At 38.2% G+C, this 72,089-nt stretch overlaps 1 protein-coding gene across 1 annotated transcript; it reads right to left on the bottom strand.

Annotated features, from left to right (window-relative positions):
• Window positions 1-29,735: 29,735 nt before the first annotated feature.
• Window positions 29,736-57,131, bottom strand: TMX3 (thioredoxin related transmembrane protein 3). The gene is made up of 16 exons (XM_083357581.1): window positions 57,024-57,131; window positions 55,140-55,197; window positions 53,800-53,839; window positions 53,090-53,213; window positions 52,771-52,816; window positions 52,358-52,438; window positions 48,957-49,056; window positions 48,173-48,250; window positions 44,710-44,776; window positions 43,720-43,818; window positions 40,979-41,036; window positions 38,961-39,014; window positions 36,759-36,815; window positions 35,831-35,960; window positions 33,796-33,864; window positions 29,736-32,285 (listed from the first exon to the last, which is right to left on the bottom strand). The coding sequence occupies exons 1-16, from the start codon at window positions 57,067-57,069 to the stop codon at window positions 32,022-32,024; spliced, it is 1,371 nt and encodes a 456-aa protein (XP_083213707.1). The 5' UTR covers window positions 57,070-57,131; the 3' UTR covers window positions 29,736-32,021.
• Between the last annotated feature and the right edge of the window lie 14,958 nt (window positions 57,132-72,089).

Here is a 72,089-nt window from a genome sequence, read left to right as displayed (position 1 = left end):
GTTGTAATCTTCATTTCTTCTACTGTTCTACTATTGTTCGAGGGTCCTTCATTTGGACAAGTTTTCTGAATCCTTTTCAGTTCTGTTTCCCTGAATATTTTATTTCTAGTAATGAATCTCTTTTGATCTGCTAATTGTGTTCACTGATATTTGAGTCTGGATAAATTCTTTCCCATAGTTCAGACATTCTCTTTAAGTCATCTCACTTTAGTTCTCATATGTAATTGTGCAATGTTGTACAGTGTTCAAACACAATATACAGTCTTGTTCACAGCTGTAGCTTTTAACCTCATAGAGCATCACAAGACCCACTCCCATGACAAGGGGTTATCCATGAAGATGATGGTGTACTTGCATTTAACTTTTAGAAAGGATTGCTAGCTGATAACTTGATAAATTGTTTCATAAATGCATATGGTGTTCTTCAGAAGGTATACTTGAAAACAATGTGGTTGTCAGTTAAGGAGAGTGGTGTGGTTTTCCAAATATTGAATTATATTGTTGTGCACATCTTTTAATTGGTATCAAATTTTGGACAGCTTTCCACAGCATAAATTCTCCTTCCTAGGCCCATTGGAACATTCACATATGGTACTTTTGCTTAATTGGAGTATTTTAGGTTCAAATATGATCAGTGAAACATAGTTCCTGTAACTACTGCATCAATTTGAATACGGTGGCTCCTGCAAAATTGCATTTTTTTTCTTATATTAAATTGACTTTATGGAGAGATCCATACCTTCCAATCGATGAAAAATTTGCTATGTGAGAGATTTGGAATGAATGCCAGGATTTTTACTTTTGACCAATTATTGAACTATAGTCATGAATGTCTGTGTTGTAATACTAATATATTTTGTCTTTTGCCACCCACTAGCAGTATTTACAACTACAACAGCTTGATTTGAATCTGCAGCATTTTTAGCTTCAGTGACACCTGAAATTGCCAAAGCTTTTGAGACTAAAAATCTGGCAATCAGTGTTTACACATATATGCTAGCAATAAGTCAACTTGACATGCAAATTTTAAAGATTAAATGGAATAAGAAATTGGAGATCCTTATTTTGTCAAAACAATGGAAGACTGTTTTAAAATATATAACTATAGACTATAGACTATGGCTTATTTGACAAAATAAATGAATGTTTCCCCCTTATTGGACCAAACTGTATTTGTATATAAATAATTAAATCATAGGGACACAGTGGCTCAGTGGGTTAGAACGCTGAGCTTGTCGATCAGAAGGTCGGCAGGTTGGCGGGTCGAATCCCCAGTGCAGCGTAACAGAGTGAGCGCCTGTTACTCGTCCCAGCTTCTGCCAACCTAGCAGTTCAAAAGCACCTGAAAATACAAGTAGAAAAATAGGGACCATTACAGTGGGAAGGTAACAGCATTCCGTACGCCTTTGGCGTCTAGTCATGCCAGCCACATGACCATGGAGACGTCCTCGGACAAGCGCTGGCTCTTCAGCTTTGAAACAGAGATGAGCACCGCCCCCTAGAGTCAGAAACGACTAGCACGCATGTGCAGGGGAACCTTTACCTTTACCTAATTAAATCATTGTGTTTTTGGAGATGCTGTAAAATAAATTCTTCATTCATAGATTTTTTGGGGGATACCTCAAAATGTTGAGGTTTATTTTTTACAGATTGTAATACAGATGGATATTTGCATTCTTTTGAATTGCTTGAATTGCTACATGGAAATTAATAGCAGGGAAGCAGAAATGGATTCTTCACACTGTTCTTACTGTTAAGGGACTTGTTCGTCAACATGGGAAAGAAAAAAATTCGTGATACCTGGGTATTACTTGCAGCTTATGAATGAGCTACTTAGTTGAAATGTTTACAAAATAATTGACAGAACTCTCCTGCATGAATTCCACTAAAGTTTTTTTTCTTATCTTCTAAAATAACTATCAATGTTATATATTTCTTTTTTATAGCATTGAAATTGATTGTGGACATCATCCTGCCTTAGAAATATTTTGGACCTAATTTATTAGATGCTACTTTCAACCATCACTTTCTTCTTCACTGGCTTGAATTTCACACCTAGCCTGCTGTAAGATGAGCTAAAAACATAATGATTCAATGTTCCTTTTCAATTGCTCTGCATGGTTTAGCTAATAAAATACTAAAGCATAGAGAATTGATAAAAACACACATGAAATATAAAGCATTCATCAATCATAAAGTTTAAAAACAATCCAAAAAGACTGAACTGCTTGGCTTTTGGTGAGATAATTGGACAATTTCCACCATCCAATATACAGGGTGAATTTTAGTTAAATTGATTTCAGGTCTGGTATATGGACATGAAAGCTAAGTTCCCTTTCCTTATTTCTGATTACAGGACTTTGAAAACCTTGGGTATAGAAGCTTCTATAAGTAACACTAAGTTGGAAAAACTGGGATGTATAAAGTAATAATTCTCTATAGTTATCTTTGATCTTAAATATTCTGTGGAAAGAAGAATGTCTGAAATCCACCTTCATATTCAGTGGCGACTGCCTCCAGATTTCTCAGTTTGTAGCAAAAAAGAACCAGTGAAAATATCTGAGTTAAAATTCCTTCAGGAATACTTCAGCATAGAACTCAAAAAGATGTAGTGTTACCTTGGTACTTGTCCTTAATTGGTTCTGGGAGGCACAATGAGTACTTAAAAAGTGCCAGATAAACTATGTGATTTACCATGTGACCCTGGATTAGGCTGGGAAAGATTTCCTGTCTGTCCCTTTTCCTATGTCAGCAACCTTCCCAGCATGGCTGACTTCCTGTCCGCCCTCTGCAGCTGTCATCCTCTACCTTTTGCAGTGATCTTCTGGCATAGCTGACTTCTTGTCTATTCTCTATGGCTGTCCCATTTTCCTATTGCAGCGCTTGAGTACCAAGCAAACAATAAACACCAGGACAACATTTTCACATCAAAATAAATCAAGTACCAAATTTGATGAATTTTGAAGCGGTCGAGTACCAAGGTACCACTGTATGTTTCAATTTAGAGAAACCAAACTTCTCTAAATGCAACAAGGGGCTGCAAAAATAGTACGTACATGCAAGTACAGAAAATTGTCTTTCTTTATGGCACACACTCTTCAAGTGTGAGGTGATCAAGGGCAACTTTCAGTTAGAACATTGCAGTCCTTGATCCAATTTCAAAAGCCTCAAGCATTTAGACTTGATCAGTTATTTCTTGACAGCCTGAACTGGGAAGGACAAAATGAGATAGAGGGAAAATGGGTGCCAGAAAAAAGGAATAAGTACAAACAAAAGACAGGAGGATGCCAAATAGAAACAAAGAGTAGGATGGACTTAAACTGATCAAAATTCCTAGCCTGGTTCAGAGAGCATCTGGATCTGATTTTTCACAGCTTCTTGTAGATAAAACATTGAAGAATGTGATTTGCTATTATAGATGCCAGAAGAGTAAGTAGAATCTGTTGTAGAGGTAGTCTTCAATTTATGACCAATTGGTTTATGATGGTTTGGAGTTACGATGACTTCAGAATGGGTGCTTTATATCCCAACTTCCAGTTGTTATGAAATGTCACTTCTAGAGCTTGACAACTGCAGTGTTCTATGTTCACGTGACCACAGTTTGTGACAGGTTGCCAGTTTCTGGTATTTTTTGCTGGTTTTCAAAAAAAAACACCCACCCATTGGGAAAACTGGTATCACTTAATGATCACACTGTATGTTTAATGGCCACAGTGATTCACTAAACAACTATAGCAAAAATGTCAGAAAGCAGATCTGCTCACTTGGGTAAGCATAACAATAGTGGTGATCACAATGACTTATGACTAGATTTCTAGTCCCAGTGTTGGTCAAGAGTAGAGGACTGCCTGTGGTAATAGAAGTAATAATTTTGAGAGTGTCTCTAGTTGAATTGTTTACCTCTGTTGAATTGTTGAATTCTTCTACCTGTAAGGCAGGAGCCCTTCAAATGTGGCCCTTTTATGACTTGCAGACTTCAACTCCCAGAATTCCTCAGCCAGGCACGCTGGCTGAGGAATTCTGGGAATTGAAGTCCACAAGTCATAAAAAGGCCAAGTTTGAAGAACCCTGCTGTTAGGAGTAAGAAAGCAAAGGGCAAATTAAAGAAAGCAATTAGGAAGACTAAAAATATCAGGAGGCATATTCTTCATAGCAAGATGAATATCTTGTCAAAGGCACTGATAAATTAAAATCAACTGAGTATCATGGGAAAATGTATATAATACTCATGGGAAGGAAAAATACTTAGGGACTTTGATCTGGTTGGGTAAATAAAAAATACAGTTCAGATGGCACTGAATCATTTAGGGATACTTTGGTAGGAAGACAGGTGCCTCTGTGACATGACATAGTGGCAAATTTCCTCATAATTAACACAAAGAAGTCTATCAATTGAAAAGTGCTTTCCTGAACTCAACTCTAATTAGAATCAGTGATAGAAAATTACACTGCCTGACATTCTTATGAGATTATACTGCCAGGATTTCATGGCAAACATCCTATTACTAGTGGTGCATTTTTTTGCTTTTTAAAAAAGACTCAAAATAGATTCAAAATACATGTTTATTTGACCTCAACAAGGTTTAACCTAACTCTTCATATCACTGTCTGATAGCCATGCCCTCTTTAGGCCTCAGAGGCCTAAAGTACCAAGGCATGTGTGTTGCATGCCAATAATATTCTCCATCACACAACACAGTGGTCATAGTTACACACTGGAAAATTATCATGAACATTAGTCATATTCCTGTTTGAGAATTCCTTCATCCTTTGATGGTGGGGAGAATCAATGGATGAGGTTTCAGTAGAATTTAATGACTTTTGTCCTTACACATATTCTTACAGATTCAGTCATTATTAGTGTTATATATTCGGTTCAGTCGCAGTGAACGAGACTCAGGCATTCAAACTGGAACAAGGTTTATTGAAGTGGAACAGTAGCTGCTGCACAGCTATTTATATGGTTGGCCTCTAGGTGGTGACCAATAGGTTTAGGTTTGAAGGAGCCCATTCCCACCCCAAATCTACCAATGATAGCCCTGGAGACAGCAAGTCTGGCCTAGGCAGTAACCGTTACACACACACACACACACACACACACACATCATTGAGCAATCGTTAATGCAGCATTTAAACAGACACATGAATCTGCACAAGCAAAACCCCCAATACATTACACCCCTCTCCCCCTAGATGGTACACACATTATTGACTAACATAATCTTGAAGATATTTTGGTGGTCAAAGAGACCGTTCAGAATGCCTGATGTTTCCAGGGAGCTCCCGGTCTACCTGCTTGCCTGCCGGGGGTTCGATTGAGTTGAAATGACTCAAGTTTCTTTGGCTGACCATAGCATATGAGTCTCCTCCCATCGGGGCCTGCAGCATCTCTGGTCTAGACTGTTGACATGTGTAACACTCATGTACTTGGGCCTCGATAGCCTTATCTAGCCCTGGCCACCAAAGGTAGCTCCATGCCAGTGCCTTCATTTGAACGATACCCAGATGGCCCTCATGCAGAGACTGGAGAACTCTGTGCCTTAATGAACTGGGGACAATAACCCTACTGCCCCAAAGAATGCACCCCTTATGAGCTGAAAGCTCATTTCTTTGTATGAAATAGCTCTGCAACTCTTGTCCCGGGCTATTTTCCAGTCATCTGGTGTGAACCCAGGACAGCACCCTGCTTAAGATTTTGTCTGCTGCTGTTTCTGCAGCGACGTCCCCTGCATGGAGAAGAAATTCTGGCAAATCTTGAATGGACAACATGCGAATGGCTGGGGCCAGATCTGGCTCCACATGTGGCAATGGCAATCTGTTAAGGCCATCTGTGTGGCCCATGTCTTTGCTGGGTTTGTCTGCCTGTCAGTGGTGAATAGTCCCAGCAATGGCTTGTGGTCAGTGAAGACCGTAAAAGGGCGGCCATACAAATAGTCATGGAATTTTTTTAACCCCGGCCATGATGGCCAAGGCCTCTTTGTCAATCTGAGCATAATTGCGCTCAGCCGAGGACAAGGTCCTTGAATAATAAGCAATAGGGGACTGAGTCCCATCAGCCGACAAATGGCTTAGCACCTCTCCAACCCCGAAAGGGGATGAGTCACATGCAATACAAACTGGCAAGTTTTCATTAAAGTGTGTGAGCACTGAATTGGAGGAGAGTAGTGATTTTACCGCCTTAAAACTGTTTTCCTGAATCTTGGTCCATTTCCACAGGGTGTTCTTGTCTAAGAGCTGGTGTAATGGCTCTGCCACTGCTGCCTTGTTAGGAAGGAATGCATGGTAAAAATTTAGGAGGCCCAGGAATGCTTGGAGCTCTCCTTTAGACCTGGGGCTTAGTGCCAACTGAATTGCCTTCAGCTTGGACTCTGCAGGATGGATACCTTCGGCATCAATACAGAACCCCAGGAATTCAGTGGAAGGGACCTCAATTTTACATTTGTCCTTCCTCACTTGAGTCCTGCTGTGTGGAACTGCTGAAGGACAGCTGGAGCTACAGCAGAGAAGGTCCATATTTTGGTCCCCACCAGCACTCTTTGGCCAATGAGATCCAATGAGACTCTTGGAAAAAGACAATCCCTCAAATCCCTTGGATTATTACATATTATAAATACGATGCAAATGCTAGTTAATTAATCCATGAGGTGTGAATGTTACTTTAAAAAAATTCTGGAGCTCTTACTTTATGATCCAAGAATATTTGGTTATCTTCCTGAATAAGCAGGTACTGTACACACTTCTGCTATTTTTTCTTCTTCTATTCTAACCCAGAATAACTGAGTTTTATTTGTCATGATAATTAATGCATGGTATGGTGCTGGTTTGAGAAATTACAGTAATATTACGTTTTCAATATTTTTCTGTGGAACAATGGGAATTTATTTTTTAAAAAAATGACATTTCAGTCCAATATATTGAATACATCAAAAAAGCATTAAAATTTTGATAAAAGCCTTTATATTCTTTTATCTATAAGCTCTTATTTTCAAATGTGGCTTCATCATTTGGCAGCTGTAATTAAGCATACATATCTGAAAAGTAAAATACAGTTGAATTATAAAATATAATTGTTTTTGCTTTCCCTGTGATAAAAAATAGATTTTTTTTTATTCTATTTGAAAGGGAATGCCCTGACTATATGTCGGTACAGTGCAGATACTCTTAGGGTGATACTGGTAGAAATATGTTGATTTGCAAAGTAATATCTAATTTAGAGATCCTACTTTAATAGAATTTTGTGCAGAAAGATGCTTCAGGTATAGCTGGGTTTTGTTTGTGCGTTTAACATAGCTGAAATCTTTCCAAACTGACCAATACTTTCCTTATTGTTAGCAAGATATGCTGCATGTGACAGAGATGGGATTAAGGCTGCAACCATAATGCCTTTTTTATCATAATTAACTGACCAATTGACCAAAGTCATGATGGGAAGCAAAGGTCAGTATTTATTTATTTATTTATTTATTTATTTATTTATTTATTTATTTATTTATTTATTTAATTTATATACCGCCCTTCTCTCAAGAGACTCAGGGCGGTTAACAGGGCAATACGTAAAAGACAGATACAAAAGTTAAAATTATTAAAACATGATTAAACAGTGCCCATAGTACAAATTTAAAATTAAAGTCATAATAACAAACCCACCCCGTCCCATCAGGCCAGGCCCGCTTCCTTAAAGAGATGGGTTTTAAGGTCGCGCCGGAAGGAGCGGAGGTCGGGCGCCATCCGGAGCTCTACCGGAAGATGGTTCCATAAGTCCGGTGCACCCACAGAGAACGCTCTCCCCCTGGGGGCCACCAGTCGGCATTCTTTGACCGGCGGCACCCTGAGGAGGCCCTCTCTGTGGGAGCGTACTGGGCGGAGGGAAGTTGACGCCGGCTGCAGGTGCTCCCCAAGGTATTCTGGACCCATGCCATGGAGGGCTTTGTAGGTCATTACCAACACCTTGAACCTCACCCGGAAGACAACTGGCAACCAATGCAGCTCGCGGAGCAAAGGTGTGACACGGGAGTATCGGGAGACCCCCGACACAACTCTCGCGGCTGCATTCTGTGCCAGCTGGAGCCTCCGAGTGGTCTTCAAGGGTAGCCCCATGTAGAGAGCATTGCAGTAATCAAGACGAGAGGTCACGAGCGCATGAGTGACCGTGCGCAAGGCATCCCGGTCTAGATAGGGCCGCAACTGGCGCACCAGGCGAACCTGGGCGAACGCCCCCCTAGTTACAGCTACAATATGGTCTTCTAAAGAGAGCTGTGAATCTAGGAGGACTCCCAAGTTGCGAGCCCTATCTACAGGAGGTAATGACTCACCCCCCATAATGAGGGGTGGGATATCCTGAATATCCCGGGATGCCGGTACGCACAGCCACTCCGTCTTGTCGGGGTTGAGACAAAGCCTGTTCCTCCCCATCCAGACCCGGACCGCCTCCAGGCACCGGGACATCACGTCGAGGGCATCACTGGGGTGGTTTGGGGTCGAAATGAAAAGTTGGGTATCATCAGCATACTGATGATACCCAACTCCAAAACCACGAATGATCTCACCCAGCGGTTTCATATAGATGTTGAACAGAAGGGGCGAGAGGACCGACCCCTGAGGGACTCCACAAGCGAGAGGCCTCGCGGTCGACCTCTGCCCCCCCGTCAACACCGACTGCGAACGTCCCAGGAGATAGGAGGAGAACCACTGAAGAACCGTGCCTCCCACTCCCAATCCCCTGAGACGCCGCAGCAAGATACCATGGTCGATGGTATCGAAAGCCGCTGAGAGGTCTAATAGGACTAGAACAGAGGGGTATCCTCTGTCCCGAGCCCTCCAGAGATCATTCACCAGCGCGACCAATGCCGTCTCCATGCTGTACCCAGGCCTGAAGCCCGATTGGTACGGGTCTAGATAATCCGCTTCATCCAGGACCAGAGGGAGCTGATGCGCCACCACACTCTCAACAACCTTCGCAAGGAAGCGAAGGTTGGAGACCGGACGAAAGTTATTCAAAACAGCCGGATCCAAGGTAGGCTTCTTGAGGAGAGGTCTCACCACCGCCTCCTTCAAGGCGGCGGGAAAACTGCCCTCACTCAAAGAAGCAGCTATAACCGAACCAGCCTCGTGTCCCCTCCCGGGCTGCATAAACCAGCCAGGAAGGGCACGGGTCCAATAAACATGTGGTGGAGCTCAGCCTCCCCATGATCCTGTCCACTTCCTCCGGAGTCACAGGATCGAACTCCTCCCAGATGACATCGACAAGATCACTCGTGTCCTGATCGTCCGATACTGCCCAGTCGGAGTCCAAACCGGTCCGAATCCGAGCGATTTTGTACGACAGATGTTGACTAAATTCCTCGGCACGCCCCTGCAAGGGATCCCCACTGACCTCCTGGTTGAGGAGGGAGCGGGTCACCCTAAACAGGGCGGCTGGGCGATTATCTGCGGACGCGATGAGGGCAGCAAAATAGTTAGATCTCGCTACCCTCATCGCAGCGAGATAAGACCTAATATGGGTTCTTAGTCGCAATCGGTTGGATTCAGATTGGGTGGACCTCCAGACGCTCTCTAGGCCCCGTCTCCGACGCTTCATCTCTCGGAGCTCCGCAGAAAACCATGGAGCCCATTGGGATCTGCGCTGGGTCAGGGGCCGCAAGGGTACAACTCGGTCAAGTGCCTCCATGGCCGTCCTTTCCCAGGCCTCCACTAAGGCATCCGCCGAGCTGTGAGCTGGGGAGGCAGGTGGGGCCCCCAGTGCTGCCTGAAACCTCTCAGGGTCCATTAAGCGCCTGGGGCGGAACCATCTAGTTGGCTCAACAACCCCATGGTGGGGAGTGGCAAAACGGAAGACCAGCCGCAGGAGATGATGATCGGTCCATGACAGGGGCATAACAATTGGGGAGCCCCCACCAAGATCATCTAACCACCGACCAGATAAGAAAACCAAGTCAAGGGTGTGGCCTCCCTCATGGGTTGGTCCATAAATTACCTGCGTCAGGTCCATGGCCGTCATGGAAGCCATGAACTCCCGAGCTAACTCAGATACTCAGATACTAACTCAGATATTTAAAGACACATCAGGCAATGACCGTGGCTTATGGAAGATTGTAGTTTGAAATGCAAGAGGGACAAATAACAAAAAAAAATCATGAATTAAGAAATGAAATCAGGAAAAAAATAGCCATGTATGCATTCTATGCAAGCTAAGAAAAAGGGAAAGCATGTAAAAGAGTCAATGAAGGTAGTCTGAACTTGTGGAATGGTAAGTAAAGAATACAGTCAGGGAAATAAAAGTGCCAATTTAATTGTGAAAGAAACAGCTAGATGGCAGAAAGTTTGAATTGGCATCATTTAGGTCAGGGGTGTCAAACTGCCAGCCCACGGACTGGACGCGTCATCCAGAAGCCGTGCCCACCCCATTGTCGGCAATGGCAAAACTTTCCCGATACATTGCGCGATGTCACGTGATGTCGCGAGTTTGACATGTCTGATTTAGGTTCTTGTATATGTATAACGATTTTTGCATATTATGCTTGAAGGAATGGTTCTTGTGGTTTTCATTCTGAGTTTTTGGAATGAATGCAATCCAGGGCCCAAAGTTGTTCTATAGCTAACATGAATGAATGAATGAATGAATGAATGAATGAATGAATGAATGAATGAATGAATGAATGAATGAGTGAGAACAAGACCAAAGAGAGCAAAAAATGGATGGGATCATTTAGAAATCCAAAAGTGAATGAGAATGAGAACTGGCCAGTACCTACTTAGGAAAAGATCTTCGAGTCTGTTTACGTGTTCCCAAAACAAAGGAATGAATATACAGTAACTCTAAAAGCAAAATTTAATTATTTATGCTGGACCAATTGAGATAATTATTGAAGAAGACAAGGACATGAGAGATGCTGAGGAAAAGCACTTGCTGTGGGGCTGAAGGGAGACAAGTGACAAAAGCAACATTGTGTTGCTGTGACACAAGTTCACACCTTTCGTCCGCACATCACGATGCCACAAGATATAGGCAAAAAGCATAAAGTCTGAGCACAATGGTGCAACACTGCTTTCATCATTTTGATGAAACCATTTGACCTTTATGGGATTTAGATTTTTTTTAAGTGCTGGGAATGTATGTGGCAAATTTGGATTACAATGTTACGAGGGGATGACAGTGACAAAATTTGAGAAGTGGCATGGCTTTATGCAGGGCAGATTTATGTATTTCCCCACATGAATACGGAAAGCTTTACCTTGGTCAATGAAAATAAAGAGATGATGTAGAGTGCAAGTTAACATGACTATTAGAATTAAATATGATCAGGTGATGCAATTTCAGCCCAAATAAAATGACCCATGATTGTTTATGATCTGAATTAAGCTTGTTCTTATGATGAAAATCAAAGCATGATGTGTAATGTTCTGGGACTTTTATAAAGCAACATAATTGAAATTCAGTAATGGGCTTTGAACCAATCAAGAGCTGTTCCTGCAAAAGGTGTCAGGCTGTGAATAACCATCATTTTCACACAATGAAATTGAAGAGGATGCAAGACATGAAAATCAGGAAAGAGCAATCATAGACTGAGTACCGGGGCCATGACAAAATGTAATTCCGCACTTGGGAACAATGGACTAGTCAAAGAAATCAACAGTAGGATAAAATCCTTTGAGAAATGACAGTGCTACTGGAATCATAATGAGACCGTCAGAAGGCACATGGATTGCTTCAATCAGAATGCCCCAAAATGAGGAAAATTAAAATAGGGCTTGAATAAAAGATTATTAGTTATATCAGAAACATAAAAGAATGCAATAGGTAGTTGGACAGCCAAATGCAGATTTGTATCCAAGTTTGCTTAAACACAGATGACCATCAGTCAACTCACCAGTTTTCCCTTGCTAATGTACAATCTGCAGGTCTGGCTAGTGTAGGATCTGTTGACAGGCAGACAGTAGACTGGAAAAGATCTTTTGACAAACCTTTTGCCCTGGCTGACCAAATGTTTTTGATTTTACTAGAATTGTATTCATTATGAATTTTTTTTTTAAATTGTGAATTTCTGCTCCTCTTGGGTGCCTGTTTGTATCCTTCCTCATTTTTGCAATACCTTATTGAGTTCTTCCTCCACTTTCTTCCCTTCATTATTTTAATGAATCCTGTTCTCACTTCTGTCATGCATGTAATAGCTTAATAATACCTTTGCATAGACTGTCATTAAACTCTTTCCCTCTTCATCATAATGTTTTTCTGTGCTCTTGTCGCCCCACCAAATACTTATTTGGCCGAGCTGACCAAAGGACATTTGGGAAAAAGTGAGATAAATTAGCTTTCCTTCCCACACTCCTCCTTTACGTCCGTATCTGTTTTTATGCAGAAGGAAGGCATGCAGGAAACCAATAAAATATATGTGAGGTAATAGAAGCAGTGTAATGTAGTGGGTGCGACGCAAGGAAGAGACGCCAGCCGGAGTACGTGTTCAGCTCTTTATTGTGGGGGGGTGCGTACTGGAGAACAAGGGCTACCTGGCCTCCTTATATACCTGGCCAGGTAGGCGGCTAGCCAATGGGGTTGGCCCTAGGTTTCCCGCCGAAACTGGGTTTCCCACCAAAACCGTCCAGGCCAACGCCCCCTAGTGGCCGCTGCTATGCAGATGCCTGCACCTGGATACATAACAAGCAGCCACATCTTAGCTAAGTGGAAAAGTGGCAAACTGGGGCAATGGTTACATCTGCTGCCCTCCCTACCAACCAGCTGGAACGCCTGCTTTGTTGTACTTAACATATGGTTCTGTGGATCTGATTGTTGCCATACTGGCTAGGATTGTCCTGTAGCTATTGCTCTGAGTCAGGTTTCATCACCTAGTTGCAAAGCTATTTTGTTGGGTAGTCCAGGAGCTATTTATCAGTGAGAAGGAAATTCTATTTAAAACCAATGCAGAGTTGTGTTAGAAACCAGAAAAGTACCTTGATCAGCTATAACGTCTTAAAGCTCAGCTTTTGTTACTGCTGCCTATGGGATCCAACAATTGACAGAATAAGAGACAGAATGAGGAGAAATGGTACAATGTGAGGACACATTAGCCAGTTCAACAATGCTCTCATATCCTGATCTAAATTCACATAGTTAAACCACTCATATTGCAAGCTTCAGCTCTTTGCATTTTAACATCATAATGCCGTGCTGAAAATATCATCAGATTTAATATTTTTTCTATCCCTCTGGTAGAAGAGAGATTACAGAATTGTAATGAAGCCCCCGGTTTGATCAGAAATCCTCTGCCCTTCAGCTTGTCCTCAGATACATTACTCTCTGAAGTTCTAGTCCTGCATTAGGATGCAATTAGGATGATACAGGAGAAAAAGCCCCTATAATTTTGATGAGACACAAGAATACTACAGGCAATGAATGCTTTTGAAGAATTCCCCTTCCTTTACTCTCCCCCCTTGCTAACCTCACCTTTTGCTCAGGTTTAATTCCATGTAGCCTCTTGAAAGCAAGCACCCAGGCATATTGTTGAAAGACTGGCTGGATTGCAAATCTCATTAATGAACAGGGATGACACATTTTAAAACAATTATGAATAGAACTCCTCTGAATAATCCACATTGGGCAGTTACCATAAAAACAAACAAAATTAACTTTTTCACCAATCATTAAGAGAAAGGGTGAGGAAGCCAATCTGAGTTCTTCCCCCCACCAGCCCTCCTCCCTGGTCTGCCTGGGGAATATGAAAAGGGGAAACTGCAAAGCTGGGTAGCCAGTTCCAAATCACCCCTTCCCTTGTTTTTGCTTTTCCTAGAAAGAAACTCATTTTAAGATCTTATTTCCGTTTGTAATTCAAGTAATTCCAGAGGAAGACCAGCAGCAGCTGTTCTGATCATTCCACTTCCCTCTCTTTGCAACTCTTTGCCTATCCCAGGCAAAAACCTGGAGCTACCTGAAACCAAGTCTTTGTAGCCACGTGATTCCAGCCAGCCCAACCAGGAAGTAGAAAAAGGAATATGGGTGTCCTTCATTGAACTAGACTTGCCAATACAACTCAAAGGAGGCTGCAGCCTTGCCCACTTAGACACTTCTCAAATCTAATGAGCAGCCCTACAGAGTTGAATTTCATAGCTTGAAAGAACCAACAAGCTTTGCTGATCAGTTGGGCCCAAATCAGATGGGGGAATGGGACACCAATGACCATCTTCTTAACTGATCTGAGCCCCACCATGGTCTTTGGAGCCCAGCATATAATAAAATACAAAAATGATATAACCTCTAATCTGTGAAGTAGTATCTGTCCCTGTAGTATAGTTCGTAAATTTTGTTCCATTTCTGCAACATTGCTATATTTGATAACTGAGAATGGCACAGTTCTATATATTATATTAGAGCTGGACAACTAGTAGGCAGCAAAGGAATATAAAAACTTTAATCTTTCATGCCAGTTTGTGGTTGTCCAGATTTTTTGCAGACCAAATATGGTAGATCTATGGTTTATTGTATTCAGCAACGTTGTTTCCAAATTGCTAAGCACATTGGTTTGTGCTTAAATTGTAAGCCGCTCTGAGTCTTCGGAGAAGGGCGGGATATAAATGGGATTAAAATAAAATAAATAAATAAAATAAATTCTGAACTAATTACTAGAATGCCTTTGCTGGCTGTCATTGTAAGACAGATATTGAAAAGTTCCTTTTTGCTCTCCTGGATGTAAGATTTTGGTTAGCACAAGTTAAGGCCTGCATACACAACTATCTCTACTCTAAGAGGTAATAACTGATCATTCTGACTACTTTAGAAGTGGTTTATTATCCTGACTTTGAATTAAGTAATTTTTGGAGTTAAATATTTACACTTATCAATATAATCCATTCATAAATGTTTTCTGGAAACAATTTCAGTAAAGCCCTGTAAATCCTGCATTCTCCATTTCATTGACATGAAAATATTTCTTTTGTCAATGTATCAAAAAGCAATATAAATTAGGAAGGCTTCCTCGTTTATGGTGGCATTTGCCATTCTGCTATGTACAGATGATGAAAAAGAATTATTTAAGCATAGTATCTACTCATGTTCCAAATGTAACAATAAGCAATGTACAAGTCTGGCTAAGAGGTAATTGAATAGTTATTTACATTCAGTGCTCATCCAGAGTTTTTTGCCTCTGACAAAGCATGCATCACAACATCTCTGCACAGATGCCATGATTTATATACCAGCATTAGTCATTGGGAGGCAAGGACATGATCATGGTGTTTATGTATGATGTCACCAAACACTTGTCATTATTTCAGTGTCATTGCAGTTTGCTGCAGATGCTTCTGTTCAGATTGCCCTTGAAATTAGACCAGCTGTGGTCCTCCCTGCTATTAAGTAATCCCTATCAGTGCCACCTTTGTCCTTTTTGCTAATTTGTCCAGAAGCTTTATCTCCTCTCACTGTCCTGGGATATTCTTGTGATTGGATGGATTAGAAATAATTATTTAATAGGGAAAACTGGGAAATCTTTATGGACAGACACAGACTATCTTTAAAGTTCTCATTACATTGAGTTATGCAAGGAGATGAAAGGAATTTTCATCAAATCTCAGCAGTTTCTCTAGTCTAGACTGGTTTTGAAGAGCTGTTGTCAGTTGGTGAAGAAGTTGGCTATTTTTTTTTTCATCTTTTTTCTTTCCATTGCACTTACAACTTATTCCTTCCTTTATCTGACCAAATAGATAGGTTGTTGAGCGTGGGGCCAAATAACATCGGCTTTGCAAAACTGGACATTAAATAAATAAGGGGTTAAAAATGTGCTACTATCAGCTCATTATATTTTTAAAACTATAACCTGTGGCATGGGTCCAAGCTACAGAAATGTGGGATCATTTCTACCTGGCTGTATCTACCCATCCCATTAACCCTGGCAGAAAGGACTTGCTACAAGGCCCATCTACAGTATTAAATATTGTCTGGCAGGAGCCAGAAAGAGAGATGTTCCTATCACAGTGCTGTTCTCTGGAACATCAGTCAATCACCCTTATAAATTCTTCAAGACCTGTTTTTGTTACTGAGCCTGGGACCTGAAGTGTGTGGCTGAGCCCATATCATGGTTGTGTAAATGTTGATTGGTTTTTATCTCAGCTGTTATATATGTAATTTATAATGTTGTTATCAGGCTTTTAACTTGCTTTTATTTATTGCTAGCCACCCAGAGTCATGTATTTAAAATGGGTGGCCATATGGAAGGAAGGACGGAAAGAAGGAAAGAAGGAAGGAAGGAAGGAAGGAAGGAAGGAAGGAAGGAAGGAAGGAAGGAAGGAAGGAAGGAAGGAAGGAAGGAACTTGGCTGAAGCTGGCTAAATAACTAAAAAAATGAAGACTGGAAGTTTGCAAGATGCTACATATCTCAGAAATTGTGTTGCTGGAAGACTTCAGTTCTGACCTGCTGATTTAAGATATTGCTCCCTATAGATGTTATATTTGTTCCAACTCAAAAAGCTTAAGACATTATAGTAGTGACTGGAACAGTTTAGAGATTTCTTAAAGTGGCTAGACAAGACATAGCAAAGTAAAGTATCTTCAGGGAATCCTATAATAAATGGAACAGTCAATTATCACTGCAAACACAGCAAGATTCATATAAAAGCATTCTGTGTGATGAAAAATGCACCACAAATAGAAAAAATAAAAAAATACATTATCAGTAATGCCTCCAAGGATCTCTGTGTGTGTGTTGGGATTATACAGCAGAGAACAGTATGAAAGCAAAATCTTTTAACTAAAGAGTATTTAAAAACTATACATCCCAGAGTGACCTAAAAGGATGGCATTATAGACCTCAAACAAAGGGATTGGATTTTATTGCAGAATAACACAATGAAAGCATATCAGTGGGAAATGGCAAGGAAGGAGAAAGCAGCAATCATTGGAGAAATAAGATTCAGTGGGGAAATAACACTTAAAAAGTACTGAGATACTAACAATGAGCAATCAGATCACTAAGGGATAGTGATAGACCAGCAAATACAATGCAGGGTTTAAAGAAGACAGGAAGTCAATACTAGTTCTAAACAAACCCTCTTCTTTGTCTTAAGAGAGATAGAGAATCCTGAAGAACAAGAGAAAGAAAGAAAAGTGGAAAGAGAAAGGATATGGAAAAAGAGTTGAGAAGTCAGCCTGTATATAAAGAAAGATAATAGATAAAGCAGGCTGAAAGGAGAGAAGCAGACCTTTCCATAGCACAGTTCTGCTTTAGGGCTTAGTGATAGATACAACCTCCTGAAGTTCATGGAAGAAAAAGGGTTTTTATTAAGAGATGGTCACTGGTGTCTTTTAGGTGGATCAACTCAGCATTTGACCTACTGAAGCTGTGACTGCCCTGGACTGCGAATGTAAAGTATGGAGAAAGGCTTAGATGCTCCTAGGGGAAATTCAAAGGGAATTCAAATTTACTGAACCTTTTAAGCATTTTTTGGGACTCAAGGGGAACATTAGTCTATCCTCCATGTAGAAATATTACCAGTGAACATTCCCATCTTGCAGCAAAAAAAATGGAGAATGCAAAAAATCAATTCCAGTTCTAATAGGAATTGGTATTCAACTTAATTGAGTAAATTGTTAGATGGAACAGGTAATATCATTACAGAAGTAATATCAGCAAAGTATTAAATCATCTAAATCCGGTGGTATTTTTATAGATTCTTTCTTTGAATACTATTGAACTCTATACTGTATATTATATATATTATTCTAGAATTGCATGGTTGACCATATACTGTAGATCACAGAGATGCCAAGGAGTAAATGGAATATGTATCCCATGATCAACAAAACCAGATGAATAAGACAATAGTCAAATTACTTCCTGATAACATACCATAGATAAAATGGGCATAACATTTCTCTAAGATCCCCATATTAGAAAAAAAAATTACAATTTCTCTTTTCAAGTAATTCCAGGGTCTGTTAGTCTAAACGTTTTGAGCACAATACCACTTCTTCATATATGATCCTCTTTTATTTTTTAAAGTTGTTTCAGGAGTAACAGTGAGCAACAAAATCCTTCTATGAAAATGATTGGAAAATCAAAACTAATTCTTATCTTCAGTCAGGTTTTGGGTTCCCCAAATCTACAGTGCCCTTTATTTAGCCATTGCTCTTAAAATTTCATAGATATAGACTTTCACTCAGTACTATCTGCCAGATGAACTTGGGACTTTTCTACTTAAGACTAGAGAACAGGAGCCATAGTGGTTTTTTCCAATTATGTGATAAGACTCTGGGTATACAATATGTATGTATCTTATTATTGCCCAAACACAAGCAATAAGTATTTGCTTACACATACAGTAGTACTTTATCTAGTGAATGTTTTTTACACAAAGCTGTGTGGTTGCTTTTGTGTTTCAGTTGATGTCTACATTTCAACAATAAGCACTATTTTCCTTGGATATTATTCTGGTATATCTGTTGTTCAAACTTAGTTTACTGATTCTCATAAGAATAGATATAAGGAAGAATTACAGATGTTGAGCTAGCAACAATTAGGATGGAGGGAGAGGAGGAGAGGGAGAAGGGAAATTAGAATGGAGGTTTGGCAACAAAAATGTAGTAGATAGTAGACTGTTAATATTGCTTTTATAAGAAGAACTATTGTATGTGGGCCAGAAAACATTGCTGAAGAAAGGAGAGAAAGCTGTTGTGTATAATCTGAAAAAGCATGCTGAAGGCCAGAAGAGAAACAAAAAGTGTGGGTCCACAATTACTAATCAATGAAGAGGGTTTGGTGGGATATTAGAAGATATCAGCCCCACTTGATAGACCAGACCAGATCAACTCCTCTGAAGGTAAAAATTAGTTTTATTGAAATTAAATATAATAAAAGAATCCTGTAAGTTTGATTGTGCTTTATCACCTCTTCTTCTTATAGTAATATAGTTCAATAAATTAAAGTGTCAGCCTGAGTCACTTCTTGATGTCATTTCACTGTTTTGGGCTTTAAAATGCTTCAGCCCTTTTGCTTAAATAACAATTCTGACATCTCATATCGAAAATAATCTTTCTTTCTTTCAGAAGAAACTAAGATAAAAAGTTGCACTCACCATCACCAAAGAAAAGGGGGCTGATATCTTGATTGGGAGAGAGAGAGAAAATGCTACTCTTCAATGTAGGTCCTAATTTACAAAGGAGAAATAAAGTAGCATGCACATACAGTGGATATAGAAAGTTTATGTAGCCCTGTTAAAAGGCCAGGAGTTCCAAATATATATATATATATATCTAAAATCAGATCTAGACTTCAAAATTATTTCCACCTTTAATATAATATATAAGCTGTACAATTCAATTGAAAAACAAACTGAAAACTTTATGGGGAAAAAATAACAATAAAAACTAGAATAATGTGGCTGCAAAGGTACTCATGCCCTCTTATAAGTAGGGGTGTGGCTGTGTTCAGAATTAACCAATCAATTTCAAACTGAGGGTTTTTTTAAAAAAAGAAAAAATAGCGATCAGTACACACCTGCCATCAATTAAAGTGATTCTGATCAATGAAGGAAGGTAGGTTGGGCTGAAAGAACTAATGAGTGAGTAGCCTAACATTGCCCAATAATGGCTGAGAATAGAACCTGGAATCCTTACAGCTAGCACACCTTAATCATTGTACTATACCAGCTGTCTAATATGAATCACAGTACTTCAGCTTGTCCTTTCTTAATTTAGGGAAAAATCAATCTCTATGTGACTTTCTTTTCTTGACCAGAAATTCCTGGTGGCAGAAATTATGGCTTCTGGTATCTCACACTTTTGGGATTTGTGAAGTGTGGCAGGATATGCCGACCCCTAAAAAAAGTCTGTGATTAATCCCGTACACTCCAATCCTGTTTCTGAAGGAGGGTAGGAGAGAAAAAAATACTACAGGTAGTCCTCAACTTACAACAATTCATTTAGTGGGCTATTTGAAGTTACAACCGCACTGAAAAAAGTGACTTACGACCATTTTTCATAGTTACAACCATTGCCACATCCCCATGGTCATGTGATCAAAACTTGAGTACTTGGCAATTGACTCATATTTATAACAAATGTCTTACTTAGCAACATAAATTTTAGGCTCAGTTGTGGTCATAAGTCAAGGACTATCTGTAAACAATTTACTGTAATGTAATCTATTTCGTTATTACTCTCTCTGTGTGTTTGTGTATGTAATTTTATTTAATGGAAAAGAAAATATTTAAGAATAACACAGATGTTTCAGGGGCCTAGGCAAACAAAGTTATAAAAATGAAATTAAACAAAAATGCTTGGAATGTGCAAATTTAAATCAAAATAAATCCACACTACTATGCATGTCAAAATAATTTCCTATTTTCTTCATATTTGACCATATTTTGGTTTCACACATCTTACAAGTTTGTTTACTTGTGCTGAAATATATTTTTAGTTGCTAGATGTTTCACTGCTTTCTAATTTTCTTGTTTATTATGCCTTGTGCAAAATTTACATTGCATTATATGGAAGGTTTATTTTCAGGGTGATTTTTTGCTACAGTTTCTCAATTTATAGACATGATTTTCTCAACTTCCCATTCCAAATATTATTGTAAGCTGCAGTTAGAAATCAGAGAGCATTGCACAAACTAGGTAAAAAACCATACAATTTCTCAGGAGACAATTCTAAATTGCAGGGAATAAGATTGTTCAACTTTCTCTTGCAACCCACAGCTAAAACAAATATTAAGTGGTATTTAGGTCAAGTGACATAGTGTTGAAGAAAATTCCCCACAGCATTCAGAGTTATGTGAATACATGTTGGGGAAGAGGATTGGGCTCCAAAATGCTTTACAATAAGCATTCTACAAAGAAGTAACCCATTTTGAAAAATCACTGCATGAAGTTTAAACAAAACTATTGGAATATTGCTTCCTGTCTCTGATGGGAATTTAACAAGAAAGATGTTGAGCTCATAAAGAATACCAAATCTTAGACTAAGATACAGCAAAATTGTGGAAAAAAACCAATATGTAATGATATAAAGTCAGATTTGTAACTTTCCCTTTGAAAATCTACACTTCAGAATTTGCTGGAAACAAGTGATATTTTTGGAGGAGGTTTTAAGAGGGTTAAATCTCAGCCTCAGCTCTAGTACAAATGCAATAAAGGGCCAATCTTTTTGCTCTACCAAGTCTGGAAGAATTATAGGTGCCCTGAAAGTGAAGTTGGTACTCACCTCCTTCTCATCTCTTGCACCCAACTCCATTTCTCCTGCTGTTTTAATGCCATGATTCCCAAACTTATTACCTCTAGTTATATGTAGATTTTAATAGTAATACAATTTTCTCTTGACTAAATCACGATCATTGCTAATGTGTCTCATATAAATATAAGAAAAACTGCTGACATGCTGAAAAGCTAAAAAAAATGCAGGTGTTTCATTCTTTGGTGATGACTTCAATCATTCAAGATTTCATAAGACTTTCCCTTCTGAAATAGAAAATCTGCTACAGATACTTTATGGCTCATCTTGGAAACATATGAAACATTAAACATTTCCTGCAAGAATTCCAAAACTATCCCCTTGTGACTACTTAACATAGCCAGTCCATCAACCTTTATGAAGCAAAGTTGACTCAGTTGTTATTTATTCCACATTCTCTTCAGCTTTAAATTTTGTTATTGGGGTATAGAAAGACACAACATTTCCTAAGCATACATCTTATTATCTTTTTTTCACTGAGCTGGCAAAAGTGGCCCAGAGGATGACCTGTCCTGTGGTAACCAACCCCTTTCTTATTTAACTTTATGTTCCCCTGAAGCCAGATCAGTCCTCACCCTGCTAACCTAGAAAAGTGATAAACCTATCCTTTTCCTCTTCCAGCATTTGGGATGAATGACCTTTAAGAATATATAGCACAGAGGTCCCCAAACTCTTCGGTTCATCAACTCCATTGGCCTGGATAAAAGACAAATTCAACATTATGTACAGTTGCTTCCTACAATTCCATACATTAGCTGGATTTTAATTTTGTTTTGCAAGTACCACATTAATTTTTAAATTTTCCTCAAAGAACTTACTTCTGAATAAACATACACAGATTTCCATAACAATTGTGTGAATTCATTCATGTTAATTTTCATATCATATGCTCAAATAGACCAGAGTACCTGATCTGAACTGCCAGAACTACAAACAATAGATGACAGCATCGAGAGAAAATTGCAGCTGTCTATCGATTATTCAGATTTTTGCACCCAGATATGGTACTTCTAAATATGGTTAATAGTTAGGGCTCAAGAACACATGCTGTTGCAGTTTTCCATCTTTCTTACAATGTGGTATTTAGTGATAGGTGGTAGTTTTTGACACTCTGGATGTTTTAATTTTTTTAAAAAATTATTATCTTCAACAGCGCTTAAAATAGTATGCATTACAGAAAGTTAGCTCTATGCAGCAGTTATTTTAATATAGCTGCAGCTTTTGTTCAGTAGAATAAGTCATCTGCCATCAACAAATGATTTTCCCCTTTAATTTAGAGAGATCCAAATATCTTATATTAACTATGCAATTTTGAGGAGGAAAAGTTGAAAACCTTCTTGCTTTTTTGAAAAAAAAACACCTCCTGTTTAATCCATTTATAGAAATATAAAGATGCAATGTTTTTGTGATTAATATTAATAGCTTTTCAGTTTCTTGCATTCATGAATAGATGGCAACATTGGAAAAGCATAGTTAGCAATGCATTTTAATGATATAGCTTATGTTTTATTCAGGGTGTATAGAAACAGAAATGCCCTTTCTTAACAAATAGAAAACCACTGGATACATTTTAGCACTAATGGCTAATCAAGCTTTTCAACCACAGTAAGAGTTCTATATTTATTGTCATTACAATGCACCACACATCTTTGATGAAAGCCACAGGTGTCAGATCAGAAGTATAGATCATCATCATTTGAGGCTATAAAATGTAGGCCTAATTATCAACTTTGTAGGCCAAACATCAACAACTTTCAAAACTCAAATCAAGGTTTTCAAACAGAACAGTTAAACCAATTTGTCAAAATTTAAAGCTGCCTGGTAGTCTTCTGCTAGATGGTAGATGCACTCTGCAGTCAACTGCTCAAGTTAGCTGTCATGATTTAGGACACACTGATTTATTTCTGTGATACCTCACATTTCTCATTTAAAGGTTTAAAGATTGTTAAGCTAACTTTAAAAATAGAGCTACTGACTTGGGCTGCAAAAATTTCAAATAACTGCTAAGTGGTTCAAAAGAAGGAGGAATTTTCTGTGACTTTTCCCTTCTACCTAGTGACACTCTAGATATTTGTAACCTAGATAGAATGATTCATTCTTAGCTCTCTGATATGTATGCAGAAGCTGGATCCTTTTCTCTATTATTACAAAAAGGGTGCCAGATTTATTTCCAGATTCTGAATAGTTAATACAATTTAGTTAGCTCCATTATTAGAAGCAAACCTCACCATCATCATAGACACGAAGCTTCAGTGGACCTTTTTTTTTCATTCTGAAAAACATATGCCTTGTGTTCCAATTAGAAATCTGGTAATTACTTACATGCATGATCAGTATAGCACTTGCAAAAATGATAACTGAGTGTGTGCAGTGGTTTAATCAGAGAAATTAGCATTTGTCTAATGACAAAATAGTAATTTGCTGGAATATGTTTAACACTGAAGGTCAAGGTGAACTATAATTTACTCATGGTTTATCTGCCCTGACATACAACAAATAAACGTATTAGTTAAATATTGTTAAAGTCAAGCTAGAATTCTTAAAGCCAGATCTGCTTTATGTAACTTGAGTGCTTGTCATAACTGAATATTTGTCATAATAAAGCATGGAAATTCATATTTGAGAACTACTCAAGCTCTTGTAAAATCAATAGGTATATACTGAAAAAGTAGGATGTTAAGTTGAAATTAAGTTTGAATACCACAATTTTCTTTCTTGGTAATTTTTTTTTTTCATTTGACACTCAGAATAATATTTTGCTAAACAATCACATTCCACTCACTTTGACATTTCTGAAAAACAGTATAGCTGTCAGACAAATCCTTACAGTTACACATGAACTGAGATATTAACTTTTAAAGGAATTCTTTTTGTACCAGTTGGTGAACATGAACTCTAATTCATATAATGCCAAGAAATTCAAAGAAATATTTTGTTTCTTTTCCAGTTTTAAAAAAGATGCAATCAATATCCTATGTTTGCAAAATCTTAGTCATGAAACAAACTACCAGTAATATCTATTTAAAATATGGAATTTGAAAATTGAATTAGTGAAGACAATGTTGAAGAAACAATTTGCTGGCTTTGAATTTCATCATGGTGAGTAGAGTCTGGATAATCTTCCAAGCACATCCCAAAGATGGTCAGTAAAATGCTTTGCTTCTGGAAGAAATTGGAAGGGAAAAGAAATAAAGCCCCAGTGTAAAGATTGAAAAACAGGTTAAGTACTTTCTGAATCCTAGAAAGCATTTCTTGGACTCAATAACGTGTAATAAATTGTTGAGAGTTGGCCTTCAAAAGAATAGCGGTAGTATTCATGGTCTGGCTCATTAGACAATTAATAATGCATGCTGTCATTTTCAGCACCTAAAGGTTAAATTTTCCTAATTCATACTTAATCCTCTGATTAAAATCAATAGGGCATACAAGGGCCGAAAAATGACTGCACCATGTGTCGGCAACTCAAGGTATTTCAGGAGATTAAATTTAGCAATTCTGAATTGCCATTCACTGTCTCAAACCCCTTTGTTTAAAATCGCAGTGTAGACACCAGAAAACATGGCAGTCCTAAATGATGTTCTGGTATATTCACTTGTCACCTTCAAACTTGCCGATTGCTCCAGGCTGCAGCTGGAATACTTGGTCCCCATTTGGTTGCCAATACAAATCAATACGAGAATATCGAGGAATTGGAAAGAATGCAGAGGAGACTAAGAAAAATTAAGAGTAAGACAACACAAGGGGAATAAAGGGTACCATGTATCTCACAAATGGGAAAGAAACTTGGAAGAATTTCAGAGAGATCAATTTAACTCCTTCCTTCCCCTTTTCTTCTCTGCTTCCTCCTCAGTTTAAGACAGCAGACCACACCAATATGGGAAGAGGATATTTTCAGCACTTGGATATTGGTATATATGTTGAGAAGGGAGACTGCAGTATATGGGAAAGAGTTGGAGAAGAGGTGTCTCAGGAGACTAAATAATACCCAAGTGAGTTATTTTATACAGATCTAGGCAATTCAAGTCTGCTTATAAAGAAGGAAGGAGAAAAGGAGAAGGAGAATAACCGTACATAAGAATCCTTAAAATCAGACATGTAGCACATATAGAAATGGGTAAATAGATGCAGGTGTGATAATGAAGGCAAGAGATGAAAAGGACAGCCAACAGCAAAAAGGATGAACTCAGTGACAGGGGCAATGAGTACAGTGAGAAAATCAGTGTATATGGTCACTAGGACTTGAAAATGACTTGATAGTCAATCAACGTATAACTAGGGTTAGAATTAAGCAAGAATCATAGATTTTAATTGATTTAAATTATTTAATTTTAATTAAGATTTGTTTTTATTTTCCTATAATAACGTTTCTTTTGTAACAGAGGACATTCTTTCCTCTAAAGAGGATCCTCTCTCTCACACACACGTGTGCAGATACCCCAGTTGGTATATTGCAAGAATAACAATAACAATAATAAAGTTGGAAAGGACCTTGGAAGTCATCTAGTCCAACTCCCTGCTCAGGCAGGAAACCCTATACCATTTCAGACAAATGGCTTTCCAGTCTCTTCTTAAAATCTTCCAGTGTTGGAGCATTCACAACTTCTGGAGGCAGGTTGTTCCACTGGTTAATTGTTCTAACTGTCAGGAAGTTTCTCCTTAGTTCTAGGTTGCTTCTCTCTTTGGTTAGTTTCCATCCATTGCTTCTTGTCCTGCCTTCAGGTACTTTGGAGAATAGCTTGACTCCCTCTTTTTAGTGGCAACCCCTGAGATATTGGAACACTATCATGTCACCCATCGTCCTTCTCTTCATTAAACTAGACATACCCAATTCCAGCAACCCTTATATGTTTTAGCCTCCAATCCCCTAATCATCTTTGTTGCTCTTCTCTGCACTCTTTCTAGAATCTCAACATCTTTTTACATCATGGTGACCAAAACTGGATGTAGTATTCTAAGTGTGGCCTTACCACACTTAGTGGTATTAATACTTCATGTGATCTTGATTCTATCCCTCTGTTAATTCAGCCTAGCACTGTGTTGGCTTTTTTGGCAGCTGCAGCACACTGCTGTCTCATATTTAAGTGATTGTCCACTAGGACTCAAAGATCCCTCTTAGTTACTACTATTGAGCAAGGTACCACCTATACTATACCTGTGCATTTAATTTTTCTTGCCTAAATGTAGAACCTTACTTTTTTCACCATTGAATAGCACCCAATGCTCAGGTTTGTCAAGATCTTCCTGTATCTTTAGCCTATCTTCCAGAGTGTTGGCTATTCCTACCAGCTTGGTGTTGTCTGCAAATTTGATGAGTTCCCCATCTATCCCCTCATCCAAATCATTGATGAAGATGTTGAAGAGCACTGGGCCCAGAACAGAGCCCTGGGGCACCCCACTACACACTTCCCTCCATGTACAGTAGATGCAGTTCCATTGAGGACCACATGCTGAGAATGGCCAGTCAGCCAGCTATGAATCCATCTGGTAGTGATGCTGTCTAACCCAAATTTTTCTATCTTATCAAGTAGTAGGTTGTGGTCTACTTTATCAAATGCCTTACTGAAGTCCAAGTACGGTAACTGACCCTCTTCAAAAACAAAACCCATCTTCCTTGATGGTGATTGTTCCTAGAACTACAAATCATAACTGGAACAGGATTTGAAGTTAAGCCACTAGATATTATCCATCATGGTAGAAGAAAGAGGGGAAAGATCCAGCTCCTATGGCCAGATCCAGATCACTTTACATTACCGAAGAGAAGGATGCTATGCAAAGGTGCACTTTCCTATAACAATTGCATTACCAAAACAGCCCTTGGTTTTCTACCATACTGAGGCCCCTACTTATTAATGCTTACTGGTTAAATTAAACAGAAAGCTGAAGAATGGGGGTTAGATTTAAGGATTAGGGTTTGGTGAAACTACATATTCATATTAGAACTTAAGGGTCAAGATTATTTTAAAATAACAATCTGAGACAAATTTCAATTGATCTATTTACAGCAAGGTAAACTATGATTGTCCATTTATCACTTCAATCAGGCTACCAGACCAGAAAAGCTGCCTTGAGTTTAAAGTTGGGGGTGAGAATGGGAGGTTGAACTGGTTAACTATTTGTAATAAAATTCCTGCTAGGCAAAGGATTAAACCTCTCCTCTTTATCTAGAGTGAAAAGAAATCTCAGGGCAAAAAAATCCTAGTGGTTCTGAAAAGCAAAATAGTCTTAGCCGCTAACTGTAACTTAGTTTAATTATTTAGCACCTATTTGACACTCAGATTAGCATTAATTACACAGAAATAGAGGTGGGTGTATCAGAGGCAAAGATATATTTTCAATGAGTCACCTATTGTACAAGGTGGGTAAAATCAATTATGTTTTGCCTGGTGTTGAGGATCTCTGTAAAACAAAGACATAGCACATAGAAATGGCCTGTATACAGAGGTCTTAGAGTCGGTCTTGCATTTAAATGTAACCATACAAGCAATGGACAATTGTTTTGCCAGCAGGTTTGCTTGTTTCTAGTGAGGATGACAGATGATTATGACCTATTCAAAGGGAATAACATAGTTCTGCTATGCACTGGAGGGAAAAAATACAGATCATGTTTCTAGTTAGCAGCGCTGACAGCTTTTCTCTTGATGTTCTTTAACAAAATGTGCACTGCTGTAAGAAATACACACTGGCCCACATCATATTTAATATGTTTCACTGTTGAAGTGTTTCATCTCCCAGAATACATTACCAAGATTAACAAAATGAAAAGTTAATCAGTCCACATACCATTACGCATGTAGGGCATGCACTCTTGTTACATTATTGTCATTTTAGTAAATTTGCCCTATCTGATGATTTATATATACTTTACGATCTATGTATACTTTCACACAGCTAGTGCATTTCAAAAAAGCTCCACTATAGCCCAGATTATGATTACGTTTGACCATATGCACAGGACTTAGATATCAGTTCTGTGTGACTTTGAAAATGACATTGTAACAGATTATCCTTGGTAAGCAAGCCCCTTTACTTCGTAGTATTTTCCTATCTATATTGTCTGATGCTGAACTCAAAATTATGGAGTAGTCTAAGCAAACTGCTTATTCCTGCTTCTGCATCCGTGCAACTGTTGGAGTGTTGGAAGGTTAAGTGATGGAAGGTTAAGTGATGGCTACCTCTTTACTGTATACACGTCAGTTTGATTCTGAGATTGCTTTATACACGTCAGTTTGATTCTGAGATTGCTTGGCAATCATCATATATTTGAAGGCTACAGAGAAAAATCAAATTGCAGTCTTCCTGTCCACCCTCCAAGTGCAATTATTTCACAATTCTCTTACCCTCCACATTTGACTCTAATGTTGGAAACAATGTCTTGTTCTCACCAATATTTGACAAGATACTATTTAAATAGAAGGTGTACCAGAAGGCCCTGCAAAATTTGCAGCAACCAACTGAACGAAACCTGAATTACATTCTTAGAGGTGATCTCCATCCCACCCACCCCTTTTGACAGTGTGAACACAGTATTGTTTCCACAAGGACCAATTATTGAGAAACAGAAGATCTGCTCAGGCAAGACTATTTTTAGCACAGAAACAGATGTTTAAAAAAAAGACAAATCTTGTGATTTTCATCTTTAAGTGCATGCTGAGATAAACGTAACTGTAGGTTAAAGATACATTATTAAAGAGGCAGCAAACAATTTGATTGCATGGCAAAGGAGTCTTAGGATGGAGTAAAAAACTTTGCATTGTCCAGGCAAAAGCTGTGTAGAAATATGAAAAACAACAACTGTCAGCAGACCTGGTTTCACACTGTAATAAAGCTGATGGAGGTCTGCATAGGTATTACCATGGCTATTGCTAAGGTAGACCAGGGGTGTCAAACTTGCAATGTCATGTGACATGTCGTGACGTATCGTGGTTCTGCCACGATGCATCTGGCCCATGGGCCGGGAGTTTGACACCCCTGAAATAGACCAATGGGAAAAGAGTTGGGGAAATATGGAGACAGAAGGGTAGCTGAATATTAGTTGCTACAGGTACTCAACTACAATTGAGTCCAAAATCTCTATTGTCAAGCGAGAGTGGTTAAGTGAGATTTGCCCCATTTTATGACCTTTTGTGCCACGGTTGTTAAGTAAATCACTGTAGTTGTTAAGTTAGTACCATGGGTGTTAACTGAATCTGGTTTCCCCATTGACTGCTTGTCAGAAGGTCACAAAAGGAGATCACATGGCCCTGGGACACTGCAACTGTCATGAGTCAGTTGGCAAGCTTTTGAATTTTGATCACATAATCGTAAGAACGCTGCAATGCTCAGAAGTGTGAAAAAGTCACTTTTTTCAGTGCTGTTGCAACTTCAGTTGCTAAATGAACTGTTGTAAGTCGAGGAGTAGCTGTACCAATTATGGACCTTGCATTAAGCATCCCCTGGTTTCTCTTGGAAAGATACTACTTTATATGACCCTTTAGTCTGATCCAAAAGGAATCTTATATCCTTTATTAGAAAAATTAGTGCCAAAATACACATAAATGCAGCACCAACCTTTGTTATTATACAGTATACACACACCCCAACACACACAACCAATTTACACTTGATAATGTTTATTTGGGATGTACCGTAAGTTATTAGAGCACTTCCGATTCAAGTCATAATAGCTGCTGAGTGAAGTACTTCATGTGATCGCTCACTTTGTTTCATACCAGAGGCTTTTCATTCTAATTATTATGTTAAACATTGGAGTGAAAATGGAAATATATTTCAGTTTAGTAAAACTATCTGGAAGTTTAGTCATTAAAAAAATGATAAACTATACTTTAGCCTTAAATATTATTGTTTGAGACACTGAACATCTGGTTAAGAATATCTAATGGGCACAGAAATGGTACCAACAAAAGACAGCTATAATTCCCTTTAAGATGCACCGGGCAGTAGGCATCACGTGCAGAACTACTGACTATCCTTTGGCATTTTGAGCAACTATTTTGCAGCAACTAGAAGTGTTCTCTGCTACGTGAGTCAAAGCTAGATATGAACAGATGTCTGAAACGCCTGAATGGGGGAAATATTTATAAAGCATTTCTACATTCATAGACTAGTTGAAGGTTCAATAAGCTTCAATAAAAATAAACCATTTTATATATAATCCAGCAGTAATAATTAAAACATTTCCATTCACTATACATAGAATAAAACCATTTATTCTTTGGAAAGATAGTAGCTCCTAGTAAAAGTACTTGGTATGAAAACACAAGAAATATAAAGTGTTTTTTTAAAGATCAATATTCATTTTTATCAAGGAAAGGGGTTCTTCTTCTAAAAGTGTGTATGATTATTTTTGAAAACAACTGCAATAAGGATAGTATAATTTCCTTCCAATTAATAAAATATTGTATGACAAAGAATTAGGCTGGATAGCTTTGCTTAAGAGTTATGAGAGTTTGTTATAGAGAATGAAATTAATTGAAGTAGCAAACAAAAGATTCCTTGGCCTTAAGGTCGTATTTTTTTTAAAAAAAAAATTAAACTTAATATTTGACAAGGTATGTAAGAAACTCTGCTGATTAAAGCCAAATATTTGACTATGACACATAAGTTTACAATTTTTATTTTCAGTCGTTAAACTGAATATTATACAGCCATAGTTTTAAAAACTACTGCTATGGCAATCACCATGGTTTCAATATTCCAAGTATAACCCTATGGCTTATCCCTTGAGATCTCAACCTAGGAAACATGGTCTCTATTCATATCATGGGACAGTACGAGGGATGATATATATAATTAAAACTTATGACAAAAAGTATTCCTTTTTTAAAAAAAAATGCTGGCCATATAAAGATGTCAAGTGAATTTTCAATGTAAGTTAATAAAATATTAAGATTTCTTTTCAGCTGCAGAAACCAAAGATGTAGCAAGGGTTTTGTTAGATAGCTTAAATATTGTTTAGTTAAAAAAAGATTTGTCATTAACTATGCAAAGCCATATTCGCCAAACTATTATGCTAGTGCAGCAATTAACAAACAGAATCATTAGACTGTCATATGGTTAAAATGTAGGGGAATTTCCTGTACAGGAAAAAGATTTAACACCTTTACTGCAACACATTGGACCAATATAATGTAAATTAGTAACAAATGGACCCAGAGATCAAACAGAAAGTAAATGAATGCTATTTCTATATTTACTAATCATGTTTTCTTTTTTTAAAAAAAAAGCCAGGGAATTTGTAATACTTCTCTTTAGCTATCCCATTTTCTAAAGAGAAATTCTAAATTATTTTCTTAAAAAATAAGAAACACTGTTTGGAAAGTATAGCTTTTAAAATATGCAATATCTCAAAGCATATTTTCCATGAAAGATTTCTACAGCTCAGTATTTATAGGTTTTATCACAGGCAAAATTAAAGGAGGGAGGGAGGGAGGGAGGGAGGGAGGGAGGAAGGAAGGAAGGGAGGAAGGAAGGAAGGAAGGAAGACTTTGGCCATAATGGGAAAAATATTTTTAATTATACATATCAGTATCCAAAAAAGTAATGATGGGTTTTTATAACCCAACTCAGATTACATTCATTAAAACAACCCATTTACTCACTCAAATTTTCTTTTTAAGCAGAACAGAGACAATAAGAGACCTCAAAACCCCAACTCCAACCCCATTCTTCTTCACAGCCAAGCAACTTGAATGCATGCACATAACACAAATGAATGAAAAAGTTCTTATCTCTGAAGATCACAGGTGTAATTGAATTCAATAAATAAGTCTCTATTTGGAAATTCTACAGGAAAGAAACAAAACCGTTAAACAGTTCAGTCTTTCTTTTTTTCCAATATAGTTTTCTGTTCTTGCTCTCGCTCTGGAAATTCTACAGGACTTTCACTGCTTTCCTCCTCTGGTTCCTCTTCGGTACCTTCATCAGTTAGATCCCTGCTCGGGGTTTCCTTCTTCGATGCCTCACTTTCATCTGATCCACCCGAGTCAGCAGTGCAAATCCCGTAACACATGATGCTGATGACACCCAGTGGTAGACCAAACAGAAAGCAACCAAGAAGTGGTGAACTCTTGAAAACAGACTGTAGGGAAATAATTGGCCATCAGTTATATTTTCATAACGTATTGAATACCTAGGAGAAGATGATTCCCACCACTTCCCCACGCTTATATATTAACATATTTTAAGAAGAATCAAGGTCTGAAGAATGCCATTTGAGTATCTCACGGAAACTTGAATGAAAGAAGTGGGAAGATTGTTGGGCAGTTATTTTTTTGCTGGTATCCTTACAGCCTTTTTTTTTCCCTGCCTCATGACTCACCCTTAGAACTAGCAACATGGCCAGAAATAATCCCCAGCAGCTCAAGGAATATGCACACAAATGTTCTAAGAAAGGTTTCAGAGAAAGCCTGGGTGTTACTTCCCATTTTTCCCTTGTTTATACTTGGTCTCATCTACCTTCGGAACTCTTTGTAAAAAGTATATTTCAAATAGGTAAAGGTTCCCCCGCACATGCGTGCTAGTTGTTTCCAACTCTAGGGGCCGGTGCTCATCTCAGTTTCAAAGCCGAAGAGCCAGCACTTGTCCGAGGACGTCTCCGTGGTCATTTGGCCAGCATGACTAGACGCCAAAGGCGCACGGAACGCTGTTACCTTCCCACCGTAGTGGTCCCTATTTTTCTACTTGCATTTTGACGTGCTTTCAAACTGCTAGGTTGGCAGAAGCTGGGACGAGTAACAGGTGCTCACTCTGCTACGCGGCACTCGGGATTCGACCCACCAAACTGCCAATCTTCTGATCGACAAGCTCAGCGTCCTAACCCACTGAGCCACCGTGTCCCTGACATATTTCAAATAGATCAATTTAATTTTTGTTACGGGAAGAGTGGCTTTTAAGGCACATGCATGCACTTAAAATTCTGTCAGAATTTATTCCATAGCTGGAGGATGGCCTAGACTTAAGATTATTTAATAGTTTAAACTGTACAGAAGAACACAACAAACATATGAAAAACTGTGTTGACGTCTACACAACATTGGTCCTACGTCAACTGGTGTTCATGGACATCAACTACCAACATGGATGTATTTATGCACACTTAACTGAATCAGAAACGATTTGGCATAGCCATAAAAACAAGCTCAAAGTGTTTGCATGTGTACAAGATAAGAAAGAAATGGAAAGAAAACTATACAACTGAAAGAAAATAATATCCTTCCTTGTCCAATGTAAATATGTAGCAGCACAATTTCCACCAGCGCAACACCCAACTGAACACATTTTAAAAATAATAGAAATGTATATCACTCGAGAAAGAAAGCAAAATTATAGTTAAATGTTATGCTCTTTGTGGGGAGAAACAAAAACAAGACTGATTTATGTACTATGACATATCTATCCAATTACTACCAATGACACATTTTATATGTCAACAGGTTTATTTCAAAAACAAGGTGTATTGTAACCAAGAGAAATCCAACTAACTTAATAATATGATTGAATAAAACCTTTCCGGATTCATTTCTGTGCTTAGCAAGTGGTGCATCTACTTTAACTTAATGTCTATAAATATTTTCTAATACTTTACGTACTCCCACTGTAGACTTGGCATCGTAAATTATTCTCTTGATTCGTTGAAGAATTCCATCTCCACCATATGCCTGAAATTTGAAAGATAAAAGATTAAAGGAGATCAGCATTATTTATTTTTCAGTTTTCAATTACTTTATTTTACAATGTCATCTTACCAATACTTACTTACAAAAATATTGTTTCACTGAAGAGAAATTACTTCATGTAGAGTTGGGGATCCTACCTTATTCCTGCAGGGCAACACAGATGGACTCAGTGCAGACTCTTAGAAGAGTATAATAACACTTAACAGAATAATAAGAGTTGGAAGGGACCTTGGAGGTCTTCTAGTCCAACCCCTTGCTCAAACAGGAGATGTATGCCACTTCAGGCAAGTGGTTGTCCAATTTCCTCTTAAAACCTCCAGTGATGGAGAACCCACAATTTCTGAAGGCAAACTATTCCACTGATTAAATGTTTTCATCGTCGGAAAATTTCTAATTTCTAGATTGGTTCTCTCAATTAGCTTCTTGTCCTGCCTTGAGGTGCTTTGGAGAATAGGTTGGCTCCCTTTTTCTTTGTGGCATCCCCTAAGATATTAGGTGTAATGGTTCACTCATCAGAAATCTGGTGTCTTCTCTTCACCACAATTTGCTTCTATTGTTGAAGTTCAAGCAAAGCTATGGAACTATAGGGGATCAAAAGTGAGAAAGGGCTGAACATTACTCCTTTAGGACTAAAGGCACACTTCATGCCCACAATACAGTAAAGAAAAGCATACATTAGTTCTGATACATGAAATCCTTGACTTATGATCACAATTGGGACTGGAAAATTCATTGTTAAGTGGTGTAGTTGTTAAAAGAGAGGCATCACATGACCGGGTTTTATGACCTTTTTGGTCCCAGTTGTTAAATGAATTGCCACAGTCATTAAGCGAGACATCACGTGACTGCAATTTGTAGCCTTCCCTGCTGGCTTTCCCAGTGACTTTGCTTATGGGAAGCCGGCTGGGAAAGTTGCAAATGGTGATCATGTGACCCAGAGAGGTTTCAACCATCGTAAATGTGCAAAAATTGCCAAGCACCAGAAGCATAATCATGTGGCTATGGGGACAGTCATTAGTGCAAGACTGGTCTTAAGTCACTTTTTTTTAGTGCTGTCATAACTTCAAATGGTCACTAAATGAACAGTCGAAAATTGAGGACTACCTGTAGTTTCCACAGGCTCAAGCCTATGGAACCTCATTAGAGGTTTTTAAGAAAAGCCTGGACAGTCACCTATTTGAAATGGTATAGGGTCTCCTGCTTGAGCAGGGGGTTGGACTAGAAGACCTCCAAGATCCCTTCCAAGCTCTATTCTGATTGATTGACCAAGCCAGATTAACTCCACAGTGGATTTCATTCACACCATGTATAAATAACAAGTTGTAGATCATTTGTAATATTTATGAAGTCAATTGTAATGCTATAACAAGCCATTCATTTCAAGTCTTTGGATGGCCACATATAAACTACGGATCAGTCCTGTGGAATAACCCATAAAGAAAAGAAAAGAATGTAGTTTTTTTTCCCCTTCTACTCTTAAAAAGTTGTGCTGGTTGCTGATATGGTGGAACAGGAAGGCAGGAGCTAGCTCTGCGGCAGGAGAGAATCAAATGGAGAGACCACCAGTCGTCTCTCCTCTTGTCCTGCTAGTTTCATAACCCATGTTTAAACTATTTATATGATCCATTATTTTTTTCCCTTTAAAGGTTATACGTAAACATACATTTGGAACCTAAACATTAGAGAAGATAGTTGTCTGACGTACGAGGAAAGAGCCAAGAGGATGACTGAAGCCAAACTGCAGTGGACCTGCGATAGTCACCACAGACACATTTCAAATAATGAGGTTAGCAACACTCCAAAGATTCTGCTTTGATTTCCAAATAAATATATGCAAAGATACTTCAAGCAAGACAGTGCAAACGAAGTGGGATAATTAATGAACTGCTCTCATATTTTGGTAATTTGAAAAAACTGTTGAGATTTTAAACAAATGTGCAATACTTACTTCAGTTGCACCTTCCAAAATATCGTTAATGAACTGGACCAGATCTTCAGTGCTCTCTATTTGTTTATGCGGTAGGAAATATTGTTGATTGGAGGTATTCAGGACAGCAATAGTGGGGATTACCAAATCACTGAAACAGTAAAACCAGACAATTCAGAAACTGAACTATAACTAGTTCATTAATAAAGCCTTGAAGAATGATCACACTCTTACCAAAATAACTGGGAAGAGAAGGGCTTTTCAATCATATTACTTACCACTAAATCTTTGTGGAATAACACTAGGGACTGATAGGTTGGTTTAATTTACTTCTTATATAAATATAATAATTATGGCTAATTAATCATCCATTTCAAAGGCTCTAAAGTATTCACAGTTCTGTCTAGTGTTTCATTCTATTCAACATCTGCACTAGCCTGTTGGACCAAATGAATCAGGCATTAATTATGCTACAAACTGACGGTACTGCAGTTTTGCAAGTTTTAATATTTACCCAATGAATGCCACTGATGAGAAATTAAAGGCACTATAACTGAATTCAGAGAACATTAATGCAATAGTGAAAACAGTACAGAATACTTAAAAGACAAAAGCAGCAGTAAGCACTGATAAGGTAATCTTCCCTTTACAAGCTGTCATTACAACTTATTACTAATTCAGAGATAGGTCTATGTCTTTAGTTGTCAATCACAAAAGAACCTCATGTAGCCTTCTGAAGGACATAACATGATCGGATGTTACCGCAGGTAGGCACAGTACAAACTCCATAAGCCAAATTTTTTCAGCTCCTGAAAATTAGTTATTTAATGCTGCCATCTAGTGGAAACACATTTGAATATTTCATCTTTCTGTTATCTTTGTTTAAAGAGTTTAATTGAAAGAAACAAATAACTTTATCCTCCATATGAAAAAAAATGGTTTTACTTACTCCATTAGTAAACTATTAATATATTCATTTCCATCCATATAGCCAAACTGGAAGTTTCTATTAAAAGGCAATTCACAATATTATCTGTTAGACTGATTTGAAATGAATAATGATCTTAACAAACAAACAAAAAACATGATATCAACCAATACATTTGCTGAAAGGAAAATTCAAAGAGGAAAAGGAAGGAGATTCAATCTTTAGGATAGCAGGAACAGATACAGAAAACTGATTATCCAACACTATTTACTCAAAATACCCTATGCAATCATGAATAACAAAAACTTGGCTAAGGAAAAAAGCAACTAAGGATTTGGAAGGGAAAGAGCTGCAAATGTAGTATTTTATCCTTTTACCTATATGAAAGTTTTGTTCTAAAATTTGCTTTACGTGCACCTGGAAGAGTCTTGGAAGCAGACAGGATTTGTTCCTGAGCTTCAGAAACCAACTAGGGCAAGTAAAGCTATGGAATACCTCTAAGGTCTTGTTCATTTGTCTCATAATTAATTATGAAACTAGAATGAGGCAATCTTACAGAACAATGTATAGGTAATAGCAACTTAGAACTCTGTTATATTTTGCATGTAGGTCTCTCTAAATTGCCCAACTATTCTTGAAAGAGCAGTGCAAACTTTTACTATTGCACTAGGGATCTGACAGACAGATCCAAAAACTAAAACAAGTAAAAGAATCTTATTACTCATGATCTTATGATGATGATGACGATTTATATGGCCATCCACACCAGATAAACAACTCTGGGTGTCTAACACAATAAAAGCATCAATATTATAAAGGATGCAGTAACTAAAACACATAAAAGACAAATGGCCGTCAAGGATAAACCAATAAATAACAGATACATTCCCTTCATTTCTCCTCCACCTAAGAGAAAACAGATTTATGAGCGTCACAAGAGGCCAGCAGGATTAGAGTAACCTAATGGGTCCTGGTTCCTGAGAGATGGCAAGAACTCTTTAATTTAAGGAACTGAGAACACCCCTTTTTCTAGATCTGATGGAATAGGTCAAACAATTGGAGAGAGACAGTCCTCAAATAACCTGGCCCCATGCTATGAAGGACTTCATAGCTGATAATCAACACCTTGAATTGCACCCAAAACACTACTGACAGCCAGATGCAACTCATGACACAAATGGGACTAACAGTGTAAATGGGCGTACTGACCTCCCGATTACTGTTAATTACCAGCCATATGAAAATACAGAAAAATTACATGAAATTAAACCCATTGGTAATACAAAGAGCTTTTTTTCTACTGCTTTGATTACTAATTCTATAGGTCTTTATAGGATCTTAGCAGATAGCAGTACTGAGCCTCAAGAAAATAATTAACTTATCATAGCTCCTTACTACATATGTACAAGAAGCAAAGGGGAACTTTTGTTTCATGCCCTCTCAAACAAACTACCATGTCCCAGGTCAGCACCCTTCTTTCTCTTCCACAGCTTTCTTTGCAACATACTCCACTGGTTCACCATTTTCCTAACTTCTATTCCCTTCCTCTTCTTAATTGCTGCTGTATAAGTTTCATCTTGGCATATCCCATTGACCAGCCATTTCCCATGCTTTCCCACCATATGCCTTTCTTCTCCTAAGCCACCAATAAACTCAAAACATAATAGAGCTACTGACCCACCTATCTCTGTTTTTATTAGGATCTTCTTTTAGTTAGCACCACTAATGGCTCAACGTGGCATACCTCAGTGATAGATGATAGATAAAGTAAGTATTGTATAACAAAGTGTTTAGATTGTTGAGCTGAGTTGTAATTATATGCTGCTGCTGCTGCTGCTGCTGCTTTATGCTCTTCATTTTTTTAACCGGTTTGTTTAATAGACTATTGCATTTTTACATTGTGTATTATTAGTTGAGCTACATTGTAAACATGATGTAAAAAACAGAATATATTTTGTAATACCATATGTACATAGTTTTAAATTGCAGAAAACTGCAAATGGTTTAAACTGCAATCCAATCCCTATTTATCTAAATGAAACCACTATATTCACTGGACATTTATTTTTTAACATTAGGATTCCCAAACAAAAATATATTACCTATTAAAAGATCACAGATTTCTGAGAAGCACAGTAAAATCTACCAGAATTGGATATACTGTATATGCATGTAACAAAAGATAGAGCTAGATTATAAACATAAAAAATCTAACTCAATTACCTATGAAACTGGTCTCTGTAATTTTTAGCCACATCTTGAACAATAGATTTCAATCTGCAAGATAAAAAAAAATTCATTGGCTTTCCGTATCTTTTTAACTGGTCAAAATATACAAAGGAAATAAAGAATACAAGCATGAAGCCAGCTAATGAGGAATGAACTAAATGGCATCTGAATTCCTCTGCAAATCTTTGTTTTTTATTAAATCCATTTTATACCTTAATTTCAAATTATAAAGGGAAAAAACTCCGCTGTTATGAAAAATTAGGAAATATGTGCCAAAGACAAACTTAGTATATCATTTTTTAATTTGAACTGCCTATTCAAGAAAAGAATACATAAATAGATTTTGAATCCAATCCTTAATAAACATCACGTTCCCAATGTTTCAGGATGCATTTACATAGAGTTTTTAAGTGGCAGGGGTAATATTACAAATGGCAATATTACAGCTGATAATAATTTTATTAGAAATATGTGATTTATGCAAGAGTTAAATAGTGGTATTTGGTTTTGCAGCCAACGGTACACACTGGTATGCAAGTATGGCAAAATTCAAGAAGTCAGTTGCTAATGAGACAGAGTCCTACAATACCTTTTGTTTGAATTTATTTAGTAGCTGTATGGTAATCTGTAATAAATTATTCCTTGTGAAACTTTTCAATTTGGAAAATAAATAATCCATTTGGCCAATTCTTCTATTGTTTGGTTCTTCACCATAGAATACCACTAAATATACTTCTAGGACTCTGGTATAAAAAAATCAAAGGAACATGAGATCTGCTTTCTTACGCTCTATTTTACTGGAGCACAGGCTGCTTTGACTATTCCAGCATGGAATTTCAGATAGGATTTTGAGCCAACAGTCACCCTGTTGCTCTGATTAAAATGCTCTGTAAAATTCACTCAGAATTGGATTGAATCCAATCTTTCTGAATGCAGGAATTCGAATTAAAGTATCCCGGGAAATCCTGATAGCCACTGAAGGAAACCTCTTTGTGTATCGTCTACACTTGAACTCAAATTCTCTTGTGGGTCAGAAAGTATTTTCTCCTAATATTCAATGAAAAGTTGCTTTCCTGCAAATTAAAACTATTATTCTTTGATCTGCATTCTGCAATGATAGGAAACATTACTGGGTCTTTCTTTTGGGTGGCAGCTTTTCAAATATTTGAAGAGTGCTGTCATTATCTTCTCTCCAGCTTCTAAACACTAAATATTTTTTTCTTCCTTCCACCTCCCTTCTTAGGACTTCATTTTAAGTCCTATCATTATCTTCTTAGACTTAGAATAACAATAGGATTTGGAGTGTGTGTGTGTGTGTGTGTGTGTGCTCTTTTTATCCTGGAAAAACCCAAAAAGCAAATGAGGGTTGGAAAGAGAGGCAAGGAGGCACAGGGTGGCAAAGTTTGGCTCACTTCCATTGAACCCTTTCTTTGAAAAGGGCAGAAGTTGATAGGTGGGTGGGGAGATTTGCAGCACCCCTGTGGTCTTAAATTTGGACAGGTTGCCAAGTGCCCAAATTTTGATGTGAAAATGCAACACCTGTAACTTCAGGAACGGGTTGTAAATCCCTTCGCTTAGCACTGCCATAAGTTCAAACGGTTGGTGAACAAATGGTTTTAAGGCAAGAACTACCTATTTTGTTATTTAGATTTTAAAGTATTCTTATTATGATAGTTAAATTATGAATATTACTGTATATTCCAGGAACCCAAGTGGCACAGTGATTAGAATGCGGTATGAATAGGCTAACTCTGCCCACAGCCTGGAGTTCAATCCTGATGGGGCTCAAAATTGATCCACATCCTTCCAAAACCGGTAACATGCAGACCCAGATTGTTGGGGACAATATGCTGATATTTGTAAACCGCCCAGAGTGTTATAAAACACTATGGAGCAGCATATAAGTCTAAGTGCTATTGCTATTGCTACACAAAGTCAATTATTTTTTTGAAGAGTTCAACATCAGTTTTAAAATAATAATTCATATTTTAAGACCAAACCCCTGGACCTACCTTACATGATCTGCAGAAGCGTTTTTATCATCAATAACTGCAATAGCCACAAGTTTTCCTAAAATAAAGTGAGATGCATAATGCATATTTGTTTTGATTTATATTCTATCATTATTTTCTACATCGGCAATCAAGATAGTCAATTAAAAAAAATTAAAAAGCAAAATGTAAAATTACAGATTAGAATTAACAATAAAATAAATCCAAACTTTATTTATGACTGCACTGCTAGTGGCATGGTTTCTGGTCCCAATTACCATTGGTAAGACCACATAGAAAAATATTTCTTAGATTTAAGGGGGAAAAAACAGACCCAGGAAATTACAGGCCAATCAGTCTAACATCAATATCTGGGAAGATCCTGGAAAAGATAATCAAAAACAGATCTGAGAACAAGAAGCAGAATTATAACTATTAGCCAGCACGGGTTTGTTAAAAACAGATCATGCCAAACCAACCTTATTTCATCTTTGACAAAGTGACTAAATTAGTAGACCAGCGAAACACTGTGGACATTAGTATGCTTAGATTTCAGTAAGGCATTTGACAAAGCAGACTACAACCTGCTGCTTAGTATGCTAGAAAAAGGTGGGATAGACAACATCACCACCAGATGGATCTGTAGCTGGCTGACAAACCATACTCAGCAAGTAGTCCTCAATGGTATGACATCCACATGGAGAGAAGCAAGCAGTGGGGTGCCACAAGACTCCGTCTTAGGCCCAGTACTCTTCAATACCTTCACAAATGACTTAGATGAGGGAATAGAAGGGGAACTCATCAAATTTGCAGATGACACTAAACTGGCAGGAATAGCCAACACCCCAGAAAACAAGCTCAGGATCCAAAAATATTTGACAAACTTGAACAACAAAATGAGTTTTAATGTGGAGAAAAACAAAGTTTTACATTTAGGCAGGAAAAATCAAAGGTAGAAGTACAGATTAGGTGACACCTGGCTCAAAAACAGTAACTGTGAGAGGGACCTTGGATTCATAGTGGATGATCACTTGACTATGAGCCAGCAGTGTGCAACAGCAGCCAAAACAGCTAATACAATCCTGGGTTGTATAAACAGAGGCATAGAATCAAGATCATGCAAAGTATTAGTACTGCTTTATAAAACCCTAACACCACACCTGGTCACCATACTACAAAAAAGATGTTGAGACTTTGGAAAAAGTTTAGAGAAGAGCAACTAAGATGATCCAAGGCCTGGAGTCTAAAATATATGAAGAACGGCTGCAGGACTTGGGTTTGGCTAGTCTAAAGAAAAGAAGAAACAGGGGTGACATGATAGCAGTATTCCAGTATATGAGGGGCTGCCACAAAGAAGAGGGCATCAAACTATTCTCCAAAGCAACAGAGGACAGGACAAGAAATAATGGTTGGAAACTAACCAAAGATAGAAACAACCTGGAATTAAGGAGAAACTTCCTAACAGTGAGAACAATTAACCAGTGGAACAGCTTGCCTTCAGAAATCGTGGGTGCTCCATCACTGGAGGTTTTTAAGAAGAGACTAGAGAGTCTCTTGTCTGAAATGGTATAAATTCTCCTGCTTGAGCAGTGGGCTGGACTAGAAGACCTCCAAGGTCTCTTCCAGCTCTATTCTATTCTATAATTCTAATCTTAATTTCCCAGATAAAGAACACCACATAATTTAATTATATAAACAGAAACAATGGGGAACTTCTTTTCCTTTCTTTTCTTTTTCTCTAATCACCCACACTTTACATCACTTTAAAAGTGTTTTCCCCCAAGTATGCCCTGAAGAGGCAGACAAACAGATATTCTAGCAGCAATGAATCACAATCCAATCACAGATCTTCACAGCAACACTGGTCTTTTCTATCCATATCAAATTTAGAAAGGCTCCCACAATATGCCAATCTCTATTTAAATGCCTACTGCTTCAAAATCCACATTCTTCAGATCACTCTACTCCAGGGGTGTCAAACTCAATTTCATTGAGGGCCGCATCAGCATTGCGGTTGCCCTCAAGGGGCCGGGTGGGTGTGGCCAGGGTGGGCGTGGCCTACTGGGTGGGCGTGGCTAGAGTGCGTATGACCTACTGGGTGGGCGTGGCCAGCTCTACATCGTTCGCATCAAGGGTGCCTATGGGGGCCTGGGCAGGAGTGGGACAGATCTGAGGGTCTCTGGCAGAAGGAGGGTCTCTGGGCCAGGGCCAAGGCAGTGGGGGCCGTTCCCTCACTGTTTCCAGGATGGCTTCACGGGCCACATGAAACCGCTTCGCGGGCCGCATCCGGCCCCCAGGCCTTGTGTTTGACATGTCTGCTCTACTCTGACTAAACCCAGATGCTTCTAATGGTCCACACAGGAAATAGTATAAGCAAGACAATACTAAGTCACATTGCCTAAAGTGCAATTTTGAATATTACACAATATTCACAACAGCAGCATGGTGCTTTCTTCCACACTCAGGATAATACATTCAAAAACCAGTGCTTTTTTCCATGCCCAGAAAAGTTGAAATCTCTATTTCAAACTCAAAACAGTTCACACCCTATGGGTAAAGAATCTGGAGGCAATTGAAGTTATTCTGGATACTAAGAAAAATTGTAGGTATTTAGCATCATGATCCAAAATAAAATGCATACTTAACACACATTTAGCTACATAGTTCTTTCAGGCACAGCATGCAGAAATTAATAATTATTTCCAATTGAAGTTGACATTATAAAGATCTATGTGGTAAGATGGGAAGGATTCTCATCTTACCTGTGTCTCCAAGCTCATAGAGTGTAAATCCATCTATATTAAGGTATCCTTGAAACCTTTCCCTATTTATCCAGGCTGACAAATCACCATCTACATACTCTTTATGGGGAAAAAGGGAGAAAGTAAGAAAAATGAAAAGATGTACTTAATCAAGAGTCACCTCTTAAGTTCAACTGTATACATTAGAAGAACATAAAGGCCATATACAACAATTCAAAGCTTTGTGCTCCACCGATGAAAATGAGATATGGACTGGCTTACTGGAAATTGCTGATGCTCTCAAAGTTTGCAACATTTCAAACTGTCACTAATCATTTAGGAGTCAAGAATGTAAAGCAAATAATGCAAATGTAGCCTGCAGGTCAACCCCTCATTCCAAACTGTCAGTCCTCATTCCTATCGGGAAGAGCAGCCCCCTTCCCCCATGCCAGACTACACATTCCCATAAAGAAGAGATACACTTGGTCACATACGGAATAAAATATCCTAGTTTTTCCTGCCCGCCCCCCAAGACTCTAATAAATGGCTGAAATATACCAAGAATCTGAAGGAGACACCTTTTTTTGTGGTGATCATTAAGGAATCTGGCGATCATTAAGCAAATACCACGGTCATTAAGTGAACTTTTTTTAAAGGAACCAAACCGGTCAATATGCACCAAACCAGGCACATTGTTCTACTGCAGCAATTCAAGATTTTGTTTTTTTTAATTCTCAGCATGGCATACATTTCCTGGTGTCTATTCAACTAACAACCTCACCTGACTTGCTTAGCGCACACCAGCCTGCTGCAACCTACAGACACATACATTAGCAATTCTCAGGTAATCCACAAATAATCTAACCTAACACTGCTTCTCAATCTTTTTAAATATGAAAGGACAGTGTAGTGCCAAATAAACAAGCTCGTTTTTGAAAAAGAAAAAAAATATAACTGTAGATAAAAAAGTTAAGATCCATAAACACCTATGATAAGAGCCGATGAACTTACCATCATACACAAAGTAAGTTCCATCTTTTAAGACTAGAACAGCTGGCATCTCAGGGAGTGTCATATGCTGAAAAAAGTGGTTAAAAAAACAGAACAGTTTAATGACAAGTCGTCTTTACACATTCAGAGTCTGCATTTTTCCTATAAGTAACTATACTTATTGATTTTTAACTTCATTCCCGTTATGAATACTGTAGTAAAGAAAAGTGGCAAAAGAAGTAGTCTCTCTGAAGTCTTTGTCAGCTAAAGTTTTTTTTAAGAAACCCTGAGTTGACTTCATGTAGGGACAGTGTGAAAGAACCATTGTTATTTCGAAGAGTTAGACATGTTTTTTATTTCTCCATCATATTATGAAAAGTCTAGAAGTTTAAAAATTCCTTCTGAGTTAGCCTGCTTGTTTCTCTCTCTTGCTTGCTGAAAGAGAAGAGTGAGGAATCTTCGCATAGTTTCCACGCTTTGCCCTCTCAGACTTTCAATTCCCATCCCAGAGTCATGAGACATCCAGTCAAGGTCAGATCTGACAGTCCCCTGACCATAGCAGAGCCATGAAGTTATGGTGCCGGTTTTGATAAAAACTATGGGATTATTAGGGACGCGGTGGCTCAGTGAGTTAGGACGCTGAGCTTGTCGATCAGAAGGTCGGCAGTCTGGCGGGTCGAATCCCGAGTGCCGCGTAACAGAGTGAGCACCTGTTACTCGTCCCAGCTTCTGCCAACCTAGCAGTTCGAAAGCACGTAAAAATGCAAGTAGAAAAGTAGGGACCACTACGGTGGGAAGGTAGCAGCGTTCCGTGCGCCTTTGGCGTCTAGTCATGCCGGCCACATGACCACGGAGACGTCCTCGGACAAGCACTGGCTCTTCGGCTTTGAAATGGAGATGAGCACCGGCCCCTAGAGTCGGAAACGACTAGCACGCATGTGCGGGGGAACCTTTACCTTTATGGGATTATTGTTATGGGAGAGCTTCTGCAAAGGAACCTATTTCTGGGTACTGTTGACAAATTTACCCCCCCCCCTTTGGGATATCTCTGCTGTCATTATTAAGGAGCTCCCGGCAGCTTTTAAGGTATTTGGTTATTATCTTGCTTGGTATGCATGCTTTTATGTTATTCTTTTAATTCTGTTTGTTTGAGCTAATAATCAAGCTTAAAATGCCTTTATTTAGTGGTGTGCCTATTGTCTCCCGAAGAACCAACTGCCTGAGCACCTGATCATTTCCTTGATGCCTGACAAAATACTTTATTTTTAATTCATAAATAGTTGTAATAGATTTTAAAACGTGTATTAAACGCGAACTTATTTTTTTCTGACAGCTGTTTTTGTTCCCTTATTAATCTTTTTAAAGTATTCTTAGTTAAATTATGGATATTATATACATAGTCACAACTTTTTTTAAAAAAATCAAGGAATTAATGATAAAAATTAGGTTATTGTCTGTGTCCCTCCTTTTCCTTCTTCCTCTCTTGGATTAAGGAAAAACTAGGCTGATTTTATAACAGAGGAAAAGGAAATTTTTAAAAAATATTTGCAGATGTACCATGAAGGAAGACATGTGCCTTTTAAAAAGACAATTCAATTCATAAATATTTTGCTCACATTTTCTCAGTACTAAATTAAGAAATAGTTTATGCATAACTATTTAAAAAGATGTTTAAATGTCAAGTTGGTGTATGCATGTTTAATAAGTTGCTCTTAATAGAAAGAAATTCCGAAGAAAAGTACATTTGGATCTTTTATCGAATTTGGAAATTTGCATCTCAATTCTTTTTCTTATCCCAATTTTTCATTTTCAAACTCTGAAGTTAACAAAAACTACCAGGACCCAAGGCAGAATGATCTCTCGAGCAATGAAGAGCTACGATGATCCCTTGAGTCTGAATCAGGTTTCATAACTTCTCCTCATATAATAAAGCCTCAGGGTATACTAAAGTCACTATAAATACTTTTAACAGAAACAATTCAGTTCTGCTTTCAAACAAAACAATAACTATTCTTTGCTGCTTATATTAATCAGCTTTGTGACAGGATGTTCTTTTTAGTTTGCCACATCAAAATATAAGTAGAGAAAATGCTTTTAGTGAAGATGTACCATGTCTTTATATAATCTGTAATATCAAGTATATGTGAAGGGGCTATAATTTTACTTGCACTAATAAAAGAATATTGTCCTGTCCTTACTAAGGTCACGATTAAAGGTAAAGTGCTTGCATTCACATAAATTAACAATGTAAAATATAAGATTCCCCCCCCCCCAGTTTGCAAGAAAAAACATAAAAAGCAGAAAGCAAGTCAGGGATACTTAAGTTGGATTGTAAAATATTTTTTGGGGAGGTGGTAATAAAGATGAATTGTTTTCCAGGCTCAATTTAAGCTGTTCTTCACCTTTAAAATAATGAACTGCTGAAAGCCTGGCTCAGAAATGACTTGTCTCATGAGCCTACATAGTTAGTAAGATCTGCAGGAAGGCCCTTTGAGGATATTCATTTTTCACAGAGAGCTATTTGTCTAATTCAGACAAAAGGTCATTTGCTTACATTACTTCCAAATGGAGGAAAGTTCTCCTTCAAGGATTAAGATTAGTCTGCCAGTTTTTCAACTTTCAAAAAAAAATGGCACCTTTAATTTGGTATTTTAAATTTTGAGGTTTTTTTTTCAGTGAAAGTTCTGTTTTTTCTGTATTGTATTGTTCTGTGAAATGTCCATCTATTGAATAAAATAAGGCTACTATTTTAAAACTAAACTGATCTTGCAGGCAATGTTGGTTGGACTATTCACTTACATTCAGACATAAACATAAAATATTGGGTTGCCAGTTAGCAACAAGGATATAAATTCCCAATACTTTCGTAATAACCCTATGTGCAAAGACAAAGCTCATTTGAACTCCTCATCCTTTACTGTTCTAAGAAAAAGAGAGACCTATGTTTTAAATGTATAATTAAACTCTCTAATTGTAATGTGCTAGTCGTTTCCAACTCTAGCGGCCGGTGCTCATCTCCGTTTCAAAGCCGAAGACCCAGCGCTTGTCCGAGGACGTCTCCATGGCCATGTGGCGGGGGAACCTTTACCTTTACCTAATTGTAATATTTTCGTTTACCTAATTTGGATTCACAGGTTGCACTAATCATGAATGCGATTTGACTAAGAGCAATATAAACCAATCACTGTGGCCGAGTGTTGCATAACCACCATCAATACCACAATTAGAACAAACCAATGTAAAAATAAATTAGAATTTAACATAATATGTAAACTCAACAGCCAGTGAAGAAAGTTTAGGTTCTATCATGAAAAACAGACAATCAATGGTTGAGTTAATAGTGGGAGGTTTAAATGCTTACTCTACCTGGCATTCATTAAAACTACTATCAATAGTAAGGGGTATATTGTCAATGGATAAGAGGTATTTCTCAACACAAGTAAGTATTCAATCAGGTACATTATCATAATTGTTATTATTTTACCTTGGGCAGTATCTCTTCTGAGGCAGAAAAAAAGTATGTATAAACAATTAGTTCGGAAGCAACTTCTATGTATCTTTCCTGTGAAAATACAAATGGGTAGTTTTAATGCATTTCTTGGTCTTCATAAGCTTCTTTTGGTAACAGAGCAAGATACTATTTTAGTTTAATTTCATGTTTCAATTAATGCAGGTCTTTTGCCACTCCAACTACAGAATTATTTGCAAGCAATAACAGATAAATATAACTTTTATATACCTCCCCATTCTTTTGCTATATCAAAAGACAAATCCTTTTTCTATCCAACTTTTTGGTATGTTAAGCAAAAACAATCTTATGTTAATTCCTTCATCTTGTATTGTTGACATTTATTGTATCTCAGTATAGCAATAAGATAGCTCCATTTCCCCATTTCAATATTATCATAAATACTGCAGGAAACTACAGCATTTCCTTTTTTTCTTGTATTTTCATAGCGTGAATTGCATATCACAAACTGCCAGCCCATTTTAATTTTTCCAAGTCATTAACTACAGTGGCCTTTTTCCAAAAGTGAAAAGAAAAAAAATGTGGAATTCTAAATGTGTCTGTTCAAGTATTACCGCAGTTTCATGATTTCTATCCAGTAAAATGGAACATAGTTCCTTTGACATTGCTGTTTTAAGTAAATTTCTACCAGTTTGCAAAGTTCTGCAATACAGAACTTTACTAGGAGATAGATATTAAAGCCCATAAACTACATGTAAAAATGAACAAAACAAATATTGTGGTTATTAGTGTTTCAGACCTTTAATGGAGATTCCCCACCAATGTACAGAAAAAATATGCGATGTCTTTTTTGAACATGCTCAAACATATGTTGGCTAGGGAGATTTCGAATAATAGGCCTGCAGATTAAAGATAGGGAAAACAACAAAAGATCAACATCAATAGCAAAAGGCAATGAACGGCTTCTTAAATGCTATTCCAGGGGGTCTTCATATTTGGCCCTTTTATGACTTGTGGATTTCAACTCCCAGAATTCCTCAGCCAGCGAGAGTTGAAATCCACAAGTCACAAAAGGGCCACGTCTGAAGCCCCCTATGCTATTCCTAGAGTTCTTTCAGAGGATAAGGATTCCCAGCAACCCCACTTTGAATAACATAATTAGCCTAAAACTGGTAAGGTTTTAATTTTTTTAAAACTGCATTATTTAAAGCTGGATGAAGAGTCCCATGACAATTAAAATGCATGTAAATATGAAGGGGGGGGGGCAGAGAAAGACAGTGTTAACTTCATATGCTTAAAGATGCTGTTAGTATTTACATTTAAAAGCCAAACATTTTCATTATCAAGGGACAATGCTCAGCAGTTATCAGCACTTATAGTGCACTTTGTGAAAACTATCAAACTATCAAAACTATCAAACTGGTTATGGAACCAAAAGACTAGCTTTGAAAATAAAATCTTACCAGAATTCATTGCAGTTCAGAATCTAGAAGTTATTAGCAAATATTTCATCGTCTTATTTTACCACAGTAACTATCTTTTACAATTGCATCATCATTAAAGGCAACATAAAAACATTTGAAGATTTAGTAATGCAATTTCATCACACTATTGCCCATTAGAATATTTTTTTTAAAGAAAAAGGCAAGTTTTTAAAGTTTGCTTTCAACTATGTTAAAACAGTAACTGCTACAATCATTTTAAAAGTTCCGTGTAAGCACAAGAGTAAACACATCGTTACAGAGGTAATGGAAATGGAGTCAGATACATTAATATTGAATATAGCATATTTGAAAGCTTTAAACTAATATTCTGCTTGTCATACTCATTGGATTATTTTTTTTCTTTAAATCTTATTTTTTAAATCTTTCATATCCCAAGGAGGTTAATTAAACTATTCTAAATGGCAACAATAACCTTTCCATTTTCATTTATAACAGCAAACAGTCGTTGGAATAACTAATGTGGTGAGGGAAAGAGGAGAGGAAGAAGAGGGAAGTAGGAAAGAAAGGAGAAAGGGAGAAAGAAAGTAGAGAAGAGAGAAGAGAGAGAAGGAGGGTGGATACAGTGAAAGGGGAAATGGACGAGCAGCACCCAAACTTACGTGTATGTATTTATGTATGGCGATATATTTGTTGACTTGTTTGTGGAATAAATGGGGAAATAAAATTGAATATTAAAAAAAAATAATTGCTTTAAGTTCTCTATATGGCTTAGGCCCGGGGTACTTGCGAGACCACCTGCTGCCATTATCAACCTCCCATCGCCCGGTTTGCTCCCACAGAGTCAGCCTCCTCAGGGTGCCATCGGCCAGGCAATGCCGGCTGGCAACCGCCAGGGGGAGAGCCTTCACTGTGGGCGCACCGACCCTCTGGAATGAACTGCCTCCGGAGCTGCGGACGGCCCCTGACCTTCGGTCTTTCCGCCATGACCTGAAGACTTGATTATTCCAACAAGCGGGTCTGGACTGACTATGTTTTTTAAATTTGGCTTTTATTGAGTTAAATTGTCATGTATCTATTACATTTATTGTTTAATTCTTTTTTTAAAATTTTGTATTCCATGTTTCTTAAATTTTTTGTTGTGAGCCGCCCTGAGTCCTTAGGGAGAAGGGCGGCATATAAATTCAATAAATCTAATCTAATCTAATCTGAATCCTTATGTTTAATCTCAGATACAATTATATAAAAAGAATTGGCTTCCACCATGAGCAGTTTGTACTCCAGAACAGGGGTCCCCAACCACCGGGCTGTGGCCATTTAGGAACCAGGCTGCACAGCTGGAGGCACGCGGCGAGTCTGCAGGGGTCTGGGCAGGGGCGGGAGATTGGCAGGGCAGAAGCCGGCTTGCTCAGGTCAAAGGTTCTTCAGCAGCTCCGCTGGCAACTGGCTTGCAAAATCTGGGCTCAAAGTCCTTTCTCCTCTTCCTCATCCTGCTTCCTGTGCTCTCTCTTCTTCTGCCTCCTCGCCTCCCCTTCCTGCTTTCTCTCCCTCCTGCTGCCTTTTTATTCCTCTTCCTCTTCTTCCTCACTTTCCTCCTCTCCCCTTCCCAGCACCCCAGCTGGGCTCGTGTTCCTTTCACGCAAGTCTCCAAGTTTGCAAGGCAAGTGCGCGCCAGCCCAGCTTGCAACGGGGGATTCCCCAAGACCTCGTTGGAGGGGGTTTCTCCGCCCCGCCCCTCCCCAAGGTGTTTGTGAGGGTGCTTTCTCAGGGTGCAAATAGGGGCAAGGAGAAGCTACCTTTCCCTTTAAGCACGGCGTCTTCAAGGGAATGTCTCACTTGCACGTTTTCTAAGACCGCTGAGTTTTTTTTGCTTTTGTTTTGATGGTGCTGCAGGTGCCTCAGGTTTTGGCAATTTCCTGCCTGCTTTTCGTGGTTTGATTTGGTGTGTGCGTTTATGCTCCTTTCTTCCTGCAACTCTCATGTTTGCAAGCCAAGCACGCTCCTACCCGGCTTGCAATGAGGAAGTGGGGAGGGGAGAAGCTACATTTCCCCTTAAGCACTGTGGGAATACCTCTTTCATCTGCACTTTTTCCAAAGCTGCTGGGCTTGCACAGTGCTCTTGCACTCTCTCTCTCTCTCTCTCTTTCTCTCTCTCTCTCCCTCCCTCCCTCCCTCCCTCTCTTTCTCTCTCTGAATAGTTTTTTCAGCACTTCAACATGCTGGGGCTTTGGTTTGTTTTGCTGGAAGGCTGAGTTTAGGATTGTCTCTTTTCCTTCCCACTTTATTAGAAGCAGAAAGTCACCGGTCTAATCTAATACAATGCAATAATAGAAATAAAGTGCACTATTTATTTGATTATTTATAAAATTTAGAATAAATATAATGAATCATCCTGAAACCTCCCCCCCACCACCACCACCCGAGTCCATGGAAAAATTGTCTTCCATGAAACTGGTCTCTGGTGCCAAAAAGGTTGGGGACCTCTGCTCCAGAACATTAAGAGCTATACAAGAAAATGAATGCAAAGGCTATTAAATAAAACTAGGGAAATGTGGGATTGCAGTAGAGAAAACTACTCTTCCAAATGCCCAAGGAATCATACAAATGTGAAAAATTAAAAAGGTTCCCTTTTAATTATAATACTGAGCCAGTTTGGTTGCATGATCTGACATACTCCCAATGTTCCCCCCCCCCCAGTATTTTCCAATGCAGCTCTTTATTTTACATGCTAGACAGGACTGAGCCCATAAATACTTACCCTGCAACTCTATTTGCAAACTCAATAATATCATCTTTGGTTCTTGGGCCTCTATAATTGTATGCCAAGTCACCCTTCAAGCTAAATAAATAGACATGAAACCAGTGAATACATTTAATGCTAGATTTTTTAGGCTTAATAATAACCAATAAAAACATTGCATATGGAATTCAATTATAAGGGATAACCTTAATGTAGCAATACTACTAATACTAGCAATACTTTAGGAACAGTAAAGAGAAATGACTCTTCACAAAGTTTCAGTTGCCTTTTAGCTAATGCAAAAAAAAAACCCTGAAATAAAAGATTGGCTTAAGTTTTATTACAAATTTGCAAAGCTTTTTTCTGAGAAACAAAGTGAGACATTATTAAGCACACCTATTGTAATACAGAAAACACAATATTCAACTTACAGTTTAATTGTTGGATAGCCTCGAACTCCAAATTCAGAGGCAATGCCTACCAAAGGAAGCAAAATAAAACAGGGAAAAAAATGAAAAATTTTAGCAGGTGATTTTTCTTTGACAAATTCATATACTACAAACTGTACTAGTAAGCAACAGGAATTATAAACTTAAAAAGTATTCTTTTACTGAGTAACTAATTTAGACTATTAATATGCTGCACTGAGTTTTTAATTGCCAATATTTTGGAGCGATAGCTAATTGAGCTTTTGTTAGTTTCCAAAATTATAAATTATATAACATGAGAATACATTGGCAGTAAACTTACTAGAATAAGAAGTTGCATCCATCTTGCCAACCTTTACTGGAGACCCAATACTTCCCATCTCTTTACCAACTTCATTCCACACTGGCTCCAATTTCTTGCAATGGCCGCACCAAGGTGCATAGAACTATGAACAAACCATAACCATTCAGAATTTAACCTACAAATAAAGAATGGCAGTTTCCTATTTGTTCCTTTAAAAATGCTTGTTAGGAGGACACTACTAATACTTTTTTTCTTGAAGTGCAGTAGCAAGATATTTGATCTTACTATGCAAGATAATACAAATGCTAAGTAAAGTTGTAAATGTAAACATAGACAATCAGTAGATCATCTCAGTATGGAAAGTATACAATAAATAATTAACAATAGCATATCAGATCTTCCAACAATGACTTTTAAACCACTGCTTCACATGTAACACTACAGTTCTAATCTATATCAGATTCTCTTGATTTATAAAATCAACTCTTAATCAGAATAATTGTACTGCATTTATAAGATTAATAAAGCAACAGCCAATCACTTCCATATTTGCCAAATAAAACTACATGAACATGACTATGAGCCACTAAGAGTTGAGTTTCATTGAAAGAAGTTTTTATTGTTAATTGAATGTTCTGCTTTTGCAAAAGGATAGGCTAATCACAGAAGAACTGTAAAAAAAAATAACGCAAATTATATTTAAAAGATTTAACAACTCTGTTACTCACATCAACAAGCCAAATGTCATCTTTACGTTTCTCTTTAAACCTACAAAAGATGCATAACCAATAAACATTCTTACTAAATTTAGGTATTTGTCTACACTCTAGATATTTACATTAGGTCATAACAAAATGATGAGTGAGAAATCACTTTAAACAGAAAGATTTCTCAGAATTTGGTATTGATTAGAATGTCATTTTGTGTACTTTACAGCTATGAACATTTTCTGGAAAATTTGATGGGCAAAGCATCTCTCGGCAAAATAATTAAAGCAGCAATGTCTTTTTCAGGCTTGCATGGTTGCTTTCAAAGTTTTCAGTAGGCCTCACAACTATTTCACTTTGCTTTTTTTTCATTTCTGTGCATTGAAAATGATCTCTTTCAAACGACTTACACAAATTTACTGTGTAATATGGATTATAATCCTAATATATAACAATTCAGTAGGCACTATGCAACAATATAAATAACATAAAATGAACAGATTGTTTACAAATCGTATTATTCCTAAAGAGTTAGACATATCATAGAACTTGGTTTTTCCTCACCATTGTGAATGTAAAACAGAAAAAGATAATCTTAAAAATAAAACGGGTAGCACTTCCCACATCTAGTTTTAGGAATAGGCTATCCACCAAGAGAAACAAACAATCACAGTGCCACATCCTGGGTCAATAATAGAAATATAGAATAACATGGTCCAATGGGACCTTATAGAATATTTATTCAAATTCTCTACCCAATACAGGAATGATATTATTTTTGAGATCTTGTTTATAGAGCTGCAACTAAAATAAAATCTGTCAGGTCTCATGTGTTGGAATTTTTAGATTTCTGACTAAAACTGTGACTCCTGCAAAGTCTTAAGCTTCTGATTTAAAACTTTTGAAGTTTGTTTATAGACCAAAAGGAAGGGTTGTTTTGTTTTTCTTTTGAAGCAAATAACTAATTGCACTAATTCCATTGTATTTGTTTCAAAAGAGCCACAATGACCATAACTTGTAACGAAACAAGAAAAAAATGTGAATAGTTATATATAACAAAGATTACTGGTATCATCATGTATAAATTAAAGGTTTTAAGATTTTTTTGTAGTTAAGAATAGTTAGGTAATATGATCAACTAATTTACGCACTACAGAAAAGTACATTTGTAAGCAAACCCTTAAGCAAAAAAAGGCCATTTAAAAAAAAACAATGATGTGGTCTCTCTTCTGTATTTGTGATCTACAATGTACTAATATACAAGAAGAAAAGGATGCTTAATGGGATATTTGTCATTCCATAAAGGTACAGTAAAACATAAATCTCTAAATTCGTAATTTGTGTAAATGCTACATACTTACGATTCATCTAAGTCTTCCACAAACAATGCATCTATGGCAAGTATACAGGTAGTAAATGCTGGAAGAAAAAGTTGGCAGAAGAAAAAAGTAGAATGTGTCTTATTTCATATACACTAAAGCCTACACATTCATTTTCTACCTACTGAAGCCATCTCTACTCCAAAATACTACAGGCACAATTTTCCTCCAATTCCCTTAACTTCTCATAAGGTAGTCCTCGACTTACAACAGTTCATTTAGTGACCGTTCAATGTTACAAGGGCACTGAAAAAAGGAACTATGACCATTTTTCACACTTACCAGCTTTGTAGCAGTCTCATGATCACGTGATCAAAATTCAAATGCTTAGCAACTGGTTCATACTTATGACCAGTGTTGTGTCCCAAGGTCACGTGATTCCCCTTTTGCGACCTTTCGACAAGCAAAATCAACAGGGAAGCCAGATTCTCTGTACCAACCGTGTTACTAAGTTATCAACTGCAGGGATTCACTTAACAACGGTGGCAAAAAAGATCGTAAAGACGGGGCAGAGCTGACTTAACCAATGCCTCACTTTAACCACAGAAATTTTGGGTTCAATTGCGGTCGCAAGTCAAGGACTACCTGTACATTTCAAGGCAGCCTTCTTTTAATTTAGGATTCTTAGGGAGAAAGTTGGCTCCCTGCTTCTTAGAACAAGCAGCAAGATGCAAGCGGCCGGAGCCTCAATCCCTCTCCATCTCTCTCAACCCAAACGGCAAAGAGAAGCTGCCTGTCCCGCAAGAAAGGCATAAGATAGTTTGCCTAAAAAGTAATCCATGCGAGAGGGAGAGAGAAGAAAGTTATGTCCAGGGCTTGTTTGCCAGTATTTACAACCACCCACGGGGAACCCTTCAGATATCTATTATTTGAAAGGGGGGGGAGTCCTATACCCAAAAGGGGGCCAACCCACCCATCTCCCTGGACCCTGTTCTGACTTCCACTTAAGGCAGACATGTCAAACACAAGGCCCAGGGGCCGGATCTGGCCCGCGAAGTGGTTTCATGTGGCCCCCAGAAGCCATCCTGGAAACAGGGAGGGAACGGCCCCCACTGCCTTGGCCCTGGCCCAGAGACCCTCCTCCTGCCAGAGACCCCCAGATCTGTCCCACTCCTGCCCAGGCCCCCATAGGCACCTTTGATGCCAATGATGTAGAGCTGGCCATGCCCACCCAGTAGGCCATATGCACTCCAGCCACGCCCACCCAGTAGGCCACGCCCACCCAGTAGGCCACGCCCACCCTGGCCATACCCACCCGCCCCCCCCCCAGGGCAACCACAATGCTGATGTGGCCCTCAATGAAATTGAGTTTGACACCCCTGACTTAAGGCTACTACTTCCACGGCAGTTCTGTATTATTCAGAGTTGTACTCAGGGCTTTTTTTTTTGGTCACAGAACGTTCAGAACGGAGTTCCGGCACCTTTTTTGGATGGAACCTTGTAGGGTAGGCAAGGCGGGTTGTATGACATGTGTGAGTTCCGGCACCTTTTTCTTTTACAAAAAAAGCACTGGTTGTACTACTCGTTTCTCCCCTCCACCCCCCGCTTTCAATCCGCTTCCTGCAGCGTCAATCGATGCACGGGGCCATTTCCTTGTCCCTTTGCCTCCTTTCCAAAAAGGTGACGGAAAGGAGCGGAGGGCCATGGAGGAGGGAGGGGGGCTTTCTTCCTCCCATTCCTCTCCGCAACTCCCCCCCCCTCGCCTTTCCCGGCGTCTCCGCCCAGTCCCCCCCCCCTCTCCCCAATACAAATCACCATCACCCCAACCCTCTTTTAGCAGCTTTAGAGACTTCCTGCGCTCCGGCCAACTCTTCACCGCCCGGGACGCTGCCCTCGCCTTCTCAAGCTCATCCGCTGCAATTGTACCTGTTGCCCACAACAAGCGCAACCGCTCTTTCCTCGCTGCCCCCATCCTGACAGGAGCCGGTAGACAGAAGGGACCATCAGCCGGAAGGGGAAACGGGATTTCTCTCACCCCGGGTTTTGCCTTTCGGAGCATGCGCACGGTCGCCGCGGCGGCGGCGGCGGCGGCCGCAGCGGTTTCCACGATTGTTTCGTTGTTTGAAAGAGGGCGGGGCAGTTGCTAGGCGACGCCCGGACAATAGCTCAGAGTTATGCCTCATTGTTGTTGAGGGGCGGGGTGGGGAGAGAGGGCGGGGTGTCTTCTGGTGCGCCGGTCTGCTTCTGGCTCTTCTGGCAGTTTAGTGCAGCATTAGGGGAATTATTTCAGGCACCATGGAAAAGAAAAGCTCTTGTCGGCCATTATCATTTTCCTGAAAGCTGCAGTGGCAAAAAAGTTACGAGTTCCCTAGTTGCAAGTTCTGATCTGATGAACAGGGCCGATGACAAATGCATCTGAACGTCAAAATTTCTGGCCGATTGGAAATGCTGGGATGAAGTTAGTTGTTGCAACATCTTGGTTTCTGAAAAAAAAAAAAACCCACGTTATCCCTTTCTTGAATAAAATCACGTTGGGAAAAATAAGGGACAAATTCCATCTTCAAGCCGAAATACGTACTTTTTATGCCGATTGCTTAATTAGGTGAGGATCAACAGTGTTTTATTTGGTTCCCCACAATATTGGGTAAGAAGGATCAATGGTGTAGACCAGGGGTAGGCAAGCTCGGCTCTTTTGTGACTCATGGACTTCAACTCCCAGAATTCCTGAGTCAGCATAGCTGACTCAGGAATTCTGGGAGTTGAAGTCCATGAGTCACAAAAGAGCCGAGCTTGCCTACCCCTGGTGTAGACGACAGAATTCCAGTTTTGTTTTACAAATAGAATAAAGACTAGCTGAAACAGTTTCAAGTCCAGACTTTAAATTGTCTTTATGTCACTATTTCTGTCACTATTTCTGACATACTTAATCTACCTTTTGTTTCCATTCTGGTGTGACACAATTAGAAAAATGATCAACCAATTATTGTATAGCAAGATGATTTTTGTCATTTTTCACCCCCAACTCAAATGTGGTTCTAGGTGCCAAAATAGTTTTCTGTGTGCACACAACTTTTTTTTTTTCAACGTAAAGGTGACTTTCCCAATCACATTTTGGGAGTTTTAATACAGTCTTTGGAAAGATACAATCATGCATAAAATTTCAGCTTAGTAATTTGAAGTTGGATGATGGAATTAATATGGTAGCACAGTACTACCCATTTTTTATTTCAGAAATCATTAGACATAAATTTTTAAACTCCAGGGGGGGCGGAGCCAACTGTCAGAGCGGGCGGCTGTGTGAACGGAGCTCTCTCCACGCACAACCTCTCACCCAGTGTTCGCGGGGGCTTTTCGGAGCTTCAGGAGGTCCTGTAGGGACATCCGAAGTTGCAGGCAGCCCGGAGAACCTTCATGAGCGGCAGTTCGTGTTGAAGATCCGGAGAAAGTCTGATGCGAGCGAACCGGGGAGAAGGAGGCCAGTAATGGCCGACATGAAGATCTGACAGAGGGACGGAGCTAGCACGTAAGCAGCGGGACAACGGTAGAGCGGAGCTGACGGAGAGTGTATCCGAATATTAAATAGGAAGCGCTTGTGAAAGAGGTACTGGTTCGAAGTGGGAGCCTCACGGAGAGGGAATAAGCGGCGATAGAAGTCTTGAGGGAGGCGTTTGGCAAAAACAGCAAGGGAAAGAAAGCCGAAGACTATATGACTGTATTCTAGCTGGAGAAAAGCTACAAGTCAAAGTCTGAGCTTTGGAGCCTTAGAGACTGAACTCTGGATTGTCGGGCGTGGAAAGCGATCAGCTTGGTCTAGTCTGGTCTATCCTGGTAAATTTTGAATTTGTGAACTTTTGAAACTTTTGAAATTCTACTCTACTTGTCACGGGCGGCCATTTGATATAGCAATTTAGTAACTGGAGTTTTGTTTAGTGGGACACCTACTGGTCTTTGACAGCAGAGGAAGACGGAAAAGGTGCCAATTTCTGCGCCGGAAACGGGGGGGGGGGGAAAAAAAGAAGAAGAACGTGACTTTGATTATATTCATACTATAGAATTTTATTATATAAATTGCTTAGTTGGTAATAAGTATCTGGTGGTAACTGTTTTATATATCTTTTGTCATAGAGTTAAAAGGTTTATATAAGACTCAGGGTATTATACATTGATAAAACGCTGTTAAAATTGGGGAAACATGACAAGTATCTCGGGAGCAACTAAGCCTAGCGCTGGCAAAAAGGTAGCAGCACAGGGACAGGGGATGTCCTCTAGTCCCTCCAATCAGAAATCTATAGAGGATATGCTGCAAAGGGAAAGATCTAACTCGAATTCCTTTAAAGATTTACATGCCCTTTTGCAAAACCTACACGAGGCAATGGCCAAAAACCACGAGGAGATGAAGAGAGAAATAGGCCAAATAAGAAACGACACTGGTGAATTAAAGGGGAAAATCCAAGCGATAGATGATAAATTTGAAGGGATTCAACAGCAATTAGTCAAAAATGAACAAAGACTTCAAGATATGGAAGCTAGAATGGAAAAAGAGGAAAAGAGAGTAGATGATTTAAATGAAACACTCCTTCAGGCTAATAAGGAATTAGAAACAACAGTCATTTTTCTGGAAGCAGAAAAGGCTGCTCATTATCTACGCTTCCAGAACGTTCAAGAAAAAAGAGGGGAAGATCTGTTGGTCATGATGGCAGAACTGATGGCAAAGGCACTCGGTGTAGGGAAGGAGGAAATGCTGGCGGAAATTGATGAAACATACAGGGTCCAAACTAATTATGCGAGAAGGCACAACCTCCCAAAAGAAGTACATGTAAGGTTAGTTAAAAAATCAATTCGGGATGAGCTTCTGCATAGATCTAGAGAGGAACCATTAGAATTTCGGGGCCAACCAATCACCATCCTTAAACAGATACCTAAAAGGATGAGGGATCTGAGACGCGGCTATCAATTCTTAACATCCAAACTAATAAGAGAAAATGTAAACTTTAGATGGCTAACTCCAGAGGGTATTCTTGTTACGTGGCAGGATAGAAGGCATAGACTGGACACGATAGAGAAGGCAGAAGATTTTTACAAACGCCACTTCCATAGCCAAGAGGAAGTAGATTTAGAAGATCAAGATGGAAGGGAGGTAAGAGAAAGAGATACAATACGTGTGGCAATGGATGGGAAGATCTTAGCTACAGAGGATAGAAGGAACAAATCCGGTGAGTTAACAGAGAAACATGGAACTAGAGACAAGGAAGAGAGAGAGCCCCGAATCACGAGATCCACAAAAACCAGAAATAAGTAAGATGAAGGGAGGTGAGTGTAGTATTATGTCTGTGAATATTAATGGATTGAATTCGCCAGTGAAAAGGCGGAAATTTTTTAATAGGCTTATTCACCAACAATTGGATATCGTGGCAATACAAGAAGTCCATATAAAGGAACAACAAAAATATTTGTTAGTACAACCAAAAATAGGGAACCTATTCGTTTCCTTAGACCGACACAAGAAAAAGAGAGGAGTGGCACTATATGTAAACCCAAAATTGACTGCAAAACTAATTTATAACGATAAAGAGGGTAGAATACTGATAGTCGAGGTTATAATAAATCACAGGAAGGTCATGATGGTAGAGATATATGCCCCAAACCATAACCAAGAACAATTTTTCAAAACACTTCACAATAAGATATGTAGCATTGATTATGAGGAGATTTGTTTAATAGGAGATTTTAATGCTATCCTAGATATAAATTTGGATTATATGGGAAAGACGCTTAGGAAAAAGAAGAGAAGAACTCTACCGAGATCTTTTCTTAACTTGGCTGAGGAACTAAATATCCAAGATGTCTGGAGGGAAAAAAATCGTAAGGCTAGACAATATACATATTACTCCAACCGACATAACTCATGGTCTAGAATAGACATGGTGTGGATGACGAAAGAAATTAGTTCAGAAATAGATGAGGTACATATAGCGACAGGTACTTGGGCAGATCACAATCCTATTAAACTTATCTGGAAAGGTTCCAAAAAAATATCCAGATGGACGCTTCAAAGAGCAATTTTAAAAGAAGACGAATTCAAATCTAAGATGGAGAGAGAACTAAGTTTTTTCTTTAAGGAAAATAAAGCTATAGACACCTCAGTACAAAACAATTGGGATACAGCTAAGGCTGTGATGAGAGGGGTAGCGAGGGCATATATGGTATATAAAAATAAGGGGAAAAGACAACAACGGGAAAGATTAGAAGAGGAATATAAGAGCTTAGAAGTTACACTCCAACAAGATCCACAAAAAGAGAATATCAAGCAATCTATGGATCTGATTAAACACAAACTTAACATTCTAGACAAAGAGAAATTGGCACAACAATTGAGAAACACGAAACAAAATTTTTTTGAAAATGCAAATAAACCGGGCCGGTGGCTCGCATACAAATTGGGAAAACAAAAGGGGAAAAACTGGATTCACGAACTACGAGATGAGGAAGGGAGAATATTCCACCAGGAGGAAAAAAAAAAATTATAGCCCAGGAATTTTATGAACGTTTATATAAAGAAGATAGCCAGGCAAGTGTGGAGAAAATGGAGGAATATTTTCAAAGAGCCAAACTACCTAAGGTCACAGAAGATACCAGAAATATGTTAAACGAGGAAATTCGACTATCTGAGGTGATAAAAGCTATTAATGCACAAAAGAATAATAAAGCATCGGGACCCGACGGTCTTCCATCAGAGATTTATAAAGAATTACAAAATATCCTAGCTCAACCCCTAGTGGAGGTATTTAACGCAGTATTAGAAGGCGCAAGGACGCCTAAATCTTGGCTAGAGGCAAACATAACCCTTATTCCGAAAGATAACACAGACCATACATTAATCCAAAATTACAGACCCATATCACTTCTTAACTCGGACTACAAGATATTTACATCAATTATAGCGGAACGATTGAAACGATTTCTGAATGATTTCATACACGCAGATCAAAATGGTTTTCTCGCTAAGAGACACACTAAGCACAACATTAGAATAATATTAGATACATTGGAGTACTATGAATTACATAGCGAACAACAGATGGCATTACTTTTCTTAGACGCCCAAAAGGCATTTGACAATGTTAAATGGTCTTTTTTGTGCCAACAGCTTAGCTTTATGAATATGGGTGAAAAATTTATAAATATAATTAGGGCAATTTATGACAATCAGGAAGCAAAAATAATTATTAATGGGGAAGCATCTAGCAAGTTTCAAATTCAAAAGGGAACACGGCAAGGCTGCCCCTTATCACCGTTGCTGTTTATATTGACTCTTGAAGTATTAACGAGAACTATAAGAAACGACCCAAAGATAAAAGGATTAACCATTAAAAAGGAAACCTTTAAATTGCAAGCTTTCGCGGACGATCTAGTTTTTATTATGGAGGATCCATGTCAGACGGGACCAAAGCTATTGGAAGAATTATCTAAATATGGTGAGGTTGCCGGACTGCGAATAAATAGAAATAAGACCAAGATGATTGTTAAAAATATGACCAATAAACAAAAAGGTAATCTGGCCGAAATCACGGATATAGAAATAGTCAAGAAAATAAAATATTTAGGGATTAACATTACGGCTAGATGCACTTCACTCAAAAAGGATAATTATGATAGTGTAGTGAATCAAATAAAAGGTGACCTGGAAAGATGGGGAAACCTAAAACTCTCATTATTGGGAAGAATCGCTGTCATTAAGATGAATATTCTGCCTAAAATCCTGTTTCTGTTTCAGAATATCCCAATTCAACTCGACTCTAAATTTTTTCGAAATTTGGATAAATTATCACTAAATTTTATTTGGCAGGGGAAAAAACCAAGAATTAAATTGAAATATTTACAAGACACGAAGGAAAATGGGGGTTTTGGATTGCCAGACTGGGAATTATATTACCACGCCGCGGCCCTGAGCTGGATTAGAGAATGGGCAATCTTGAGAAATAGAAGACTATTAACTTTAGAGGGTCACGATTTGCAATATGGCTGGCATGCTTTCCTATGGACGGAGAAACAAGGTCTTTTCTCACATTTTCAAAGACACCGGATCAGGCAAGCGCTACTCAATACTTGGAAAAAAATTAGATCTCACAATTACACCAAAATACCGGTCTGGCTATCCACCCTTGAAGCGATAGTTTACCCAAATCTGTTTGATTTGGGTAACATAATCTCATACAAGGATATTCTGAATGAGGAGGGGGAATTGAAACTTAGGAATGAACTAGAATTACAAGGTATAAAACTCGATTGGTGGGCCTACTTACAAATCCAATCGAGATTTAGGAAGGATAAAAATGAATGGGGGATATACACCTCTGAAACAGCATTGGACAAAATATTATTGGGACCGGACTCTAAACAAATAAGGAATTTTTATAAATTACTTTTGGGATATAAGCTGTTTGAAGAGCAAGTGAAAGACCCCATGTTGATCTGGGCTAACAATTTAGGACATAACATCGACCTAGATACTTGGCAAACAATTTGGGATAGGAATAAAAGGATAACACTGGCCTCATCGTATAAAGAAAATTTATTTAAAATGTTTTACCGATGGCATCTTCCCCCAGCCCGCTTAGCAAAAATGTACACAACAGTATCTCCCAAATGTTGGAAGTGTTCTGAAGAGATAGGCACATACTTCCACATGTGGTGGTCTTGCAGTAAAACACAAAAATTTTGGAGAATGATTTGGATTTGGCTGAAAGAAATATTGAAACAAGATCTGGAGTTTAGTCCAGAACTTTTCTTGTTGGGAATCACGAAAGAGAAATATCCTAAAGATGTGCTATACTTAACGATCCATATTATCACAGCAGCTAGAATATCATTTGCGCAAAAATGGAAAAAGAATGAGATCCCAGGACAAAAAGAGGTTATTAGGAAAATTTGGGATTGCGCTGAAATGGACAGATTAACTTTGGAATTAAAGAATAAAGATCAATCAGACTATTATAGAATTTGGAACAAATTGTATCTTTGGATGGATAAAAAGAAAGGTCTCTATTAGGTTTTACAGACTAGCTCACTGTTTTAAATATTGTGGTATTTCACCGATTTGTAATCTAAGTGTATTTAAGTGTATTTTTGATGTACATATATACATGTATATATATATATATATAAACATTGTAGACAAAAAGGTTTGTCAGCTCGCTGGTACTGTGTCCAATGTTTTTAAATAATAAATTTAATAAAAAATAATAAAAAAAAAAAATTTAAACTCCATTCACATTCCATAACTTTTTATTAGATACATGCCCCACCTTTTCTTAAAGAATATACACAGCCTTCTGTTTTTCCTCTCAAAATTGCATACTTGTTATATGTATATTTTAAATGTTGCAATTTTTGTTTAATACTTAGAAAAAACTTGCTAGGAATCTTTAAATTTTCCTTGTGTTTTTTAAATGTTCTTTACTGTTGTATTCATAATACCGTCCCACAGTCTAACAAGAAATGGTTATAACATATGACAAATTTGTTTGCTACTCAGTATTATACAAATGATTATAAAATATATTTTTCTAGAAAAAAACCCACATTATATATACTTAGAATAGAATAGAGCTGGAAGGGACTTTGGAGGTCTTCTAATCCATCCCCCTGCTCAAGCAGAAGAACCTATACCATTTCAGACAAGTGACTGTCAAGTCTCTACTTAAAAACTTTCACTGATGGGAGTACCCACGATTTCTGAAGGCAAACTGTTCCATTGGTTAATTGTCCTCGCTGTTAATTCCAGGTTGCTTCTATCTTTGGTCAGTTTCCAACCATTGTTTCTTGTCCTGCCCTCTGGTATTTTGGAGAATAATTTGACCCCCTCTTCTTTGTGGCAGCCCCTCAAATACTGGAAAACTGCTATCAGGTCACCCCTGTATCTTCTTTTCTTTAGACTAGCCAAACCCAAGTCCTGCAACCATTCTTCATGTGTTCTAGTCTCTCTAGGCCTTTGATCATTTTAGTTGATCTCTGAACTTTTTCCTAAGTCTCAACATCTTCTTTGTAGTATGGTGACCAAAATTGATTGCAATATTCCAGGTGTGGTCTTAGTAGGGTTTTATAAAGCAGTACTAATACTTTGCATGATCTTGATCCTATGCCTCTGTTTATACAACCCAGGATTGTATTAGCTTTTTTGGCTGCTGCTGCATATAGCTGGCTCATATTCAAGCGATCATCCACTAGGACTCCTAGGTCCATTCCACAGTTACTTTTTTTGAGCCAAGTCTCACCTAGAATAAAACCATATTCATAGAACACCCCACCATCACCATATGAGTGCTTCATTCCCCAGCTGAGGCTGTCAAAGTATTGTTTCCTGTTGCAGGGGTCCCCAATCCCTGGTCCATGGACTAGTACTGGGCCACACAAACAAGGAAAGCCCCATCCACAGGATGCAGGCAGCACACAAAACCACAACCCCTCCAGTCCGCGGAGAAATCCCCCTCCACGTAACCGGTCCCTGGTGCCCAAAAGGTTGGGGACCTCTGTCCTTTTATGCATATAGTAGCTCAACTTTGTATCAATACTCTTAAACATTTATGTTTCTTTGATTATATCTTTCTTTCCATTCTTTCCTAATCACACTAAGCAATCATACATTGCTTAAATTGATGGTAATCAAGATACATACAACCTGAAATATTCTAAAGCAAATTACTGTTTTAAAATGTGTTGTATTTTATTCCTCTAGCTCTATCACCAGGACTTTTATTTCTCTATTCTTTATGTTAGGGTGACATCTTGTGGTAATAATTGCATTATTGTTAAAAAGAAATCATCTACTGTAATTGTTTCATACTTTGTCACTGATAATTGATCTTGTGATTATCAATTGTCAATTATCAATCAACTAATCACAGACTATGCCTTTTGTTTTGTGCTTCGTCTCAACAAACTACACAGCAGAAGAGTTTGTGGAAATCAGACAAATAGACACTACAGTGGTCTTTGAGTTATAACCATAATTGAGCCAGAAATTACACTTGTAAGCTATGCCGGTCATTAAGCAGATCATCATGTGACTGACCCAATTTTTCAACACATTTTGTAACAGTTGTTAAGTGAATCGCCACAGTCAATAAGTGAATCATCATGGTCATTAAGTGCATCCACAGTCATTAAGCAAATGGGTGGTTTTGCCAGAAATCTGGAGTAAACACAGATTTCTGGTAAAAAAAACATTGTAAATTGTGGTCATGTGACTGCAGGATGCTACAGATGGTCATAAATATAGGCTGGTTGCTGATGCTCAAAATGTGATCACTTGAACCTAGGGGTAGCAGCCACTAGAACTTTGAATCTGGGTCATAAGTACCTTTTTGCCTCCATTGTAACTTCAAATGGTCACTAAGCAACCTGTCTTAAATTGTGAGCTACATATAATTTGCACACAATTATATTTTAATGTTTGTGAAATCCCTTCTTCCTCTTCCCTTCTGCCCCAGTATGTCATATTTTTGCCTACTGATTACACCATTATAGTTTAAGGGAAAATAATTTTACAAATGTGTTTAATGATAAATTAAAGTGATTTATGTACCAATAGCAATTGTGGCACTTTAGCTAAATGGATTTGCTAATTTCTGATCTCTGTTTAATGGAATAGCTATCAACACACTGTGCTATCAAACTTAATCTGCAAGAGATGTGTTCTAAAGAACATAAATTCTGTGTCTTGACAATGGTGATGGTGTTTTTTAATGTATTTTCAGGGATATACTTCAAATTATATACTAGTTCATTATGTTATAGTTTTCAGTAATATAATGGCAAGCAAATTTGGCAGGCAGTTTTCCTCTTAAAGCAACATTAAACTAATGTTTTATTTATTCATTATGTAGTTATTCATTGAAATGATGAACCCATTTTTACATACGTCTTCATTTTTATATATTTCTGTATATAGAAGACCTGTCATAGTCCATAGTAGCATACATCAGTAGACGTAAATAAGTTTTATGTAAAGTGATTAGAACTGATGTGCTTCATGCCACCATTAGGTAATTTCAGAGTCTGCATTTAATTGTTCTAAAGGGGAAGAAGTTATGTTTAGATAACAAAGGTACACCACATACAATAAGCTCATACAGGTCTGGCTACATTCAAGCACAAGAACCAGTTTAGGATTTAATTCTAATGAAATTGGCTTATTTCAAAAGATGTATATTCATTTCAGCCAATTTTAAATTAGTTGAATTAAGACAAAATGTGTAATGTATTGGGATTTTTACTTGTACTGATTCACGTGTCTGTTTGAATGCTGCTTAAAGGTTGCTCAATGGCGTGTCTGTGTAACGATCACTGACTAAGCCAGACTTCTTGTCTCCAAGAAGATCATTGGATGATTTGGGGTGGGAATGGGTTCCTGCCGCCACCTAGTGGCCAACCGTATAAGTAGCTGTGCAGCAGCCACTGTTTCAGTTCTGTTCCTGTTTGCCTCAATAAAGCATGTTCCTGTTTGCAACCTTCCGTCTCGCTTATTACCTGCAAAGAACCGGCTACAAAACAAAATGGATACATAGAGACAATATAACTAGAGTTCAGGTTAATTATGGATAACTGATTTACCTATGGTTCACCAAGGAGTAACCTTCATGTTCTTTCTCCAGGCTGTAGCCACAAAAATCCCTGTGGGAGTGGAAGGCACTTTCACTATACAAATGCATATCTGCATTTAAAAACAAACAAACAGAAACATAGCGGACCAATTAGGCCTGAAACAATTATTTGCAGAGAGGCTAATTTTTTGTTTGGCTCAGTTTATAATTGTACATGCCAACATATTATTAAAGAAATCCAGCCAAGATGGATATAGCAGAGATTTGCAGCAAAAATGCATCTCTAGTTTGCAATAATTCTCGTATGCATTCTATGTTTAGAATCCAAGGAGGAAATTACTGTTTAATTTCCCTTCTGAGGGCTCTTCTTCATGATCATGTTAATACGTGTTCCTTAAATTCTTGAGCTGGGTAGAAGGCTATGTTTCCTTAACTTGTACTTCCCAAATGTGTCTCTTTCAAGCACTTGTCCTTACAGCTTTACTGCAGGATAATTTAAGGGCAACTATTAGTAGATTCTCCTGGTTTTGTTTTTCCTCCTGTCCAACATCAATAGCTAGCAGGAAAACCATCTTAAAATGCAGAAAAGCAGGCCTGGACAAGTGTGGGTGGGTGCTAGAGGTAGAAGCTTTATTTACTTTTCAAGTTACCAGACTGACCAGTAACTTGAAATGGTTCCCAAGTATCTCACGTGATTTCTGAGCACAGGTATACCAGTCTAAGACCAGTAGACTAGTAGGCCAGATGACAGGCTACTTCATAGAGAAGAAAAATAATATAAATTATGGAGAACCTCAATTAGCACATCAGGTCAGCTCCATCTTCTGTCCAACCTTTATCCTACAGGGTTATCCACTGAGCTATTTTGGAACTGGTGTCAATTTGTAGACCATGTATATGAGGAGTCCATGTATAGCCTAAATGTCACTCATACATTACATGGGAATATGCCTCTTAACTCTCCAATTGCTAAAGTTAAACTGAATTATGAAACTTATTGAGCAAATGAAATGGGAGCCAAGTGCATCCCAGCCTCTGACTGCACCATTAACAATGCCCACAATGACGGAAACATCATAGAATGTTTATATGGTAAGATTTGTGTTGGATCTAAAAACAGTGATCAAACTTCTTTGTCTCTTAACTAGTAGGACATGAAAATAAATCCTGAGTTTAGATGGAGGCATGCCTAGGGCAAATAACCATGGATCTAGATTGTGGTTAAAGTACTACAAACACCGGAATAGCGCACAAAGAAATAGATCTATATGTCATTGTTCCAGAGTAAATTTGTAACTGAGGATAAAGGAATATTATATATCAATATAGCAGTGTAAGTTGTTTATATTTATTAATGCTCTTCTGTTAAGAGATATTTTAGCACTCATTAATGAATAGGTAGTGATTGAGATCTTAAATTGTTGATAAAACACATTTCAAAATCAGTTAGTGTTAACCATGCTATAAGTCACTGTTGACCATAATAGAGAATTTTGTTTACATGGAAATATGCACAGTTTTTACACACTCTGTGGAGAAAACAGCGTCAATATGAGATGTAAACGTGATTTGTGAAGATTTTCTCTGGAAACTCAGGGAGTGAATCTGAAGCTTTAAGGCAACAGGGTTTTATCTTCCAAAACTCCTATGGCTTTATAAAATTCAGCACTATTTCTTCCAGCTTTTAGCTATAAAACAAAATAATGTTTTCTTGGCTTAGAAACAAAGTTGTCACTGTCTTGCACCTTTAAACTAAAATATGTTTAGTACAGTCATGTTGACATTATCCAAAGTATTTGCAGAAATATCCTGCTGTTAACAAAACATATTAATTACATGGAAAAAAAGTTTTGATAAAACACTTCACTGCATCTGCCAGAAATAGTAAAAGTAGAAATAAATAATACATTTCAGGGCCTTCTCTTAGTATTATATCTTTTATAAAATGTGAGGTGTTTTTTTTATTGTATTAGCCCTTTTATAGCACCAAAAAGAGGAATGAGTGGTGGTTTTTATTAACATCATGAACCTAATTAAAAGCAAATAAAATTAAAATAAAATCATACAGAAGTCTAAGACCTAAAATATTTTGCTTTAAAAGTAGTAACCAGAGTATCACAAATTGTAATTTTTTCAACACATATCTTATACAGACTTTTTTACTTCTCTGGATTATTTTTTTCAGATAAAACACAAAATAAATTCCATATAAAGCCCATCTTAATAGTAAAGCATGGAGTTTACAATTTTAAGATTATTTTCTTTGGAAAAAAAGAGAGAGAGAAGAAAATAGATTCTTAAATTAAAATTTCAATCTGGGCAGCTGTTTATCTATTGCTAAATGTTGATCTGAACATTAGGTGGGTAGTCAGATTGAAGAAACTGTATTGGGCATCATGGCTGGAAAATGCTGATAGACAAAATTGTATTCTTTGACCGGCATGCTAAGTCAAAATGTGATTACCCCTCCATTAATTTAAAAATAAATTATCTTGGTTTAGTAAACTTTTCCTTCACATAGGCACATTTAGGAAAAATGTTTTAAAGGTCCAGACAATACAGTAGTTATATTTGCATGACATCTATGCATAGCTGAATTATTGTACTTAACCTAATCTTCTGAGGTTATACAAGATACTGAATCATAAGGTAAACAGATACACTGAATTTGCACAAAATGACAGGATCAAAATAGTGGGTTAGTTTGTAGTTCAGGGGATTATCCAAATATGACTAACTGTATGGTAGGCTAGGAAGGTGAAAGATGACCAGCTAACAGTACATTGAAAATTTGATTACCCAAAGGCAAAATCATACTAGATCATACATGAATCAATATCAAATTACATAATATATGAAGCAACATACAATATTTCTTTCTTTTCTTCCCTCAAAGAAATAGCTTCTAGCTCAGACATGTCAAACACAAGTCCCGGGGGCTGGATCCGGCCCGCAAAACCATCCTGGAAACAGTGAGGGAATGGCCCCCACTGCCTTGGCCCTGGCCCAGAGACCCTCCTTCTGCCAGAGACCCTCAGATCTGTCCCACTCCTGCCTAGGCCCCCATAGGCACCCTTGATGCGAACGATGTAGGCCATACGCACCCAATAGGCCATACGCACTCTAGCCAACCTACCCAGTAGGCCACACCCACCCTGGCCATACCCACCCGGCCCCTTGAGGGCAACTGCAATGCTGATGCGGCCATCAATGAAATTGAGTTTGACACCCCTGTTCTAGCTATTTGACTGCTGTTGACATTCCTTCCTCAGTCTGGCTAAGAAGGTACTATCCACAATAGTATTTGGTGTGTTAAAACAAAAACTAGTTGTTGATATTAAAAGTCTGTTTGGGAAAGTCTGGTTTCATGCATGTTAACAAAGGAGGTAATAGCACTCATTTTTATGTTCCCCCAAATTGCTTAAACGTTCTGTTCTGCATAAAGGAATATGCCACAGATAACAGCAAAACGTTCTTAATATTTCAAGTCTGTGGCCTGACCTTTACACAGCATGTATGCCTGGTGTGTTCTGCATAAGAAAGTACTTTTCAAAACAAAAAGTATATGTCTATAATACTAGATGTTCTCAAGCATGTTCTAAATAACAGACATTTAGTTAAGGCTTAGGGACACGGTGGCTCAGTGGGTTAGGACGCTGAACTTGTCGATCAGAAGGTCGGCAGTTTGGCGGGTCGAATCCCAAGTGTCGCGTAACAGAGTGACTGCCTGTTACTCGTCCCAGCTTCTGCCAACCTAGCAGTTCGAAAGCATGTAAAAATGCAAGTAGAAAAATAGGGACCACTACGGTGGGAAGGTAACAGCGTTCCATGCGCCTTTGGCGTCTAGTCATGCCGGCCACATGATCACGGAGACGTCCTTGGACAAGCGCTGGCTCTTCGGCTTTGAAACGAAGATGAGCACCGGCTCCTAGAGTCGGAAACGACTAGCACACATGTGCGGGGGAACCTTTACCTTTTAGTTAAAGCTTGACAACAGAATAGCTAACCTTTATTATGTTATATGATCATACATACTTTTTAAAAACTATTGCAACTGTTGAATTCCTATCTTCAAAATGGTCAGTAACATTCTTGTTTATCTGGCACAAAATCAACAGATCTAATTTTCGAGATGAATAAAAAAAATGCCCCCTTGATTTTAATTTGCAAGGGTAGAAAATATTGGATTTCCACCATAAAATGATTATTTCTGGGGGAAAAATCTGTCTGTATTTCCAATAATAATTTCAGCTTTTTCTTTCTGTTGTTCATAACACTTTTAGGAAACTTACACTAGCATGATAGTTGTTGAACTTCAATAATATTGCAAATGAGCATTGTGGAATGATTTTATTCATGAAGTTCTCAGAATGTAAGTATGTGTTGTACA

Source organism: Vipera ursinii, assembly GCF_947247035.1.
Source record: "Vipera ursinii genome assembly, chromosome: 3".
Taxonomy (NCBI): Eukaryota; Metazoa; Chordata; class Lepidosauria; order Squamata; family Viperidae; genus Vipera; species Vipera ursinii.
This window is presented reverse-complemented; position numbering and strand designations above follow the sequence as displayed.

Excerpts from the sequence above, each read along its gene's own strand:
- TMX3 (XM_083357581.1), bottom strand. The coding sequence starts at position 57,069 with ATGGGGGCAGCGAGGAAAGAGCGGTTGCGCTTGTTGTGGGCAACAG. Across the intron at positions 53,214-53,799 it reads ATGACATTTGGCTTGTTGAT|TTCTATGCACCTTGGTGCGG; the intron begins GTGAGTAACAGA and ends GTTTGTTCATAG. Across the intron at positions 44,777-48,172 it reads CAGAAGAGATACTGCCCAAG|CATATGACACTCCCTGAGAT; the intron begins GTAAAATAATAA and ends CACTTTTTTCAG.